The sequence below is a fragment of the Bolinopsis microptera genome, chromosome 11 (genome assembly GCF_026151205.1).
Source record: "Bolinopsis microptera isolate Bmic1 chromosome 11, MBARI_Bmic_1.0, whole genome shotgun sequence".
In the NCBI taxonomy this organism is placed as follows: domain Eukaryota; kingdom Metazoa; phylum Ctenophora; class Tentaculata; order Lobata; family Bolinopsidae; genus Bolinopsis; species Bolinopsis microptera.
In genome coordinates, this window is record NC_087082.1 from 8,593,997 (window position 1) to 8,654,710 (window position 60,714).

General features: G+C 38.3%; 2 protein-coding genes and 1 long non-coding RNA gene across 7 annotated transcripts; 1 reads left to right on the forward strand and 2 right to left on the reverse strand.

The window, feature by feature from the left end:
* Window positions 1-6,404: 6,404 nt before the first annotated feature.
* On the reverse strand, window positions 6,405-6,904 carry LOC134823048 (uncharacterized). The gene is made up of 2 exons (XR_010161247.1): window positions 6,814-6,904; window positions 6,405-6,582 (listed from the first exon to the last, which is right to left on the reverse strand). It is a non-coding gene; the product is annotated as an uncharacterized LOC134823048 (long non-coding RNA).
* Window positions 6,905-10,264: 3,360 nt separating this feature from the next.
* Window positions 10,265-27,703, forward strand: LOC134823039 (uncharacterized). 4 transcript variants are annotated; one of them, XM_063834378.1, is made up of 15 exons: window positions 10,265-10,313; window positions 19,763-19,864; window positions 20,190-20,281; window positions 20,800-21,015; window positions 21,363-21,443; window positions 21,605-21,713; window positions 23,289-23,452; window positions 23,582-23,682; window positions 24,016-24,130; window positions 24,242-24,453; window positions 25,040-25,162; window positions 25,370-25,423; window positions 25,849-25,929; window positions 26,093-26,122; window positions 26,665-27,313. In XM_063834378.1, exons 2-15 carry the CDS (start codon window positions 19,765-19,767, stop codon window positions 27,227-27,229), a joined length of 2,043 nt encoding a protein of 680 aa, XP_063690448.1. In that variant the 5' UTR covers window positions 10,265-10,313; window positions 19,763-19,764; the 3' UTR covers window positions 27,230-27,313. The 4 variants fall into 4 exon arrangements, with proteins under 4 accessions (XP_063690448.1, XP_063690449.1, XP_063690450.1 ...); XM_063834379.1 differs by lacking the exons at window positions 25,849-25,929; window positions 26,093-26,122 and having other exon boundaries at window positions 26,665-27,702; XM_063834380.1 differs by lacking the exons at window positions 25,370-25,423; window positions 25,849-25,929; window positions 26,093-26,122 and having other exon boundaries at window positions 26,665-27,703.
* A 1,364-nt stretch (window positions 27,704-29,067) lies between these two features.
* On the reverse strand, window positions 29,068-48,871 carry LOC134823578 (phosphatidylinositide phosphatase SAC2-like). 2 transcript variants are annotated; one of them, XM_063835113.1, is made up of 22 exons: window positions 48,782-48,871; window positions 43,956-44,043; window positions 38,138-38,301; window positions 37,815-37,911; window positions 37,593-37,665; window positions 37,207-37,405; window positions 36,892-37,063; window positions 36,544-36,693; window positions 35,738-35,865; window positions 35,497-35,605; window positions 34,913-35,061; window positions 34,667-34,760; window positions 34,415-34,523; window positions 34,132-34,213; window positions 33,866-33,967; window positions 33,601-33,718; window positions 33,106-33,203; window positions 32,676-32,783; window positions 32,444-32,516; window positions 32,135-32,277; window positions 30,918-30,996; window positions 29,805-29,953 (listed from the first exon to the last, which is right to left on the reverse strand). In XM_063835113.1, the coding sequence occupies exons 2-22, from the start codon at window positions 44,035-44,037 to the stop codon at window positions 29,904-29,906; spliced, it is 2,379 nt and encodes a 792-aa protein (XP_063691183.1). In that variant the 5' UTR covers window positions 44,038-44,043; window positions 48,782-48,871; the 3' UTR covers window positions 29,805-29,903. The 2 variants fall into 2 exon arrangements, with proteins under 2 accessions (XP_063691181.1, XP_063691183.1); XM_063835111.1 differs by lacking the exon at window positions 30,918-30,996 and having other exon boundaries at window positions 29,068-29,953.
* Between the last annotated feature and the right edge of the window lie 11,843 nt (window positions 48,872-60,714).

Sequence of the window (60,714 nt, forward strand, 5' to 3'; positions counted from 1 at the left end):
TGTCTCTTCCAACCGGATAATATCCAGATATCAGTATATTATATCCATGAACAAATTTTGATGAACCCATATCCATTCATTCCTCAACTTTTGCTTTGGTCAAATGGGATGAAACGCAACATGGCTCAGGGGTCTCTATCAATGATACCTATTCAAAATTCAATTCAAACTTTCTGAAGAAAAAAATCATAGTAAATTAGATTTGTTCCAATCGAACGAACAAGCTTAGAATATGATCTTACCGATCGGCTCCGGTATCGTTGCAATTGTTATAAAAATCGATGGAAAAATTTGTCAATATCATACGTTATTCACCTCGTAATTTCTGGCCTATTACCAAAAAATTGTCCCTCATACTAAAACCATTTAATTCCCTAACATGACATTCCGCGGTTATAAAGTCATCTCGTAGCATAATATTAATATTCCTATTAAATATCCCACCTTCAGGAGTAAGAAAACCTGCATAGCATAGTGTAGGTTTATTTAGTGTTTTGGTCGTCTCGGTTGGAACAGCCAGTAAACATGTTGGCACGCTGTGTCATTATCCGGTATAATTGGCTATTAAAGGCCTCGTCATGCTGCTAATACAATGCACGGCATGGTGTGTTCCTTTCAGTGATAACAACTTCTTATACTCTGACAAAAAGCTGATGGGGTACTACGCGTCGCTTTGTTGTATTATATCCACTTGCTAATGGAGATTGGTCTTTATTTCGTGAAATTTTAAATGTTTAAAGTGATATTTGAAGTGGTTGTCTTGATATGGTATTTATATTTTCAATGCAGTACTTATGATTTACGCGGTTATGTTTTGTCGTCATTTTAGAGTGGCCCTTGAGTTGATTATGATAGATAAGAAAAAGATATGAAAACCGGGTAATGGGTGTCACTTTCAACAACATAAAGGGCCAATTTCAACTGAATTAGTAAAACCAACCAAGTATTGTTTTATAATAACTTATAACTTTTTAAATGAATGTCAGGGAGAGGAAATATTAAACGATAATTGGTTTTAAAATGCGTTCGAATAAATTTCTTTATTAAACTTGAATAATAAATTAAATCTTTAAATCTATGGTCAAAACTGATCAAGAAGTAGTGTCGTCCTAATCAATCAGGATTCAACAGCACCAAATAAGGGCGTTAAGAATAGGAATACAAGGGGGCCCAATACAAGGACTAAGAAGTTTAAAGCATATTAAGTACTGCCAGCGTTAATCGTTTATTTACTGAATACTGATACAACTACAGGGTCTGATGCAATATTGTAAGTTTTAGCACATTGGAGACCATTAGAGTTTCATAATATCATAGTCAATGGTAAAATATCTTTAAAAAAGTTACATGTTTCTAGCAGTTAAAAGGTTTATTTTTGCCGTTTCTGGCAGTTAAAAGGTTTATTTTTGCCTTTGACTCGTTTACTTTGTAACATAGGTTTACTGCACATACTATTTTGACATCATGTTGTCCTGCAACACTGCTGGGCCTCGTTTCGAAGTTTGTACATTTTGATAAACGTTACATGATAGATAACTGCGGCCATATTATTTTGGAGAAGGTACTCATACGAGTAGTACTCAGATAGCTGCTGCTGTTCCCTGAACCTTATAGTACCACACCAATCATCCCCACCTTTTCCAAACAGTCTGCACTTAAAGTTCATCACGTTATAACCTAAGTTGGGCGCCCCTGAGGGTGCTGGGTCGTATAATAGTGTGGTCGTGCACATTTAGTTTGAACATCTCCCACCACATAGAGCACGTTACACTTACAGTGTGTAACAGTGTGTTACAGTGTGTTACAGTGTGTTACAGTGTGTTACAGTGTGTTACAGTATGTTACAGTTTGTTACAGTGTGTTACAGTGTGTTACAGTATGTTACAGTTTGTTACAGTGTGTTACAGTTTGTTACAGTGTGTTACAGTTTGTTACAGTGTGTTACAGTATGTTACAGTGTGTTACAGTGTGTTACTGCACAGTGTGCTACAAAGTATACACGTAACAGATCAGCTGAGAATAACACTCAACGTGCTAGAAACAGATTTATTTATTAAACTGAGCACTCTCTTTCTCTTTTATTTCTGTAGCTGTTTCAACCTGCTTGCTTGTACGCTTTACACACAACTTGTAAACACTAAACATGTTATCTTGCCAGTTTTATGGAGTATTAATACTTTATGAGGGTGCGAGTTTTCTCTTTAGATAAGGGTGAGAAGACTCCCAGTGGCGTAGTCAGCAGTGCAGTGGTGCAGGTATCTCCTTTAAATACTTGAACACTCACGCGATTCTAATCACCAAAACACATTTCCGCGTATTCCCGCGATGCTTTTGAATCATCTTCTCATGCTCTCATCTTTACTGGTGTATTTTCTTGTCATTTTCGCTCCCAAACTCTCATTTTAATGGCCATTTTATGGTTATTTAACAATCACTTTGACCAAGTCATCGTGGTTTAAGTAGAACTAGAGAACTAGGATTAGTTGGCTTCATAAGATATGCGGGCTAATGCAGCAAGCAGGATTTCTTACATCCAGTTTTGTTTTTAGTTTGTGCTGTTGTTAGTGTTGGGATATTATGACTGATTGCAAATACAATTCTTTGTTTGAGAGTAAACGTTTTAATTTAATGTTGTATTTTGCGCCTAAATACTTATGAATAGTAAAATAGATTGAGTAATATCAGAAGATGACATTATACAAACTTGGTAATTAGATGTTTCTCGGATCTTGATTACTGTGCTAACGTTGTCGAGATATTTTTGAACGAGTCTGCCTTGTATAACCCTTGGTAGTTCACAGCGATTGTGCGAATTTCCGTCGTTAACTTTCAAAATTTTCTGGCTTCAATGTCCATTAACATTGTAATATTTCGCAAGTCATTGCTGTTTTTTATTCACATTCTTCCTCAACCTGTACCATAATAATTATAACACTGTACCCATCAAAAGTTACAGCGAGAGGTACCAACAAAGACTAAAAACAATAAACTTTACAACTATACAATATATACATTATCCATGAGGTTCCACATTTCGGCACGATCTTACTCCTCCACAATTAAACTGATAAACAGTTAAACACCTCACCTCCCGGTTAAATATTTGTCTCTGATGTGGGTTGGTCTGAACTACACTAGGTTATTATCATTATTAATGAGTGGACTGGGGAGGTAACAGCACAGTTTTGCATGTGGTACACAGTACACTGGTGCTCGCATTGATTATTCTATAACATCAACTTTGTGCGCACGTTTTGTCGTCTTGGTTGTCCTGTACTGCTGACTATTTTACATGAACTTTACGTGAATTCTTTTAACATCTTTGGTTTTCTAGCTGTTGATTTCAAAATGATGATGGTAACATTATAGCTGTTAATTTAGAGAATGTTTTGTTAACATAGGACGGGCGTCCTGAAACATAAACCCACAATTATAGCTAAGTTTGTGACGCTCTATCGATTTCATACTTTGTTTATCGGAATCTGTGTGTTGCCATGTCTGGTAGATATTTGTTTGCAAGGGAGTCGCTACTAAACATGCCTATTAGCACTTTACTCTGTGGTCTGTGCTAGAGTTGGCCAACTTTTATTAATACTATCAGAATTTTGCTGCGGTAGAATCGAACAATAGAGCTTCTTCGATTCTTAATCTGTATAATATGATATTTATTTTCTTTACCACTGCAGTATTTATGCATAATATTGTTCTGGTAGAATTGTGTTAGATATATAAATACCACGTTAATAAATCTTGATCATAAAGGTTATTAACTATTGTTAAGTTCATCTAATTTGTATTAGTCCCAGTAAATTGATATTATCGTTCAAAACGGCACCATATGAATATACATATAATATCACTCAAACACGTCAACACTAAGGAATGCATCATCAAAACAACACCATTTAGAGGATGTCTATGATATGATGAGAATCACTTGATTAGAATTGGAAATATTTATTTTTTTCCAACATTCGCCGTAACATTTTATACTCAGAACCTGTTTGCGCTTGCTGTTGTTAAAAATTACGTTCTTGAAGACGATAATTCAGAAAATTTTCTTCGTAAGAAGAGCTCTGATATTTAATTGAACGAAGCCTCACGTTTCAATGCACAAAATATTCATTTCCTCAAATCATTTGTTACATAGCAGTGTTAAAATCATAAAAACATGTCCTCTCTGTTAATGGCTGCTTGCAAATACGAGATCTTACCAAGTGATTCAGCCTGCTCGTGGTGGTCACATCTCCTTTGTCCGTCATCAGTGTGTGATATTGTTATAACTTTGTAATCCAGGCAGTCTTCTCCACGTGTGGTAATTACATAACTACTTGGTAGTGATTTAGTATGATTTGCATTTTCATTGTTCATATCAATTTTATGCTCATACTGCCAAAAGATCAGGAATGTTCTTAGGATACCCCTTCTGTACGGGTCTACATTGTAGTGTGATCCAAACACTAAACATAGTTGTAATAACAGAATGTCCACTCTCATAAGTCCACCAGCTCCAACTAGACTTCTTTGTCTCATTTTGCTCTGAAGTTTGATGCATTTTCTTTACAGGTAACCGCGGTGAAAAATTTAATTCAGTTTGTAATGAAAAAAAAAAACAACTGCATTATTTGTTGAAACGTTCATCTGGTATCTGGTAAATATGTTAAATTTTAAAGCACTCCATACTTAGATAAATGCGTCTGATAGATAATCACCTGACTATTAAACTTCTAAATATCTTGCATCTATGATGGTACCTAATACTAATAGGGTAATAAATAACCTATAACTTCTATTTTATCTGTATTAATTAAGTTCTGCTTGAGAAAACAATTTTTTCTTCGCAAGTAGTTTAATTTGAGGTATATTATATAGAGTTTGACACCATTGTGTGGATAGCACCTCCTTGAAAATCATACAACACTGCTATATGAATCAACTAATGAAACTTCTTATACGTGACTTTATTATTTTCTTCTTTGGGATGACCTAATGAAAGATCTTGTGTGGTCAAAAATTGTGGACATTGAAGTGCACACTCAACTACACTCTGCTACACTCAACTACACTCTGCTACACTCAACTACACTCAACTACACTCTGCTACACTCAACTACACTCTGCTACACTCAACTACACTCTGCTACACTCAACTACACTCTGCTACACTCAACTACACTCAACTACACTCAACTACACTCTGCTACACTCAACTACACTCTGCTACACTCAACTACACTCTGCTACACTCAACTACACTCTGTTTCACTCAACTGCACTCTGCTACACTCAACTGCACTCTGCTACACTCTGTTACACTCAACTACACTCTGCTACACTCAACTACACTCTGCTACACTCAACTACACTCTGCTACACTCAACTACACTCTGCTACACTCAACTACACTCTGCTACACTCAACTACACTCTGCTACACTCAACTACACTCTGCTACACTCAACTACACTCTGCTACACTCAACTACACTCTGCTACACTCAACTACACTCTGTTTCACTCAACTGCACTCTGCTACACTCAACTACACTCTGCTACACTCAACTGCACTCTGCTACACTCTGCTACACTCAACTACACTCTGCTACACTCAACTACACTCTGTTTCACTCAACTGCTCTCTGCTACACTCAACTACACTCTGTTACACTCAACTACACTCAACTACACTCAACTGCACTAACCTACACTAAACTACACTCTGCTACTGGAGTACTACCTGATCACTCCGTTGGTGAATCCCGGCCATTGCTAACTGTTAAGTGTAGTGTATATACATTGTTAAGTGTAGTGTATATACATTGTTAAGTGTAGTGTATATACATTTCATTAAGCTATTCACTAAATCTAGAAATTATCAGGTCTTTACTAGCATGTATGCGTTATATTGCATGTGTTGATTACACGAATAGTTGTTTTGTAAACTGCATGTACAATGTACATACATACTTAGAAATACAGTATACAAGCTACCCGCCACAAGCCAAAACTTTGATGGGATTAGTATCTCACCCATTTAGTTGATATACATATACATAGTATATATATATAATATATACCTGTATCTGGTAAATTCCCCCACCTGCACCCTCTTCCCCCAACCCTGCACTTGTAAACTAGTGTTAGCAGTGACCAGACAGTCTCAGCAATTAGTGCCATTTAATAAATACCACTAGAAACATATACTTTATCACCATAGCTACGTAGTATTAATAACGAATACTTAGTTAGTTACTTGGTTTGGCAGTTTAATCAAACTCTCATTGAATATTTAGAGCTACCAATTTATGACATAGTGTCTGAAAGTTTGATATTTCTTGTTATTTACGAGATTATACTCAAGTCAGGGTTCCTCATTAAAATAAAAGACGAATGAAACACTGAAAAATACGCTGTCTTCATCAAAATTCATGAAATACTTTTTGAAAATACTGCTTTTAGAATCTAGAATTACAAAAATCTTTAAACAGTTTTTGTTATCAAAGTATTGGACGTGTTCATAGAATTGTAGAGATTTGACTTTTTCTATCCGTGCAAAATTCTTCTCCTGTTAGCAGGTCACATGACTGAAAGAGAGAAATTTTTATAAAATTATCTTTAGTAATATTTGCATTTCAATTCAAACAGATAGTAAAACGATCGCGATTCAAGCCAGACTTCGAGGATCGATCACCGAACTTTGGTTAAATATTTATCTTATTTTGGAGTAGAATAAAATGATGTTACCAATATATATGAATACACATTCAATATCAGATATTAAAAACAAAATGAATAAACAACAAGTGTAAACTCACCGTGTTGTCGCACGAAACATCATTGTCATCACACCGACAGAAGCCACAACGTAGAGGATCACACCAAATGTCCCCCGGGAGGTAAAACATACCTTCATAGTCACATTCCCCAACTTCTCGTTTCTTTACAGGCAAAGTGGTTGCCAGCAGGATAAGGCTTAGTAGAGAGACTATTTTAAACATATTTCCTTCGTGGGTTTCTGCTAGAATGGAGAGATTGTAGATGATAATTATCCACATTATAGTACACACATCTAATAGATATGTGTAGTGCTTCAATTACATGAACCGAAAAAGAAGAAACTACCAAAAATGTCTCAACTGTTTGAAACTAATATTAATTAGCCGGTACCTTTCGCATACATGTATAGCAATCAAACTAGAAATTACTGAATACTTTAACAACTATAATATTTAATTGGGCACCAGCTGTAATGAAGATGTGGTTTAGTGAAAAAGATGTCGGCCAACATGGATCGTCTGAGATAATTTATATAATGATAAACGACAAAACACATTGAAGTTGGTTTTAAACATGAACAATAGAGCGTCTAAACCATGTAGTACTTACCACCCACTTTCAAAATTATTAACATGTTAACAGTATGATTAGTTCGTCCAGTCTGCACCTCACACATTAAAGCAGCGAGACTGTAATTTGTTATTCGTTAATCATGACCCTCATCAAAGACAGCTTAAGAGGGCCGGGGGAGGGGGGGTCTTCATCAAAATTATCTCGAAATCGACTTTATAGTTGTTTCTAATAGAGGGGAGTAATATCTATCAGCTGCTTTTGGTCCCATGGAAAAATATTGTTCCTAGCCGAAATTATCGCCGGTCTAAGGTCAGCGCTTATGTGTAATTGTATTGCGCGAGCGATTTTCAATCGCAAATTCTGAAAATCGAGTCTAAAAATCTATCTTCTCCCACATTTTTTGAGCAATCACCCTGAAACTTTCAGGATATGTTCTAGGGACCATTTAGAAGAGACTGATCATACAAAATTTTGAGATAGGCCTTTAAAATTTTTTCCCGATCCATGACTCGTGCCGAAGGCACAAAAGAGTCAAGGACAAGGGTTAGCGATCGAGGTTTTTTTTTATATATGGTAGCTTTGCGACCGTGCCTGCGAGCGTGCGTGCGTGCGTGCGTACGTGCCTGCGAGCACTGTTATCGCCCACGTGACTACCTGCGCAAAGTTATTTTGCGTGATAATCTGAATTATATAATTGTTGGCGCGCGGCGCTGAACCAACCAAGTACATTATTAATTTCATCATGTACGTATCCCACTAGGCACTAATTGATAGCATATTATTATTATTTTGAGTTAGTATTACTATTTTGCACAGATCCGTGTCAGGTTGCATAAACAATAAACATATGGTTACATAGAAATATACACGATTTTCAAATTCAATATAGAATTATATTAACTGGGCGGCGCTCGGCAGTCGGCATGTCACTTCGCCATATTTGCATGTTTATATAAACAGTTAAGACTGGGCCGTCCCCAGGTTGTATGGAATATGATAAATACGCCATCACGGAACGGGAAATTGAGCGGCCATCCACAAAAGAAAAGCGGCCGCATTTCTTGTTTTTATTCAATTTTGAAAATCTTGGACCTCGTTTTTTTACGATTTTTTGAGGTCCAAGATTTTCAAAATTGAATAAAAAATGTTTAAAGGCCTATCTCAAAATTTTGTATGATCTATCTCTTCTAAATGGTCCCTAGAACATATCCTGAAAGTTTCAGGGTGATTGCTCAAAAAATGTGGGAGAAGATAGATTTTTAGACTCGATTTTCAGAATTTGCGATTGAAAATCGCTCGCGCAATACAATTACACATAAGCGCTGACCTTAGACCGGCGATAATTTCGGCTAGGAACAATATTTTTCCATGGGACTAAAAGCAGCTGATAGATATTACTCCCCTCTATCAGAAACAACTATAAAGTCGATTTCGAGAGAATTTTGATGAAGACCCCCCCCCCCCCCGGCCCCCTTAATAGGGGTCTGTTATGGTTCACTTGAGCTAAATTGGGTCTTACATGATCCGGATCCACATTTAGTCACAAATTTTGCAAATTTTTAGTCTACAACAATTTTAGTCACTTTTTCGACCTTTCGAGACTATTTCCCGTTCCATTTATTCGATTTTTCCATTATTTCTAGCTAATTTTTTTTGGTTTCGCACATAAAGTCATACTTTGTACTTACAAATAATTTATAAAATAAAATGCTTAAAAAAGGAAATAAGAGAGTGTGAAAGCATAAAAGCAGTGGATTACACGTGTAATAGTCAAAGTAGTTCAGCAGTAGGAACGGTGATGTCATTATATTAATTATAAAAAATGTAAGCTCAATAATACCTGTCATATAAGCTATACTGAAATTTTGGTCTGCTTTTAAATTAGTCTCCGAAAAATTTAGTCTCAATAAATTTGGTTTACAAAAATGTTAGGCAAAATTTTGACTAAATTTATGGTAGACTAAATTTGTCGTTCTTAAGGTAGGTGACATTTTTCGTCATGGTTAGGGTTTAAGCAGATGCCTGAGTTAAGGATTGAGTTAGGGTTGGGGTCAGGGCTAGGGTTTTCAATTGTCTGTCAGAGCCTTTTAGAGAACATGTTAAACTTATTTCTTTTTTGTCAAACTTTTTTTTGTTGTTGTTAAACCTATTTCTTTTTTGTCCGGCTATGTACCCTCTCTTATCTTTAGACTTTTAGATTTTCTCGAGCCCTCTTGGTTATCATTGAATCCTTCCTGTTTTTTCTCCATATTTGACCATCACTTGATAAGATAAACACTCTTGATTAATCCGTAACCTTCAACGGTGTTCGTAACTAAAGATATTTGACTTACACAACGAAAGTGGCAAAATGTGGACGTTGCTGGACATTGCTGCGGTAAAGGTCACATAATGGAACTCAAAAACGTCAAAAATCTTCTGAAAGGTCGTTATTTCGGTAAATCGATGTTTTGGGCAAATTTGTGTGTCCATACTAATGAGTAAAATACGATGCAATGAGGTACAACTTGTGCCTGGGTAAATAAACATTAAACAGGCTAACTAGGACTAGTGTAAAAATAGACTGACCTCTCTCTATGATGCTCCATGGTTGACTTATTCTAAAGCATAAAGATGGTTGAGATTGTATACATAATTATTCTAGCCCTCTGGTTGTAATTGTAACAATAATTGTACTTGATACATCTATTAAAGTATTAAGGGGCGATCTTACTACAGTGAAACCCCGATATACCGCGGAGTTTGGGGAAGGAAATGGCCGCGGTAAATCGGGGTTTGCGGTAAATCGGGGTTTGCGGTAAATCGGGGCGCGGTAAATCGGGATTTTACTGTATTTGATTATAACACTAGCTAGGTGCGGTGAGAGAGCGAGCGTGCTAAACGTGCTGGAACACATTCGACTTATACAACGAAAGTGGCAAAAAGTGGCAAAATATGGCCTTATGATACCAGACTCGTGGAAAAGGTAGGAAAAGTTGGACTGCCATAATGCATAAAGGCCACCTAATGGAACACCTTACAAGTACAAGTCGGGTAAGGTCGGCACTAGAGCAGTCTCACCAGACAAACCTCGCATATTACGCGTCTTATGCTTGAAATCTGCCTCACAATTGACAATTTGCCCGTTTAGCTTGAGGTTTTAGTTTGAGGTATTCGTTTTATTGTTTACATTCAGATTTAGATTTGTTAATTAACGAAATCAATTTTGATAATGAAAGCGGGGTAAAAGAGCATATATCTCAAGCAGTCACGCTATCGCCTGTAATTATGGGCAACATTTCGTTGACATGAACAGATGAATTCAGCATAATGAATACATTTACGGCCAGGTAGCGCAGTTGGTTAGAACGCCAGCTTTGCAATCGTGAGGTTGCGAGTTCGAATCCCACTGTCTGTCTGGTCGTGGGGTGAGCGTCGTTGACGTTCAGCTAAGGATCCTAAATGGTCTATGCAGCCCTTCGGTCTACTCAGCCGAATACTCGAGAAATCGAGTGTGAGGGTTAAATGAGGAGCTGCACATTGCAGCAAAGTCTCGGGCGAAGAAAGTATGGTACACACTACCTTAACCGTCACTGGCCAAAAGCAAATCCTTTGGCTTCCTGTAATTGGCTGGTTGCACTTGTGTGAAAATGTGGCTGTTGGAATACTCCGAAGTAAAATAAGTGTCTTGATTAAAAAAAATGTACACGAAATGAATAATTCCATGAATACTGATCACTTGCAAGTGAAGTCTAGCTAATTATACGTATTCCCTCTGGTCCCACGTCTGTTCAGTAACAGATATTGAGGATGTTTAATAACTGTGGCCTGCAAGACTCCGCACAATTCTATATCTCTGTTCCGTCAATATATGTTTATTGTGTGAAATGATACTTAAAGCTAAGTCATAACTTGCGTTTGTAGTTTGGGATTTAGTGCTATAAATCCTATTTGTGTTCCTTTCTTAGTCTTAATAATTAAGATCCGTTTGTTATACTCAGTATTACAATAAGTCATAGAAAAAACTCATTTAAATGGAGATGTTAACATGATCTGGTTCTTCAGTATCTATAGCCTCTCAAATAAAATGTCAAGCGTCTCAAATACCTAACCAGTGCACACCCTAGTCCCATAATATTAAGAGTTTGTGTCACTTCTAGATGAAAAACTGCACGTTGCACTTGAATGTGTTTTAACTTTCGTGAAATTGGATAAAATCTTATGACTCCTACAATTCTACTGTATAGCAGTAGTGTATATGGTATAGATCAGGTATGGCTTTGTGGATATAACAACTGGTGCTCATAAGGGCGGACGAGACAAGGCTCGTCTCGTATTGTCCATTATTAGTTGTGTTAAAGAAACTGTTCCCGATCTACCCGTGGCGTGGTATTACAATGGGTATCGCAGAATATCACTAGACATTGGTGATTAAGTTGTACTATCCTCAGAACCTTGACTTTTGGTTGACTATTTCTTTTATTTGCTCAACTAACGCCTGCCTGCTATGCCTCACAAGAACAATTCCTCACAAATCTAGTTAAACCTGGATAAGTAACAACGTTTTCTGCAAATATTAATACAGTGCGGCACCCTAAAACAAGGGTTTACCCCTTGATTAGCTAAACGAATAGTTTTTATCTACAACCGTGACCGGCATCTTTACATATCCGCTCCAACAACACACATATTTGTAAAGTACAAGTTTCGACATTCATCATGCTCAACAGGTGATTAATTATCTTTTCTCGTGAGTTGCACTTAGTCTGCTTGCACCGCATTCGTTCTTTGTCATATCTTTGAGATGAATTGCTTGAAATACTTGGTCTATCTTTTAATTATGGTCTCTCTTTTAATTATGGTCTCATTTAAATGCGCTACTGATCGGAAGAGGCTGCGGATATTTAGGCTTTTAGGGGAATTTACATGTTAAATCTGTCGAAATAATATCTTTCACGTGAGTATCCTACACCACGTAAAAATATCACGTACAAATTTCGTCTTTATAATCTAGACAGGAAATCATTAGTTGCATATACACCATGCATGTACCATTGTATACATTAATCTAGATTTAATTGTAAGACGTCTGTTTTCTGGAATATCCAGCACTAAAGTGTCGTAACTTGGAATGTGTATTATGTTGAAAATATTCGCTGATTTAAGTTTCGGTAACCCGTGGAATAAAAAATGGAAACATTAAAAAAATCTTTGGTTGTTATTGTTATTTTTGTTGTTATTATAATGTTTCATTTTGTTGTTATGTATGAAGTTTTATAATGAGCAGCGTATTTACTCGTTACTGTTTCTAAAACAAAGACATGTTGATACTCAGTTTTCTCCTACGAAACTCTGACAATGGTGCTATAGTATAGGTCTAATTACCGTTACAGACGAGCATATCGGTGCAGAACGAAGGCTTATTGTCATACGTTTAGCTCAATACTGGCATTGTAATAGGTTTTCTGTCTGGATATAATAGTAACTGTTGGCTATTATAAGTATAATTTAAATAAAACAATGATCCCCATTAATCTAAAATCAGTTGCCACGAATTTTGTCTCGTGATACAAAATACGATAAACTATCCGTATTATATCTCGCATATATCCAGAAATTATTGCTGTAAAACAGGCCGCATTAGTTCACTATTGTATAGTCAGTGTGTTGTAATGCACAACCACACAAAGGTTCATTCTCTCACACATCTCTTCATTGTCTTCAGATTGCTGTGCATACTTGGTTTCAAATCATTTGGACAAAGTGCAGCTCGATCTGTATTATCTTCGTAATTTCGATTATCACGGCAGATATTGGCTGAAGTTACAGTTTTGTTTAAGTTTGTGGTGTTGTACTGCCTATCCAACATATTACATTGTTTAAGTTTTTACTTACAGTTTATTCTTAGAGATCATTAAGATTTAAGATTTGTTTTTAATATTCCTTTTTTAGAAGTTCAGTATACCACATAACAATATAGCGGTATACGTTTTTAATTCATTCTATCTAATCTCTTGTAATGTAGTTGTACTAGTCGAAAATTCGATCGGATCCACCGTCGAACTTATTCTCACGCTTTTAGTTTGTCCAGTAATCCAAAACTGATGGATAAATGGGGTGGGACTCCTTGTCATAGAAAACTCCTCTTTCATTCGGATCATTTTCTGGACGAACCAACTATAAAAGTTGGATGATTCGACATTTCCACGTGTTTTCCATACTCTTCACATTAAAGCTGTTTAAATACCAAGTATCGTTAATCAATAGTATTATTCCTAACTGTAATATCTTAACCGTCCTATCTAATACTCTGTTAAGAGTAACTTTCACACCTAGATTATACAAATGATCTTATTATATAGGGAGTATGGTGGCACTAGTTGTAGGTAGTAGATGAGAACCGAGATGTTACTACCTATCTATCTTTGTCATTGTGGTTCAAGGTAGATCAGCTCAACCACAAAGTGTAGACGTATCACCACAACATGAGACTGCAGCTTACAGCCTGTTTAAACGGTTTAATACCAGCCCAAATAAAGTAATATTCAAATATCCCGTAGATCAGTTCTCTGGTGCTCTGTTAGGACTGCAGTAAAACTCCGTGCTTCTATAACTAGGAGTTATAACTAGGAGTGAGCAAGTTGTTTAATTATTGCCTCCTTTTACTGAAAAGTAAAACACCTGGCGCCCATGCCACATTATTATATACTAGTGTAACCCGGCCTTCGGCCGGGATTTCACTGCCGCAGTTAAAAAGGGTAGGAGCATTTACCTGCTGAGTCAAAACCCGCATTAGGTGAGCAATTCTATTCTGAGTGCCCTCACGTATCCAATGGTATCTTAAACAATAGTAATAGTATCTTAAACAATAATCAATAGAAATTAACCCTTAACACCACACCCGCCTATCATATTTGTGAACACGCATAACATTGTCGTATGAAAGTATGAACTCTCTCTCTGCAGTCCAAACAGTGCCCCCTCCCCTAATGAGATTATAGTATAGACAGCGAATCTTACCCGGGTAACTCAATTACACTAATTATGCTACATATGCGAGCCCCGTAACTCTTACTGTTCTGCTCAAGCTATTTTATGTAACATTTGTGGTACAAAACCATCAATTAAACCACTTACCAATGACCGATTTAAAAAACCTTTATCATTTAACTTCGTCAGAGTTTTGTCGGCACTTTACCGAAAAAATCAGTCCCGCAACTCTTACCGTTTTCTTGATTAAGCCGCTCGGAAATTACAAACAGACAGACAGACACACATTCTGGGATTATTAGTTAGATGTAGTAGGCTGCATTTATGTTTAATTATTTGGGTCTGAATTTTCCAGAAATATTTGGCTGCATATTTGTTGTTGTTGTCAACATATTTAATTTTATAATAACACCTGTTCAAAACACTGTATTTTAATGATTGTGACTTTCGGCTCCGAATTAGTAAGCATCACCGTAACTCCGTAAACAACTCTTTTTTCTACTTTCCTTTGCTTTTTGTACGTGATGTCCACTCGTTTACACACTAGTAAGTGAAGCAAGTGTGCTCAATTTGCTTCTCTGTGATTGTTAGCGCTCGTTTCAGGACACACTAGTAAGTGAAGTGTACTCAGTTTGCTTCTCTGTGATTGTTAGCGCTCGTTTCAGGACACACTAGTAAGTGAAGCAAGTGTGCTCAGTTTGCTTCTCTGTGATTGTTAGCGCTCGTTTCAGGACACACTAGTAAGTGAAGTGTGCTCAGTTTGCTTCTCTGTGATTGTTAGCGCTCGTTTCAGGACACACTAGTAAGTGAAGCAAGTGTGCTCAGTTTGCTTCTCTGTGATTGTTAGCGCTCGTTTCAGGACACACTAGTAAGTGAAGCAAGTGTGCTCAGTTTGCTTCTCTGTGATTGTTAGCGCTCGTTTCAGGACACACTAGTAAGTGAAGCAAGTGTGCTCAGTTTGCTTCTCTGTGATTGTTAGCGCTCGTTTCAGGACACACTGGTAGGTGAAGTGTGCTCAGTTTGCTTCTCTGTGATTGTTAGCGCTCGTTTCAGGACACACTAGTAAGTGAAGTGTGCTCAGTTTGCTTCTCTGTGATTGTTAGCGCTCGTTTCAGGACACACTAGTAAGTGAAGTGTGCTCAGTTTGCTTCTCTGTGATTGTTAGCGCTCGTTTCAGGACACACTAGTAAGTGAAGCAAGTGTGCTCAGTTTGCTTCTCTGTGATTGTTAGCGCTCGTTTCAGGACACACTAGTAAGTGAAGTGTGCTCAGTTTGCTTCTCTGTGATTGTTAGCGCTCGTTTCAGGACACACTAGTAAGTGAAGCAAGTGTGCTCAGTTTGCTTCTCTGTGATTGTTAGCGCTCGTTTCAGGACACACTAGTAAGTGAAGCAAGTGTGCTCAGTTTGCTTCTCTGTGATTGTTAGCGCTCGTTTCAGGACACACTGGTAGGTGAAGTGTGCTCAGTTTGCTTCTCTGTGATTGTTAGCGCTCGTTTCAGGACACACTAGTAAGTGAAGTGTGCTCAGTTTGCTTCTCTGTGATTGTTAGCGCTCGTTTCAGGACACACTAGTAAGTGAAGTGTGCTCAGTTTGCTTCTCTGTGATTGTTAGCGCTCGTTTCAGGACACACTAGTAAGTGAAGTGTGCTCAGTTTTCTTATCTGTGATTGTTAGCGCTCGTTTCAGGACTGTTTCCTTCAGTGTACTTGTAGAGTTGTAGCTGGTATAAATCGTTGGGAGGATTTCTCAGGCTTTCCCTGGAACGAAGCTTCAGTGAAATTAACAGGTCAAAAGCTTAGGGCGACTTAAAAGATCAAAGAAAGATCAATTTGTGCTATGTGGCAAGTACTGACGAAAGTTGGTACGGTAGCTCACAACACTTAGACATTACTAGGAAATCCCAAATTCAGCTAGGTTGGAAAGTTTAAAATAATACTTACGGCCAGTTATGGAGAAAATAATGTCAGACGGTGAGATAATTAATCATGAGATGCTTTAACTGTTGTGGCGTGCGAATTATTCTTCACCGATTATTTTGCTTTTGTTTACGTTCTCTTGTTGAAACCCCCCATGTAATATTGGAGACTTGCATAATACAAAGAAAGTATAATTGCGAATATTTTAATCTTGACTTCTTCCTGCCCAATTAGTGTGAGAATAAAACGAACTCCTTCTCGGGTGAGTTCTCCTAACATCAGTTTAGTTTCGTAAACTCCCAAACTCTTTGAAGCTTATCACTAAATTAAAGTAACGCTTCATTAAATAACTTATTCAAGCGTGACACAAATAATGGACATCTCACATCTCACAAGATCAAGAACCTCGTATTTATGAATAGGACAGTTTATCAACACGTCCCACCATTCGACTGATTCGAGACAGAACGGTTCACAGAACGGTTTACAGTTACAGAACGGTTTACAGTAATGGAGGTCGATCCTTCCTGAACCGAGCCAGCCGTTCACAAAGTTTAAAAGCTTATTTGGCATGATGTTGAAATTTGTCCATGTCAAAACAATGTTTAAAACAAGATGACAAGTGTTTGTAAGAGAAATTGACAATTTTTATTTTGCTAACATTAAGATATCCTTTCCGTTGTCTCGGCCTCTCGAAAAGGTAGTATTGAAGCTTTGGTCTGCAGCGAAACCTCATAGTTAGGTTGAATTGCATCAGAAGTAAACCTACAGTAGTTAGCAGAGTGAACTGCCTCATGACATTAGAAATGACGGCTGTGCAGTATCTAAATGACGGCTGTGAACTATACAGTCTCTAATTGACGGCTGTGAACTATACAGTCTCTAAATGACGGCTGTGCAGTCTCTCACAAGTCTGATATTCTGAAGACCTGTTCCTCAACACCCACTTATCAGAATTACCTCTCCGTGACGTTTACTTTGTACTTTGTTGCAGTTTTTGTTTCTGGAAACACTACATTTGCCGGCACAATATTCACACCTGAAGTGTGAAGCTACTGGGAATTGAGAGATGGATTAAGAGAAGGAGTTATATTATCTTTATTCCAGCGTGTAGTCGCCATTGTCCCCTAGCTGAACAGGCCTCACGGCTCACGCAACTAACAAGTGTTATGTTTCTCTGTTCCACATTTGTTTAACAAATTACCGGTATAGTTGTATGAGATAATTGCGTTTTGGAGCTGATATCAGTGGCCGCTCCGCGCAGTATTGGCTATTAGTTTTGTTAGTCCCTGTTGTAGTTACTGTTGTAGTTACTGTTGTAGTCAATGTTGTAATCCCTATTGAAGTCACTGCTGTAGTCTCAGCTCTGTTGTAGTCACTCTGTTGTAGTCACTCTGTTGTAGTCACTGGGGTCCCATGTTTATTGTTTCCGTACCTACTCGAGATTCTAGTCACTTGTTTTCGGGTACTTGTCGCTGTGTTTAACTTTAAAACAGGTATTCTCACAGTGAAGCGACGCAAATAATAAGTGATATCTCCATTTTCCACATCCTTAGCCTTAGATTATTGTTATATCCTCAAGCGTTTGAAGTGTTGAAAGTGTTGAAAATTTGTTTAAATCTGATATGAAGGACTTCAAGATTCTCCCAAGGTAATTCCAAGATTTCCAAAAGTCCTGAAATTACGTGATAAGTCCTGATTACAACCGGTCCAGGCCAGATAAACGATAAAACTAGGGTAGTTGACTAATTTGAACAGCTGAGTAATTTCAACAGTTCAGCCACATGTTAAACACATCCCAGCAATATCATCACTACTACAGGCACGACAAAGCCGTATCTATTGTAACTTGAAACAGTCAGAACTTTGGCGTATCTACACTAACGTGTTTTGGAAATTTCCCAAGCTATGGTCGAGAGTGTTGTGCAGGCCTTCGTTTTTATTTTAATTGTTTAATATTTCTTAGAATTTGCGTGATTTCAGTAGAAAAAAGCGCCTTTAACTCACTTGTTCAACTTTTCTATACTAAAATTATGTTACTCGTACTATCAAAGTACAGTTCGTGTTTAAGCTAGAATTATCCGGGTTTATATCTAGTATTAGGTGTTTACATAATATACTTGTCTTCATTGGTCGATTGAAAGGTTTGTTGAAAAGTCGGTTGAAAGACTATTAAATAAAATCACATTCGGGCGATTCTAATTGTGGATTCTCTCTCCTGCTATTATACAATTACTTACCAACTAAGAAGTGAATGTTCGCGTATTACTGAGCTGGAGGATATTCTATAGCTATACCAATTTTTATGTAATATTGACCGATGAAGACACATTTCGTTAGTGAACCTTTAAACTCCGGTTTAGGAACGCAGATTTTGATTTTTACTGTTGAAAATATATCAGATAACATCAGATAATAACAAATAATACCTTGGCTTCGTTTCGTGCCCCGCGTTCCCTCCGCTAAAGCGTCGGGAATTATCACGGGTAGCACTCAACAGCCAAGGTATTATTGTATCATGACAAACCAGCTCTATTTTTTTCAATAGATGCAACAGCCAATAAGCCAAGGGGAATTATCTTAGCTTTGCATTTAAAACAGTAGTACTCAATACGACAGATTGTACACAAGTAAATTCATAGCAAGTTTTCGTCGCCAGCCGCTATTCTCCGATCACATCTGTTGTTTTTGAATTAGTAACGGATTTTACCTAGTAGTAGTAGTAGTAGTAGTAGTAGTACTAGTCATAACCAACATAGGACACTGTCGATTAGGTAAATTGGGTAAAGTTAATTAAAATTAATTTAATCTTTGTTCACTGATTTGCGAGCTATGGTTTTACAACACTCCTGTTTTCTCTGGCGCGTAGGGTTGAGAAATTAAAAAAATGTCTAAGTTATATATATTTCTTTTAATCAAGGAGAATGCTCCAGTACACAATAAGGCTGAATTATTAAATGTCTTTCTTTACAACTTTACGTACCTTTCTTTCATAACCTTCGTGAACTAATTTTAACAGTGCGATATATGGGTGTTGTCCTACTCACACAAAACGAATTATTGTGCAATTTCAGTTACCGTTGGTCGTTGGAGAACAATGATCGTTTATTGTTAACCTTCCTTTGCTCTCTAGTTCCCCCGCACCATGGAATGACCGTTTCTAATTTTTCTGCTATTTTCGCGTGTAATTGCTGTATATCAATAAATTTATGTCTTATTTGTGTTACCACGTTTCGTAAGGCTCTTTCAAACAATAACTTTCCAAACTATGCATTTATGTTTTATTGTACATATCGATATCTTAGTATAGTTTGTTAAATTTTTTTATTTAAGTTCATAATCTACCTTCGTCCATCCAGATTATTTGAGTACTTCTATAGACGTTATCCTACTAGCTAGCTATCAATACACTACCTAGACAGTATGTAAGTCAGTTCCTAATTCCTATCAACTATCCAGCAAATTAGCTACTAACCGATTCCCATTCGGCCACTAACCGGTTTCCATTAAAATAACAGAAGATTTTCCAGCGATGAAGAACGAGCACGTGTGGCACGCGCAAAAACAAGAATGTCAGACCAAAGAAGAAGCTGCTACATGGGCCTTCAAATGCCAAGTTTACAATTATACAGGTTCGTCATTAACAGTAGCCCAGACGTTAATACATGCATATTTGTTAGTGATTTTTCACTAATAACATATCTAAGTAACAGCTGTAATTTCCACATAGTGGTTTACAAATGGAGTTGGTGATGTGAATCTAAAATGGGCAAAAATGTGGCAACTGGGACCTTTTTGTAACCGCTAAATGTGGAAAACGTAAACCGGATAACCTAAGATGATCGGTATCCGGTTACCAGTATCCCTTGGTGTTCAATAGTACTTTTGTTCAGTAGTACGGTGTTCAGTAGTACTTTGTGTTCAGTAGTACTTATGCTGTTATGCTGATAATTTCAGATTTGTTGAACATGGCGTTTATATGTAACCGGGACGACTGGCACGCAGCAAGTTTTGTAATCCTCTATCTACTTGTGTCACTAACTGCTATGGTAAGCCATCTTACATAATTTACACTTACAGAGTACAGAGTACAGAGTACAGAGTACAGAGTACAGAGTACAGAGTACAGAGTACAGAGTACAGAGTACAGAGTACATCTTACTATTACACTTACAGAGTACAGAGTACAGAGTACAGAGTACAGAGTACAGAGTACAGAGTACATCTTACTATTACACTTACAGAGTTACAGCTATTGTAAGACATGTTACTATTACACTTACAGAGTTACAGCTATTGTAAGACATACTATTACTATTACTACACACTTATTGTTACTATTCAGGGTACTACACACTAACACACTTATTGTAAAGTAATTCAGAGTTCTGAGTGTCAAATGTTAAACTGTGAACTGTCATCACACTCCTGTTATTTAGCTACAATTACTGTAATATGTGTGATGTTAACTACCGTACACACGTAAACCTTGCAGCTGAAACATCTCATGAATATGTCACGTGACTGCGTAAATAACTTCTAAAGTGGGAACCCTCTTTAATCCCAGGTGAGCAACGCGTCAGTAGTGCTAGCCTCAATAGTGGAGCGATGGAAGGAGATCGACCAGTTCACGTTTGTGTTCGCAGTCAGCCTGAGTTTCAACCACTTCTTGGTTGCTTTCCTGGTGTATCCTATGGGAGTCTACACAATGCTGCGCACTGATGGTTGGGGGCTTGGAAACTATTGGTGCACTTTCACTGCTTACTGCACTTCTTATTTCGAGGTGAGAGATACCTTAGTGTTCACTTTTACGTTCACTTTCACATTCACTTTCACTTTGGTCCTTATTTCGAATTGGACCTAAATACGTTAATACTGAATATTGAATCTTATAATTTTCTTCTTCTGAATTTATGTGGTCATTTGATCACGACTTATCGCTTTGGAATTTAGTGCAAAAATTGTTATAAATTCTTGCACCAGTATCTGAAGTAAATGTTTCTTAATGGATTTTAAATGATAAAATCAAGAGATGTTGGGATACAGTTGAAATTATTTGAGTTGGTCGCATTTTCTGTACTCTTTAAGTTAGCTGTAAAAATTATGAACATAATTTTGGAACTATTTCAGGTATTGTACATGATGCACGTACTAATGATAGTGTTTGATATGTTGATATACCGCTTCACAAATCTTAAATCAGTCGTAAAGGTAAGAGCTCATTAAACATAGTTAAATAACATTTTCGGTCTATCTTTCACCTACACTTTTGGTTAAAAATCGAACTGTTGACAGCACAGTAACAAATACAATTGCAGTTTACTCTAGAAATCTTCCCTATTATTTCTTAACTAAAGATGCCATCTTCTCAGGTGTATCTTGTGAAGAAGGTAGCCATGTCGTTATGGGTAACAGCTCTTATCCCCCACATGATTTTAATGTGGGACCAGGACTGGTTCTTAACTGATGGAGGATCTTTAGGTGAGAATTTTTAAATTTTTAAAATTTCTATTTAACAATTTTTTAATCTAAGGTGAGGATTCTCGCCCATTGACACCAACAACTCAGATAATACAATTTCCGGTACATTTACCACAACTAATACATTTAGGGGTCGTTCACATATTACGTAATCCAAGGTTGTTAAATACGTCAAATTTTCGTGAAATAATACGACGTATTCGGTTCTAATAAAGAATACGTCGTAATACGCCGTAATACGGTAATTTCTACGGATTGTTAAATACCTCCACGAATACGCCATAATACGCCGTAATACGCTGATTTGTCAAAATTAAAAATTACAGCTGCGCGCCACCCTCATCATTGATCATGCATTAAAGGAGTGCAGTTATACATGATAACTTATATTTGTAATCAAATTTCATGGATAATCCGATAAGCTAACATTTTTTGCGAAATTATCAATTACATATTAATACATATTTAATGATTTTGATGTTCAGAATTTAAAGACCGTCCGCGATCAATTTCAACTTCAAGCCACACCTTTTCGTAAAACGTCAATTTTCGAGGATTAATACGTATTCGTATTCCAATACGTATTCCCTCCTAATACGTATTTAACAACCTTGACGTAATCAGCCGAGGGGGGAGGGGGTTCCCAAATGATTACGGTTGATTACGGTGGGGGACTTGGATTTTGGTTGTTGACACTAATCATTAATAATCGCTGATTAATTGAATTCTGTGTAACGTAGATTTCATTTTCCAGCTTCGACTTAAAATTAAAGTTGTGTTCAACCGATTGTGTTTGACCATTTTGTTTTCTGACAACTTAAAAGCTCAAAAATCATCATGGTCGATATTGCGAAATCTTTTTAAGAGGCCATTCCATTTCTACTGTGTGGGGTTGACTATTAAGTTTCTATAAAGGAGGTGGTTGGCAGAACCACATGTATTTTATTGCTATCGTTAGAATAGTATTCTACCTATTCACAAACTTTATAATGTCAATGTATTTAAATATCACTATGATTTTAGCTAATGATAATCTACAAGCACTTACCTGGGGACCCGAGGCTATTATAATGTTCATAATAAAGATGAGTACGGCCCAGTAAACAAGCACCTGCTCAAATTGCCTTTTTAGATTCGATCATTAAATCGATTTAATGATTTCTCTCCTAACAGCAGAATAGGCATTAGTGCCATAATATGTATATTTGATTTTGTTGCCATCACAAATATACATATACTAATACAGTAACAAGTAGTATATTTCATGAACTCTCGCTTAATTAAAGGTCTATGTAGCAAATTATTCGCAGCTGACAAACCTGGTAATGAATACACCTGGCTCAGATTTGTTTAATCTTTGACAATAGAAAGCGCGAGCGTAATGTTTCTTTGCCAATTATACATAGTGTACATGACTACATGTGGTAAGCCAGTTTCTGTGCAATTCGAAATTGCATCGATTAATATTTTATTTTTTTATTTTTATATTTTAACATACGTAATTAAAATTAACATACGTAATTAATTTATGTAATTACATAATTTCTTTACATAATTAAACATTTCTGCCTTCAGGAATAAGCGACAAGTATCTACAGTGTAACGTCACGGGACACGACGATCCTAAACCTGTTATCAACTGTTTTACAGCATACACTTTTACAACCTACAAGGAGCTCTATATCTACCTGCTCTGTTTCTTTATTTTACCTGTTGCTTACGCCGCCATTTCGTATACGGTAAGTAAGAGTAAGTTTCCTTTTTCCACCAAAGATTGATTGATTGATTTTAATCATACCCACATCACTGTGGAGTTTGGGTCCTTGATCAAGAGTGATGGCTGAAATGGTTGATTCAGTAAATTTCAGCTGTTATTGTACCTAAGAAAGCGAAGTATGTTGAAGGGAAACAGGAAAGAGGAGCTGAGCGAGGAAGACCAGCTAGAAAACGCTAGAACTTTTATACAGAGGTTTATAGTGCAGCAGCTTGATAAGCAATAGTGTCCTGAACATGGTCGCTGTACTCTTGAGTTATTGTTAATAAGTTACTCCAAAAAACATTTCCAGTTATACAGTTATAATTCCAAATCATGGCTTTTACAAAACATGAGCCAACTGCCAAAGTTCCAGCTTTTCAGTCAAGTGCTCTAGTATGAAGCCGCTAATTCTACTCATGTAGCATTTGAACTGCTCATGAATTAAATCTTCTGATAAGCGTGCTAGAGACTATCACTAATAATATAAATCAAGCCCCAACGCTTATCAAGTTTATAGTGATACATAGCTAAAACAAGCTCCATCAGATACAAGGCAAGTTTGTGTATGGTGTTAGTATTCTCTGTTACTCAGTTACCAAAGTGGATCTGCTCTTTCTTTCTCCTAGGTCAAGACTTGGCTCATCGAAAAAAAGTCAACAATGTTAGTTATCATTTTAACTTTAAGCTATCATCTCATTTTATTTTTTAATGTAATATAAGATCCTCTCATTCGTATATTAAACCTCGACCAATCCTAATCCGAACCCCTCAGGGAGAAGCAGTTGAAGCCGATAATCTACAAGGACCCAGTGAGGTGATAAGAATGGACTTCCTTTCTTTCTGGACGTGTCTGGGTAGTATCCTGATTCCTTTCTGTTACATGATGACTTGTCCTACCTACTTCCACGCGGTTACCGCTACCAGACCTCTGTTATGGCTCCGGAAGCACGGAGAGATCATCCACGGTAGAACATACTCCAAGAGGTTGGTTCTTGGTCACTATTTGTTATGTTCCAATTTCGCAGGTGTCCTCTGGAATGTTTGTTAAACCCTTGGTCAATCATTAATTTGTTAAATTATAACATTGGATTAAAGAGTAAAGGTTGTTAATTACTTGTATATTTAAGCTTTTCCTCGCCGTTTGTTAACACCATGTAGGTGGTAACCCGTACAGAAATTGTCGTTTAGCATCTAAAGCTAATATACATGTTAGTTCACACTTAGAGATTGAACCATTTGCAGTCACAAGTATTGCGGTCACGCTAAATTCTGACAAACTCTAATTAAAACCAAGAATGCAACGGTTTCAAATATATGGTAGATGTTACACAACGACAGTCCTAATTCTATATCTTGGACGGAATGTCCCAACTTTTACATTGTCCGCAACGTCTACACTTGACACCACCACCTTCTTCACGTTTATCATCGCTAGCACATGAAATAAAAGCGATGAGATGTGACCCCAAAGATAACACTGTCCGTGGAGAATGTTATAAATGTTGCTAAATAAACCCCGTAAATAGAAAATAACCAGAAAGATGTCGTTTGAGTTGTCCTATAATTGCAGGCTGTTAGAAAGGTGCACCAGACTCCTCTCTCACGTACAGAGGAACCTGAACACCTCCAGTTCACGGTCCAATCTAGATGGGAGCGTTATAAACTCGTCCCGGGACCGGTCTCCCAGTCATAGGTACCTGTGTGTGACTTCTTGGGTGACTTCCTCTTGTGTGTGTGGCATGTGACTTGATCATATTGAACAACAGCAAGTTGAAAAGCATCTTTTTATAATTATACGGAGAAATATATTGATAAAACTAAACAATTTGTTTATGTGTAAGTGTGATGTAATGATTTCTAAATATGTTGTGAATCACGCATCCTTCATCAACCTGCTCAGGTTTTCAATATTCGGACGTCCTAAAAAAGATGACAGTGATTCCCCTAAAATGAGGTATCTGCAGCTGGTGTGACATACATTTTATTCTCTTATTTTTCTTTTTCTTAAAGTTTGAGTGATGCGAAAATTGGTTCAATGTTCATTGGCGATATTGTCTTCATGTTTAGTGTGGTGTTTATTTAAGTAAACCCTTTACAACATTCGGGCGGACAGTTTCTTTAATATTCAGATGTATCATCTGGTAATAGGGATCAGTAGTATAACTACGCTTTAGCAGAGACTAAATTAAATTGTATCTATTAGTTAACGTGAGTCGTGAACTGGACATTGTCCCTCTACATTTCACCCCTACTTTTTGAGATTATAGTATTAGGGAGTTAGGGTTGGTACTTGGGGCCTTGGGTGTGAAATGTCCTGAGATGAAATGTGGAGGGATCAAATATGGTACATGCCAGTAAGCCACTTCGCTCCTCCTTTAGGCGGTTCTCTATATGGAGACCTAGACTTGTGAATATGCAAGACGTGGAGCAGGCATCCGGTACTTCTGGCTTCAAAGAGAGGTACTTTTTAGCAGCGTGCTCCCTCTTCGATTTGAAGGAAAAAAGAAAACTTTGTATCTTTAGTTCCGAGAAATAGAGGAAGAGAAATTTCCTTGAACTTTATTTTGGTTACAACCATTTAAATGTTGGTTTTATCCTCATATTCGTTTTATCCTCATATCAGGAAAAGTACATTTTTAGACAGTCAAAAATGGTAAGATTTTCCAAACAAAATTTTAAAGTAATGTCATACATTTACGTAATGTCATACATTTACGTAGACTAAATTTCTCTAATTTTGCTGATCATCTTGTTATGTTGAGAAAACGCTGAATCAGAAGTTACTTCTCTGACCATCCATTATTTTGCTGATTCGTAGAAATACACCAAAATGGTCAGTGATGCTGAGAAGGATAATGGTACGACTTACTGAAAGATCAACGAACATATTCAGCATCAAATTATACATTTAATTGTATCCCGACACCTGCCCTTTTTTGTTTGGATCAACCCTTGTTGTTCACTGAAATTAGCACATCTTCAATCCCACTTGTGACAGCCCTCACCAACATTCTGAATTCTGCCTTCATAATTTTGTCTTTAATACGGTTTCATAATTAATTCACTTTTATCTGAATTGAACCGTTTGATCAAAACAGATGTATTAAGTTTAACAATTTAAATTCAGCAGACTTTTCCCCCGCCTCTGTGAAGCACTAATCTAGTTCTGCACGCAACTAAAACCCAACTCCCCAGGTTAAAAGAACCAGAACGGAGCCCAACATCACCCCCCAACGCTCTAGACGTTCCGGGTCAGCCCCGGGCCCGACTCGACACCAACAGCAAAATCTACATGAACAGTATCGCGGAGGAGTGTAACGGAAATGAACCAGAGTCCCCACACCGTCTGCGGCTCGATACGAAAAGTAATGTGATATCTAACAGCGAGGCAGTTGGGATGAGACCTAGCAGTCCGGCAGATATCCTGGTAATGTTAGCTGCTGAGAGCGAGGAAGAGGCTCCCAAACTGGACTATAGTCCGGATATACAGCCCTGTGGTGCCGGTGGGACGATCAGCTCAGTTAGACCCATTTCAGTGACCCCACAAGAACACTCAACTCCCCGATGTGACCGACCATCGTACGCCACTCTGGACGAATCATTTCCAGCTCGACCGCTTAGATCCCAACGAAACTTAAAGGATTTAACTGTAAGTGCGGAGGAGAAGGTGGCGGCTAAGAGAAAACTGCCAGTACCTCGGTCAAGTGGGCCCACCTCTCCCGCACTTTCACAAAGTCTTTCTACCAGTTCAAGATTGTGACGCTTTTTAAAGTTTCTTTCTCTGTTTATTTTTTCACTTTTTATCTGATACTTGCGTGTACTATAATTTAATACTGTAATTTTAAGCCATGTATGCAGATTTGAGAATGTTAAACTTTTACTTTTAGTGCATGTGCCTGTTTTAAAGAATAACCGTATAATTTTGGTTTTATCCGTGTTTCTAACGATCTAAAACCGTGCATCATATAGGAAATAAATTGAATGTACATACTTTAATATTATGATCGGTGTGCAAGAGCTTGTTACGAAGAATATATAATGCTGATTAACACTGTTAAAAGTATATGCTTTCACCCTGAGACTGAGTGGCTATCTGTTATTCGCTGCAGTTATACCGTTTTGTTTGACACGGATCTAAGTCGATCCTCATGTAACATGTTTATTTGAGTATATTTGTGATTTGTTAAGTTATGATTTCGATACGAAATTGAATCTCAATTTTTAAATTCAACCATAAGAGTGTTTATTTTTCCATGGCCACATGATAACCTTTCGCTGGCACTAAGCCCAACCCGGGAAATTTTAAGGGGATATACTTATAGTTGTGTCAGGGGTCGTTCATATTGATATATTATACAATCACTGTTTAGGAGTCGTTCACTTGTAGCGCGATGCGTTACTGCGTTAGTGTTACTGGCTAGATCGGCGAGATGCGCTACTGTGCCGCGCCGAGCTGCCATGAATTGACATCGTCAATTAAGTCGTTCACATATTGTTATTACGTAATCAGCCGAGGGGAGGCCAGGGCACAGGGGTTTCCAAATGATTACGCTAGTGTAATTTTGACACAATAGCTATGTGTAAAACTGATTACGGAGCTAGTAGTAGTGGGGTTAAAAATTGTCCAAAAAGAGATAACGTAATATGTGAACAACCCCTTAGTTGGACCTCTGCACTTGAAATTCACGATGTCAATCCTTCGCATCTCGCCGATATGTCATGCATATGTCAATGTGGTTGCGAGAAGATGCGCGGCGCGGCCCAGTTAAGTAGTGCATCGCGCTACAACTCTGCAGTCTGCACCCAGCACCAACCCTAACCACTACAACTAACCCTAACCCATGATCCCTAACAAAAGCATATGCTGAAATCTTAGGGCATGCAGTGCGAGTGTGCTAAATCACTCTACAGTCGATCTTCGAGATTGTTCTAAAATGTAAAAGGGCCCCCGACAGTTGAAACCAACTTCAATGGATGTATTTTGGGACGCTGATTCCGAATCACCCCCTATGACATAGAGTTAAAATACTCTCCTGACGAGATATTGGCGAAAACTGTCTCGATCACGTGATATGACCGTATAAGGAAGTTAGTCCAATTTCTCGTTAGGGTTACGGTTTTAGCATATGTTTTTGTTAAAGATTGGGTTAGGGTTAGGGTTGGGATCAGATTTATAGAGGGTTAGGGTTTCGAATAGTCCTTCAGGACCAGCTAGAGAACGAGTTGAAAAAGTCACGTGACAGTCGAGTGTGAGTGATTAATCATCATCCCATGCGGTGCCCCTGATCATGATTGATGATAGTCGGGTGCCTTGCACGGCGCACCATATTACTATTAGTATTAGACTTAGAGCTCGTTTAATGTTCTAATACTGCTAGTTTGGAACCTGAAGTTTATCAAAATAGTGATATAATTACAATGTTTTTTATGGTGTCAAGGCGACTTTTTAGATTTTACATGTGCTAAAAAGAATTTTAGTGTTTGTTATCCTTAATTTTAAGTTTTTGGAAACAACATTTTGAAATTGAATCACTATTGTTTGGTCGTTTCCGCATTTCTGACCTTGGATTTTGTATAGACTAAATAAAAATAAATCACTTCTTTTCAAACGATAGAGCAGATATAAAATCACATATCAAACAATGAATCAATTCAACACGCGGGTTTAAATATATGCATGATTTATATCAAATTATATACACAAAAGTAACGTATAATATAGTAGCGCGATGCACTACTGGGTCGCGCGCGCATCAAATAATGCTTCTCGCAAGATCGGCGAGATGCGAAGGATTGACATCGTCAATCAACGTATAATACCAATAATGTGGTGTGAGTTTATTGCAAAGTTAAACAAATCAAGTATAAATAGTATATTGTAGAGACCTTGATTAGAAGTATGAGCTCCACAAGAAGTATGAAATAACGCATGAAAAGCCTGAAATAACGCGTGAGATATATAGAATGATGCGTGAGAAGTATATAACATTAACGACGTGTGACTATCGGCAGTCACTGGACTAGACTGCCCTTACATTCATTATAATACAGGTCGATAACACCAATAATTGTAAGTAGAAAACAGACATGTTACAAATTATAATTATACACTAAAATATTACAGCACGGGTCAATCTTTCGGGCTACCACTAGACATAGAGTCAAAAGTAGCAGTCAGCCTATCAAAGAAAATAAAATTGCTCCTTGACTTATTAAAACTATCAATGGATTCCAAGGTAGCGGATCTACCCTTCAGATTATCACCTTCCACCGCTATTTTATCTAATTCTGTGTCAGAACAAGCAACTCGGAGTGTCCTTACAATGCCAGGTCGTTCCTGTTCAGTGTCCGAATTGCTTCCGGAGCAGGTGTCCGGTCCGGATTGGTCCGGGAGGTGTTCGTTTAAACCGTCTACTTCCACTCGTGTGATACTGTTACGGTGAGCGATCTCGGAGAGGCGAACTGGGGGTAAGGTCGGCCCTACCTGGAATAGGGAACTTGTTAGTCGTATTACTAGTGCAGTATTACTTTACTTTTAGTACGGATCACTGGGAGATGTGAGAGTATTCACTAAAAGAGTAAAAGCCTAGTTATAGTTTTAGAAAGAAGAGATGTAGCGAAAGAGAGATGTGTTCACAAGAAAGTCAGATCTTGTTAGTTAACATAATAACGGTATAAAGCAGCTAGATCTTTGAGTTCTACAAAAGTTAAAAAAGACAAAGCCTGGAACAGGCAGGGTAGTCTAATTCAGCTCCACCGCAGACAGCTGCACAGCCCACAGGAACCCCAATTTAATATCAACTTGAAGTTGATGGAACAGCAAAACCTGGATTTAGCTATTTAGCACGCCCTGATTGGCAGAAATCCCGATTTAGCGCGGCTGTTTCCTTCAACCCAGCTTTCACGGTAAATCAGAGTTTTACTATAACTATAATGATCGATCGTTTAACAACTCCTACGATACCGAGGATAGGTTTGATCCCTTGAGATAATTATTGTTACTAGCAGCATTATCATTTTGATGTGTTCGGCTACAAGTTTTTTAACATCTATGTCCAGATCCGGTAGAGTGGTGAAGAGGTGAACTACATTTTTTCTGACACGCGACAGTGATTACTAAATCAACTCTCATGATTGACCAATTTCACAGGCACGTGTCAAAACCTCTCCACCAGTATCCGGATCGATGAACTAAGAAAAGAGCCCAAGCCTAGTTTAGCATTCAGAAGCTGATATTATCTTCTAAGAGAAAAGAAAGATAAATCAAAAACAAATTGAGCTGATAAAACCAGAGATTAAAATTTGAAAACGTGGTTAAGTGAAATTAAGCAAAAAAGTTCGGAACATTAATAAAAGAAAGTTCAATCCCTCGCTGCGTCAGACAAATTCGGGGAATGAAAAAAGAGTATTTGCGAATAAGCTGCTTTAAATAAGCTGTACGTCATTACGTGAGCTAGATGAGACCAAGAACTTCGGGGTTACGATAAATATGAAGCGGGGTTTTCCGTCCGATTTCATTTGCAGGACCTGAAACATTAATTATATCGACATAAAGGGCGTAAGGTGAAGGTCCAGATAAAGAAACAAGAAGAGACGAGAGGAAAAAGAGGAAGAAACAGTGCGTTTTTACTTTTTAACTCACATCTCTCAATTATTATTGAACTGTTGATGAGCAAGAATTGTTCCGATAATGAGAAGATTGAGTGATATGACGAAATATGCTCCTGGAATATCACTCTCGCTTTCAGTCACACCCTGCGATATACATAAGCCACAATAATACAACAATCATATCACAATTTCACCACAATAGACACCACAATAAACACCATTGGTAACAACTAACAATTAAAATTGCTAGTAAAATACGGAGACAACAAACAATAAACACGGAACCACATCGAGATGAGATGACAGTACAGCAGTTGTAACATTCCAGATTTTTAAATCAGCTAATATTGTTGTGATAATTATTTATGTTTTGTACAAAAGCGTCTTTACTTCATAGAATGAGATATTATCATAAAACGCCAGCACATTGACACATATCTTAGTGATCAGCCTACCTATAAATTTAAGGGATATACCAAAAAGTTCGAGACCTTGTGTCGTGAGATTCAGTCTGTCCGTCCGACTGTATGTCAGTATGTATGTCCGTCTGTGTGTTTGTCACAGTATTCTCTCCCGTTCTTTCCTCCAAACCTAACAGCGCGAAGTTAAGATCGCCCATGTTGGCGGCCATCTGTTCATGCAAGTTAAACAAGTCTTCATGGTCTAAAGGCTCGGCTTCTGTCTCTGTATACCAAGAAGAGGACCGTTTCTTTTTGGAGGAGCGGGTTTTCTTTGATTTTTTTATTCGGAGAACTGTTGTGAAGCTCCTCGTTCGTAGTCGGTTTGGATTTGTCTGTTTTGTGTAAGTTTTAAATACGGTAGTCGTCAGCAAACTCAATGTAATGTCTTTATTTGTTCATCAGGTTATGATCAGAATTTGTAAGAAAAGCAGGAAAATTAGTTGATGACTGATTTCAAAGAGCCGTAAAATCAACCTTTACGCTAGTTCATTATCACATAAGTTACCAAGCGTAACTCTAGTTACAAAGTCACCACTAAACGTTAAGCTGCCTACAAAACATTTCCTTGTGTTTGTGAAGTAACAAAAACAAACCTCTTCCCCACGTCTGAACATGTTGAGCATCCTCTTCCCGAACTTGGGGCTGTTTCTAGGACTGTCAGAGTTACTTCCACTGCCGCTGTCACCAGGTGGTGGTGGTGCCGACTTGGTGTGGTCTAAAACACCACGAGCTTCACCTGGTGATACACAATCATTACAGGAGTAATAGTAGTAATAGTAGTAGTAGAGTAGTAGTGGGACAACTGCATGTGCTAACAATCTGATATATGAATTAATAATTCGCCGTCTATATTAATATACGACGGCGAATTTTGTTTACATTTCTATTTAAAAATAGCTAACCGATCATTCTTTTGGCTCCAGCAGCGATTCTAGTTCCAAAGGAGTTAGCAGAGGACCTTATCTTGTCAAATCCCTGGGAGTGAGAAGTATATGAGAAGTTTAATTTTCCCGATGAGCCTGCACTTATCTATAAACAATACTGAAAAGAATAGTTGTTCGGTATTTTCAGATAGAACTAAAAGCAGTTCGGTATTTTCAGATAGAACTAAAAGAAGATTCCAGAAGTTCTCACCATGTCCACGATATCCGCCTTAGTAAGAGGTCCGTGTAGAACCTGAGTAGTTAGTCCTAGGTCATCCCTGCAGCTTACTATCGAGTGAGCCATCTTCATCAGCACGTCCTACAATACATGTGGTGTGAGGTCATGTCACGTGGTGTGAGGTCATGTCACGTGGTGTGAGGTCATGTCACGTGGTGTGAGGTCATGTCACGTGGTGTGAGGTCATGCCACGTGGTGTGAGGTCATGTCACGTGGTGTGACGTCATGCCACGTGGTGTGAGGTCATGTCACGTGGTGTGAGGTCATGCCACGTGGTGTGACGTCATGCCACGTGGTGTGACGTCATGTCACGTGGTGTATATTTTAACTTCTAATTACTATCCATCTAGTCTTCAAAATCATCTATCCTATTTTTCCGCAAAACTAATACTGTTTACTGTACCTTGAGCTGAGTAACGTCTAAAGTAAGGGGACGAAGTGTAATGTGAGTTCGACCGTTTATTATTCTCATATAGTGTCCCAAACAATCCGGCGGCTGACCTGTACAGATCTTATCAAACTAGTGTGTTAAATGTAGAGATCTCATCAAACTAGTGTGTTAAATGTAGAGATCTTATCAAACTAGTGTGTTAAAGGTAGAGATCTTATCAAGCTAGTATGTTAAATGTATGGGATATGACATAGTTTTAAAAACTGGTAAAACTGGTACCGCAGCGAGAACGATAAATAACTCACTTCCTTACAGTGAAACTTAAAACTTTCATCTAGAGACCAGTTCACGTCTAACAAAATCAAATTATGTCCAAATAGGGTCAAATGCTAAGATTTAACTGTTCCGGTCATAATTTGGTCCAAGACTAGGAGGTCCGGGAGTGAAGTTGGCTTGTAACCCTCAACTTAACCCCCAACACTACTAACAATAACACAGCGCGCTCACCTATGTGAACACGGTCACAGGTAGATAACAACAACATTTCCATCTGGTCCTGTTTGTGGACGATATTCAGCGACTTTGGTGTGAGCCACACTGCCTTAGCCTCCCCACTCGGCCATTCCTGAAGAGGAAACATGTTAGCAACAGCTAGACACCTGGAACTGACTTACAAATTACAGCATACTCAGAAGAAATGTAAGTAAAATACCGATCTAATTAAAAATGGTATATAAATAAAATTGGAACTGAAGGTTGCCGGGTACTATACCTGTGTGACCCAAGACTTGTAGATATTGTGAGTCTTGTTGTCCTCTTGGGTAGGTAGAAGATGTTGTACTTGTTCTAATAGTGCGGGGATACAGTCTAGTTCCTGGGATATAGGTCACGCTTTTTAAAAGTGTAAAGCTAGGGTCTTGGTTTGAAATTAAGAGAGGCCAGGGTAGTATAGTGAGCAAGAAAGCATCCAAAGCGGGTGGGAGTCTTATAATAGATACAAATCAATAACTTTTTTCATAATAAATTATTTGAGCTAACCTCCCTGACTTCGTCCCGGATCTCCGCCAGATCCGGTTCCAATCCCTGCATTATGTCGATAGCAGCCTGTCTGTTCGTATCCCTGAACATATCTTCATAAAATTTCCTCAATTTTCTATCGCATCAGAAACGGATACCGACTACCGTAAGATCTCATTCTATAAAACGACTGATATCAATTTGCTGATCACAGAAAAAGTTTAGAGATTGGTCTACTGGGATTTCCTTGCTAATAAAGACAGAGGTAAGCACGTGATTACAGGTAAATAGTAGACTAACAAACCTAAAGACGTTGATGTACATGCGAGTAACCGAGGAGACTCCATCTCTCATCATCCCTGCCACTCCCCGCTCCCCTGTTCTAGTGTAGTCTCCTTTTAATGCTGCTGTACCTGAGAGGGAGTAGTCATGTGATGTTAGCTGGTTACGGTTTTAAATAAGTTGTGTTCTCAATTAAAGTACTGTCTGTGTACGGTCTGTGTACTGTCTGTGTACGGTCTGTGTACGGTATATGCAGAAAGGTGACATACATTACCTGCGTATTGTGTACTGATAGCGTCTCCGTTGTTAGCCCATAGCAGCTTGCCCGGCACTGAGAGATCATCCTCCGTGATACCAACACCTTCAGCCTAGTATAGGGAAACGATGTAAGAAGAGGACGTAGAGGTAAAATTAACACACTTATAGTTAGAACCAACTACATACATGTATATTGATATATAAACGCTGTAAAGAATACGAAATAATAGCCAGTATTAGCAGGTTAATTATCAGGTATTACCAGGTTATTGAGGGTGTGTTTAGCAATAGCTCCCTGCACCACGTTAGTCCTATCCAGACTGTCCATACAGTTGACCCTGACAGCCCCTACCTGGCACTCCCTCATCTCACCCCGTACCACGTGGGTGTAGCCGAACTTGTTTGTTATGCCTGGTGAGTAGGGGGTTGTAAACATGTGGTAGGGGGTTGTGAACACGTGGTAGGGGGTTGTAAACACGTGGTAGGGGGTTGTGAACACGTGGTAGGGGGTTGTGAACACGTGGTAGGGGGTTGTTAACACGTGGTATGGGGTTGTAAACACGTGGTATGGGGTTGTAAACACGTGGTAGGGGGTTGTTAACACGTGGTAGGGGGTTGTTAACACGTGGTAGGGGGTTGTAAACACGTGGTAGAGGATTGTAAACACGTGGTAGGGGGTTGTAAACACGTGGTAGGGGGTTGTAAACACGTGGTAGGGGGTTGTAAACACGTGGTATCATTAATGATTAGTATTAGTTAATGAGTTAATAATATGCGGGACATATGAAGGAAATGTAATGGAAAATGTGGTGATATTTAGAAAATGGAATAACTGAAATTTCGTACCTTGAAGCTCTTTTAGCAACACCTGAACGTTGTCAAACTTCATTCCCGCGCAGTACTCGTTAAAATCAAATGCCACATAGGTGAGACGTTCGTTGTTGTACATGTACGCCTAGAACAGATCTATAGTTAAAAACTTTGCGAAAAGATAATAGTTGTTACACTATAAAACTGAGGTGAAAGTCATTTGTAAACCTGTAAAACTGAAGTAAAAGTAAGTTTTAAAATAAACACTGAAACTAACCACTTTAGCGAACTCGTCCCCAAGGGGAGCCTCTTTGCCCTCGCTGTCCAGCAGGTTAACAACTACAACTTCTCCATGAGTAGCTACCAGCCTGTCCATATGAAGTTGAAATGCTTCCAGTGCTTCCTCTGAAACAAATAACGTGTCAAGATTGCGATTAGTTGATAATGAGAGCTGAAATAGAGAGGACGGTACTCACGAGGGGACCGTAAAATGACCGGTTTATGACTCACCATGGGACCGTGAAATGACCGGTTTAGGACTCACCAGGGGATCGTTAAATGACCGGTTTAGAACTCACCAGGGGACCGAAAAATGACCGGCGCGGTTTAGGACTCACCAGGGGACCGTTAAGATGACCGGTTTGGGACTCACTAGGGGGCCGTAAAATGACCGGTTTATGACTCACCAGGGGACCGTAAAATGACTGGTTTATGACTCACCAGGGGACCGTAAAATGACCGGTTTAGGACTCACCAGGGGACTGGTTTAGAACTCACCAGGGGACCGAAAGATGACCGGTTTAGGACTCACCAGGGGGCCGTAAAATGACCGGTTTATGACTCACCAGGGGACCGTAAAATGACCGGTTTATGACTCACCAGGGGACCGTAAAATGACCGGTTTAGAACTCACCAGGGGACGGTAAAATTACCGGTTTAGGACTCACCAGGGGACCGTAAGATGACCGGTTTAGGACTCACCAGGGGACCGTAAGATGACCGGTTTAGGACTCACTAGGGGACCGTAAGATGACCGGTTTAGAACTCACCAGGGGACCGTAAGATGACCGGTTTAGGACTCACCAGGGGACCGTAAGATGACCGGTTTAGGACGGTAGTTAGTGAGGGGTTGGTACCAGTAGACGGGAACACTCCCCCTGATAATCGTGTAGGACAGTTGTTCTTCTCCAGCTTGTAGGATCTGCTCAGTCACTACGTAGTTTGCAGGACAACCTGAACCAGTTACGTCTCATAGTCATAAACAATAAAATAGAGTCTGCATCAACTATCGGCAAGGGATACATAATTTGTCTTATTACGACAACCGATTCGTAATGAATCCCTCAAACATTGAAAAAAACTCCTACTATACCGATACGGCTGCAATTAGGACTAACTTAACACTCCAAGTACTCAGTGAGTAGTACTCACCGTCCTCATCAATTCCCCTGCGTTTGAAGCGTGTGCCAGCCCGGTACTTGCTCCGTCTGGATACCACAGTGAGGGTATCAAGAGGTCCGTCAAGTGAAGGGGTAGAGGGAGGTCTGACTCCTCTCATACTCTCCTCTGTGGTAGGGGCTATCTCCGCTTGCTCTATGTACCCCTGGGGAGCATGGTTTATTGACTGGCCATTTCATGAGGGCATTTAGCTGCTACTGAATCATGTTCAACCTACTTTGATCTGAGGAGCACGACGTGTACTGAAATTTATAACTGATCCCAGCAGAGCAACATTCCAGTACGAACCTGCATAACGGGGATAATCCAGGGGTTGCACAGTTCGGGGAACTGGTTGTACACAGAGATAAGACATTCCAACATATTCTCATTCCAGAAATACTCCGTCTTGGCTTGCTGCCAGATCGGTTTAGTCTTATCAAGTGGTTCTTTACAGAGTTCAGTTAACGTGTGGGATATGTCTCCTTCTTCAGAGTAGTAGAAAGATCTGCACGTGGGTGATGTTAGAGGGACTCATATTTTAGAGGGAGAGATAAAAATGAAATAACCCACAACTAGATTAAGTAACACGGAATCTTGAAAGTGCGAATGATAACCAAGCTACCGGGACAGGGTGTCAACTTTCACTTACTGGAAAGAGGGGGAGGCAATTACGGGGGGAGGGCGTTACTTACTTTTCAAACCACTTTACAAACTCCTCCTCCAGCTTCCTCTCTATTTTAGCGTCTGTCTCTGTCACATTCTCACCTGCAGAGGAAATGATAGATACATTATTATAATGTATGGGTAACGGGAGTGCAGGAAGTCTATCATATAATTAATTTCGTACTATGCTTCCAGAATCCAGATCAAATACCGTAATTAGACACTACAAAATAACTTTAATCTGAAGTTACCTTTAGGAGGTTTAGTGTGTTTACTGCAAGCCGGCAGATCAAGGTAGGGTGTCTCCAGGGACAGGGGTAACATCACTATATCATTTATACGCTGAACCTGGAGAAGGAATGTGTCGGTAAATCTGTGTTATTATTGAGTTATTGCTTTTGGAAAATTATAATATCGTTTGTAAGGGAAGTGGAAGAGAAATTAAATGTTACAGTTTGTCTGGAGGAGGAGTCGCAGTAAATCAATATTTGACCACCTCAAATGACAATATAATAAATAAGAATCGCTGCATTGAAAATTGAAATAAACAGAAAGTATGATTAATGATTTTTACCGTGGCACCGTGAAGTTTACAGACAACCTCCTTATTGGCAATCAGAACCAAGTTATCAGGGCTCTCCGGCAGGAACTTGATCTTACCAACAATACCATGACAGGTGCCTAGACAGACAGGGTCTAGAGACTCGTCTAGGATTGTAGAGTTGGAGGGGACTACTCCTGAGGAGACTGTGTTTAAAATCGCTAGGGGGAGGTGGGGGGGGGGGGAGGAGGGGGGGCCCCTGTAATACTTTTGACTCGCTGTTAATCGTAAGTCACTTAATTAATATATATGTAACAGTCATCAGATTTTTTATATATTTGTCGGGCACCATAAGAATGTAGAGCATATAATTTCATTTCTTAATTTTAATTCTAATATTTCATGTTTTATTCCCGGACGGCTTCAAATAAACTCATACTAATTTCACAAAGCATTGCCTACAAGTTTCAACACTTCAAGTTCACACCTATTAGTAATACCTCCCCTACGAATTCATTCTCAGAAACCTTAAGACTAAGTAACTACCTTCACCTTTCACCGTCCTAACACTATCTTAACATCAGCCAATCACAATTGAGAAACACGACTCACATGACACTACTTTCACCTCCATACTCCATAGCCGTCCGTGGCTACGATTGTAAAATAAGTCTGTCTGACCCGTTTTGAGAGATACGAATGAACTTGTGTTAAGTTCCAATATTCTAAAAAGCCTTTGTTGACTTTACCTTTCAAGAAGTCAAACTAATATAACGAGTATCACTTTGTATTAGACGCCTAAAAAAGTACTTGAACTAGTCCTCAAGATCCCGGTATAACACCAACCTCTACATTGGTGGAGAACCCGGGCACTATTTGTTTTTGCTTGTTTTTGCTTGGAACAACTAATCGAACTCAGCTTAACGGCAGTGCAGTGAGGTCATTTTCTAATCGATCCTCGATTTGTTTTAGTTAATCTCGCTAAGCTTGTAACGTTTTAAATACAGTTACTAATTCTCTTAGTACGTGACCAGTGCGAATCTTTAGATTTTTAGAATTTACATTAACTAAATTCTAACTAATTGTGATTGTCATTCATCACTAAGCAACATCCGAGTTACTACTAACCATCCACTGAACCTACCGCATTTTGTATCCAAGACGGACAGAACTTCTAATCTTCCGCCCCTGCAACAAAGTCACATCCTTCGAATCGTGTTTCTAATTTCCGGTAACCTAAATCTCTAACCGAACATGGCAACTGTGGAAGCTCTCGGTATCACCGAAGATCAGAAAGCCCAAGTAAGAAACCTCATTGAGACTGCAACAAGAAATGCAGGAGCCGCAGCGGTAGAACAAGCTAGGGTGGATTTCAGAGCAGGCGTCGCTGGAACTCGAAGACCAGAGATATTTGACCCTGCTAAAACCTCCATCACTGCGTACCTCGAATGTTTCGAACCCTTTAGGCGAGTCGTTGGACTAAAGGACGCAAACGCCGTACAATCATTTCAGACTTATCTGGACCCTAAGTCTCTAGCTATAGTTCAAGCTATGGACTCCGCTACCGAGGATGATTGGAACACCTTCAAAGACGAAGTAATCAGGGCTCTAAGTTCTCCTCGCGAAGCAGTACATGCAAGGTTCGAATTGAAGAAAGCAATCCAACGAGCTGACGAGACCGTGGCCCAGTTTGGTGAGAGGCTACGAGACCTGGGAAGACTCGGTTACCGTTCTGACAACCAAGCAGCCATGGAATCAGCTCTGATTGACGCACTCTCGGGTGGAGTTCTCCGAGATGAAATCTCTATTGTCCTAATAGGGAACGCAGACGACACGTTTGCCAGAAATCTCGAGGTAGCAGTGAAATTGGACTGCGCTTATCGAGCCAGATCCACTCTTAAAGAAGGCGATGATATTACAGTGTCGGTACTAAAGAACGAGAGAACCACTGCAGCAAATACCGCTAGTAACAACTCATTCCTTCCCCAGCACCCCATTCGAAGACCTGAATTATACGCAAACGATGAACACTCTGACCACCCCTATCAACACCCTACTGCACATCAACCCGGTTCCTACTACGGCCCGAATCTCATACGAAGTAACCAGCCTCAGAGCTCTTACAACGACAATCTAAGAGATAACAGACATTCAGGAAGACCCCCAGTTATCTGTTATGGATGTCAGAGACCGGGACATTATATCATAGACTGCCCACTGAAAGATCCTCGCTCCAGTTCACCCAACTGGAACCATCGAAACTTCTCGTGTCACTATTGCGGAATGGCTGGGCACATGATTCGAAATTGCAGAAACCGGGTTAGTGACCTAAGTAGGTTTCAATCACAGAGAGGATACCACAGTGAAACAGAATTTAGAGGGTATCAGGGACAAGGCAACCACACCAGACCAGAACTATCTGAAACGAACGTTAGAAATTACGCCTCAAACCAGGATGCTCGAGTACATTTCGATGAAGCTCAGTTACCTGGACAGCTCCCACCAGACTCACCCACCAACCACTGTACTAATCCACACCTCCCGTACAATGGAATAAATGCATATTCTGATTATGGACCGGTATCCTACAACCAAAGTCCAGTGCAAGAATGGAACTGTAATACTCAAGATGCTGCTAGCAACGGCAGATTCTACTCCAAAACTACATCAACAGTCCCAAAAAACTAATTTACCCCTCCCCTAGAGGGAGGGAGGATCTACCGCCACATACGCTGAAACATGACACATCTGTGAATTCGTGCAATGGATATGTATATCTAGATGCTTCCATATTTGACATCCGTACAACCTTTCTCCTAGATACTGGAGCCTCTATGAACCTAGTAAGTGAAGACTTCGTCAAAAAACATAATCTCTTATACCTGGTTAAAAACGCCACTTTCAAACTAGTAGGGATAACGGGTATGCCATTACAAGTTCTAGGAGTCATTCGAGGTGCTCATGTCATTATTAAGGGAACTGTTTTCGAAATAGATCTTGTGGTTACATCTAAAATGAAAGAAGAGTGTATTCTAGGACAAATCTTCTTCGAAAAGTACGGGATGATCCTAGACTTTAATAATAAGACGGTGAGCAACTATTCCTTCATTGCTAATCTTTGCGAAAGACCACCCAACTCCCAAGAACCACCCTCTCCTATCAAAGAACCACCCTCTCCTGTCAAAGAAGCACCTTCTCCTGTCAAAGAACCACCCTTCTCCTGTCAAAGAACCACCCTCTCCTATCAAAGAACCACCCTCTCCTGTCAAAGAACCACCTTCTCCTGTCAAAGAACCACCCTCTCCTGTCAAAGAACCACCTTCTGTTGTCAAAGAATTATTCTCTCCTGTCAAAGAACCACCTTCTCCTGTCAAAGAACCACACTCTCCTGTCAAAGAACCACCTTCTGTTGTCAAAGAATTATTCTCTCCTGTCAAAGAATCACCTATTCCTGTCGGAAAATCACCTCCTCCAGGAGTCCAAAGAGACTCGAGCCTTGAAACTAAGCCGCAATACAGCGTCAAAGATTTAATATTAATGTTTGACCTTAAATCTCAAAAAGAGCAGGATACTGCAGACACGCACACAAAGAAACAGAATAACTTCAAGAAAGAACCTCTCCCTCAACATGCTGTAGAAAATAACCCGGCTTTAAGAGAGAAAAGCCTATCAAAGTCACCTTTGGTGAACCAGACTGCCTTCGAAAGTCTCCCTGCACAAACTTACTTTATATGCGTTGCGAACAAAGTGAAGACTAACAACGAAGATAAAATGGATACCGAATCAGAGGAATCTACTAAACAGGACTCCACTCCAATCAGGAACTCTGATACCCCTATTGATCCTCATGCATCCCTAAAAACCGATAGCACAGTATATTATAAATCCGGTGCTCATATTGCTCCAGCCACGTACCACGATATGAAAGACTTGTACAATGTCGTAAGCAACAACATTAGTGTAAATCAAATACGCCACAAGACTTTTCACGATAAAACGAGAAGGTTCCGCAGAACAGACAAAAAAGGTGACAAGGTATTGGTCCTGAAACCTTTATCTCCTTCCATCAAACATTACCGTAAATTCAGCAAGTACTACAGGGATCCGTGGTGCATCAAGAAAGTCTTATCTCAATGGACTTATTCATACACCAAATGACTGTGATAAATTTCGGTATCGGCCATCGGGAAATCAGTGACCTGGCTAAATAAGTCTGATCTCGAGTAATGCGGAGTCACCATGTGTAGAGGTTTGCTGTCACAAGGAGCTGGCGCCCTGAGTGGTCAGTAAACCCGCGCCAGACGCACATGGCTCTGTAACTTTACCACCGATTTCCCGTACCCACAGTACCTCTATTATAGTCTCCTATCACCTGTAAACCGTAAAATGTCTTCACTATACCTAATAATGAATGTCTAGACACCTCATTTAGTAAAAACTAACTAATCGGACAACAATCCTTTTTCGTAATCAGGCGCTAATTTCGAGAATGTTGCTTTGAAACTGCTCTTTTGTGAACATTCCTAAAAAAGCCATAATCATATCAAGCACTTGTGCGGACCTTGAATATTCCTAATCTTCCTTCGAGAATTCCAACTCTCAAAATACTCATTGCAACTACTAATCATCAGCCTACTTCCTAAAACGCAATGAGTATTAACTAACAATCACCCAGCGGCCAGCACCCTTCACCTACAAGATGAATGTGTTAGACTCGGATTCTGAAACGGATACCGATTTGGACTAAATTAATTTTTCTATTTAAACTTTTTAATCTGAAAGGGCGCCTAATGCACCCTGGATGATCAGTGAGTCGAATCACATGATTATTTAATGTAACGAATTTATTTTTGTGTAACAAGAACGAATTTAAAACGAAAGACGAATAGAAGTATACGTGTAGAAGTTAACTTACGAAATGAAACGAATCGATATCGAAGGTTAAGTTAACAGTGTAAAACATTAACATTTTCGTATGTTTTACTCGTTTACAATTTTTTAAATGTTTATTAATTGATGTTTTGCAAAAACATCAACTGTAATACCTGTTATTTTATAATCCTAATACATTTTACTAAATTATTGGAGGGTCTTAAATTTTACTAAATTTCTGAACGGAAGATTGTAGAGCATATAATTTCATTTCTTAATTTTAATTCTAATATTTCATGTTTTATTCCCGGACGGCTTCAAATAAACTCATACTAATTTCACAAAGCATTGCCTACAAGTTTCAACACTTCAAGTTCACACCTATTAGTAATACCTCCCCTACGAATTCATTCTCAGAAACCTTAAGACTAAGTAACTACCTTCACCTTTCACCGTCCTAACACTATCTTAACATCAGCCAATCACAATTGAGAAACACGACTCACATGACACTACTTTCACCTCCATACTCCATAGCCGTCCGTGGCTACGATTGTAAAATAAGTCTGTCTGACCCGTTTTGAGAGATACGAATGAACTTGTGTTAAGTTCCAATATTCTAAAAAGCCTTTGTTGACTTTACCTTTCAAGAAGTCAAACTAATATAACGAGTATCACTTTGTATTAGACGCCTAAAAAAGTACTTGAACTAGTCCTCAAGATCCCGGTATAACACCAACCTCTACAAGAATTTCAAAAGCAAAAATGGCGATATTTTTATTGTTTTTTGACGACGATCCCCCTAATAATAATAATATAATTCGTATAGCTGTGATTTTATCGACAATAAGAAGATAAGACCCCCCACATTTTATTTTATATGTAGTTTATCAAAGAAAAAAATATTATACCCTCATCCTATGTCTAGCGTTATGCGGTAATAATCCCAAATAACAGCTATAAAATTATAATTACTAACTTCCGTCCAATTTGGAGCACCAGAGTGATTTGACACCATCGTGCAGAACATAATGTCCAGATATTGAGAACACTTCAAACATCTCACTCTGATAGGAAATGGGAATTAGGGATACTGGAAGAGTACAAAAGAGTACAAATGAGTACAAAAGAGTACTAGTGATTAAGCTATTCAAATAGAAAGAAACGAGTAATTCTGTCAACCAAACAACCGATCCAACATATCTTTTATCACCATAATAATATGATAAATTAGGTATTAGGTAAGTAATTCGGCACTAACTGTAAGATAATTAAGAACTAAGATATGACATTATTAAATATTACGATCTCATCTAATTCTGAATATCAAATACCAGAATTGAATGAATCTATTCATTCGAGAAGATAGAAATGAAAATATATTGTTAATGATAAAAATTATCATGATTTACTGGAACAGAATTGATCATTTCCGCGGTCAATCAAAATAATGTGAAGGTTCAAGGCAACTATCAAGTATCAATGTGTAATTCGAACGACGAAGGCAGTCACTGTAAGTTCAGATCTGATCTCGCCTCGTACACGTACTTCATACCATATTTCCTAACCAAATTACCAAAAACAGGTAAAGCACAACCAACTAACATGAAGGAAGGCTATACAAGAGGCGAACACATGTTTATTAAAAGACATTAAGGCGAGTAATGTGGTAAGGCAGTATTATAGTATTAGGGGTGCAACACTTAATAACCCTCACAGTACAGAACATAATATAATAGGGACTCGGGAGTAAGGAGCAATCTTTAGTAATGTGTTGGGGGAATTAGTGGCAAATTCCTGTAATGCACGGCTTTAAATATAATATACAGATCAAATAGAAGATATTGCACGGTTTTAGATATAGGATACAGATCAAATACAACACTGCTGTCTGCTACAGATACTAAGTACACAAGCATGATTGTAGTACAACCTATAATTTTACTATTTCAGTCCAGTATTAAATAAGTGCACGTGCAGTTTGAGAATACAATACAATGTGCAATATGTGCACAAATACACTACAATACAAATGGTCACTTCATGGTGACGGCACTTTCTTTACTGCTAAAGTGCTAAACTAACACAAATAAACAACAGCTAATTGTAACCATTAACTGTTTTATAACAATAACAGTGGGTTAACTATTATACACACATTACTGACTGTAGGATGGTAATAATATGAAGTATAAGTTAGTTAATCAGTCAATATCAAGACAGTAGCTTAGTAATATTAGTAATATTAGTAATATTAGTAATATTAGTAATATTAGTAATATTAGTAATATTAGTAATATTAGTAATATTAGTAATATTAGTAATATTAGTAATATTAGTAATATTAGTAATATATTAGTAATATTAGTAATATTAGTAATATTAGTAATATTAGTAATATTAGTAATATTAGTAATATTAGTAATATTACTAATATTAGTAATATTAGTATTCCCATCATGTTACGTACTGCAGCATGAAGAATCTTGGGGACTTAATCAAAAACGATACCACATTCGTGCAACTGTCCAGTATTCAACTAGTGAGATTTCATCTAATATAACAATAAGTACAGGGTGGCCCATAAGTGACTACCCACACGCAACCTCTTAATAACTCACGTAATTCGTCTCCAAATTGCACCAAAATTTCAGAGATTATAGATATGGGTCAAACTTAGATTTCCTGAAAGTTTCGTAAGCCACGCCCAATTACAGTGGGCGTGGCGTGACACTCCCTCTTTTTCACTATTGTCTTCATAAAATGAGAACGCTTTAAGCTAAGAACTCAAAATTTTTTGCACACATTTGGCTTGATAATTGAAAACTTTTCCAAAAGTTTCAAGTTCATTGGTTTAAATATGGCTGAGTTATGACCATTTTAAAATCCATCGGATATGTGATCCGAGCACTCAGTCAGTGATATTTGCACTCAATTAGTGATCTCGTCACCCAATCTGATCAAGAGTAAGGCGTTAGCGTGTATTAATGAGGTTCATTAGGCTTTGATTGGATACCGATGATGACTTTGCTAGAAAGGGAAACACAAATTTTTAGGATAAAAACCAGATCGTGACCTTTTCAGGAAAAGCCGTTCTCTCCACCACTTCATCCGGTCTAGTAGAGCCCCAGTGAATTGCATTCTGGGAGTTGACATATCCGTTTATATGGCCTTGTCGCTGTACCAGATTTCGTCCTCAAAGTAGGGATCCACATTCTGCTTGGACAGTTAAGCTAAGAACTCAAAAGGAACCTGTGACTAGCAGGGCTAACAAGCCCTGAAATGGTGACACCACCATAAATTCGTGTGATAGCGTTTTAGGTGCAGTCAGCTGTATAGGCCGGCCCATAAGCAGGCTGCAACCAATCAAGCGGTGCATGTGAGCCGAACAGGCCATTAACCAAGTGACGAGATCACTGACTGAGTGCTCGGATCACGTATCCGATGAGTTTTGAAATGGTCATAACTTAGCCATATTATAACCAATGAACTTGAAACTTTGGGAAAGGTTTTCAATTATCAAGCCAAATGTGTGCAAAAAATTTTGAGTTCTTAGCTTAAAGCGTTCTCATTTTATGAAGACAATAGTGAAAAAGAGGGAGTGTCACGCCACGCCCACTGTAATTGGGCGTGGCTTACGAAACTTTCAGGAAATCTAAGTTTGACCCATATCTATAATCTCTGAAATTTTGGTGCAATTTGGAGACGAATTACGTGAGTTATTAAGAGGTTGCGTGTGGGTAGTCACTTATGGGCCACCCTGTATATTATAAATAGAACTACAAGCAAATAACTTTAAGTAGTAAATTCCTCTGAAGGTTACAAATCGACACTCAAAATTATTGCTTACAGGACCGAATAATATTATAATCTTGAACATATTTATACCGATGTCTTATAAATGATGATTACTTTTTAATTTCCCGTCAAAACATTGTCTATGGGGCTTAAGCCAAATAGTCGGATCCCAACCGTTCTAAAAGGTTATCTCGTTAGCTTTTCGTGTTAAAAGCGATTTCTCGACGGTTATCACCTCTCTAGATGATTCTTAAAACATTTGGACTTCATGGCAAGTTTGAAATACATGCAATGAGGGCGTTTTCGGCCACACCCTTTTTCAGGGTTTCGCGGCCACTCGAATTTTTGTATTTCAGCTCCTGAAAGTCGTAAAGACTATTCCGATACACCAAACTGTACCTAATAGCCACATTTATATACAACTTATGAAGCAACATATACCTTAAAATGCTTCGTTTCGGAAATATCGCAGAAAAATGGTTTTTTAGTTGACGCTCCTCATAATTTCGATGATTTTTGGTAATTGGGTCTATGAGGGTCTAAGAAGTTTAGGAGACCGTCCAAAATGTTCGCAATGGTCACATTTATATTAGACTTATGAAGTAATATTAACCCTAAAATGCATGTTTTCGAAGATACAGTCAAATTAGTATAAAAACCAATGTATTATAACCTGCAGATTGTCTTACTCCACATAGTATAACGTCACATAATATATACTTCAAAATATTTCGTGACTGAATTGTTCGTGCTTATCTTTTAATACATAGCTGATAAGATTGTCGATGCATGTGCATGTGCACACTTAACCACTTACTGTAAAATAATATTGTTTCGACTCCAAAGTAGTGTGCTGTTTTTGTAAATGGGAGCCAATTGAAACAAAAATACGAATTAGAACTGGCAGAATAAGTTTGAGGGAAGAGAAGGGCTTGATGACCCGACTGCTGGTCATATCAAGACGCAGAAGCGGAATCGACATCTCAGAGCTCTTCTCTAAACATGAATTCTCTGTGGTTCCTCACTCACTCTTCGACAACGAGGGGAAGATGTTCAAATGTGACGATAAGGCTGCATTTTTAAGAGGGTTAGAAGAAACTGTATCTGATCATGTTGTCATTTACCCGACTTCAGTCAGAAACTGCGTTGTCCTGGATGGCATGGGTTTTGTAAATCAGTTAAGGATGAAAGACATGCTCAAATTGGAAGACCTTATACAGCAGTTCCAACAACGGATCAAAAACGAGATCAGCGCTTACAGTCATGTTATTCTCGTTTTTGACAGTTATGAAGCTTCTCTTTCAATCCTGAAGCAAGGTACTTGGGACATTAGACACAAGACTCAAGTACAGTTTAGATTAAGTCCTTCTACCGTTGTGAAAGACATCACTCTAAAAGAGTTACTTTCCCACCCAAAGAATAAACAGACTCTCACAAAATTATTCTCAGAAAGCTGTCAATCCTTGATGGATACCATGTGTAAGACATACGTCATAGCCTATGGGACAACATTGCTATCGAATGTACCAAACTGATACCGATCTGTTCATAAACACCCAGAAGCAGATACTCTGATGATATGTCTGATCGACAAGCTTGGTCAGCTCATCCCGAATCTTGACATTTTGCTGATTTCTCCTGACACAGACGTTTTGATGCTGGCCATACATTATGTAGCCACACATCATACGACAAATATCATGTTTGAACTGCTGACATCCAAAGGTCGACGGTGTATCCCCGTCAACATCATCTGTCATTTCTACGGATATTGGGTCTATGAGGGTCTTTTTAACACGAAAAGCTAACGAGATTCCGTTTCGTCTCAGACTAAAATAACTGGGCGTTCTTAACGATCTATAAGATACATGAGCACCGATAAAACCAATAATTAGACAAAGTCATATTATATGCTGTTTTCCAAACCATTTCTGTGAAGCCTTTAAATGTGATTGATGCGATTAATGTAATTAATTAAAGTTAAATAAATTTAACTAAGTTAAATACCAGTTGTAAAGCATGTCGTTAACGTCCAGGATATTGAGATCTCTCAGCGCTGGTATTTCTCCTTCTCTTATCACTTCTGATGTATCCGTGTGTTGATCTGCAAACAGTGTTAGTTAAAAAGGTGTTAGTTAAAAAGGTGTTAGGTGAGAAGGTGTTAAGTGCCCATATCCAAAAAAATTTTAATTTCCTACATTCTCAATTTTTTCGTTTTCTGTGGCCCGCTCGCTTCGCTCGCATAAAAAGTCTTTGTATTCGCGCGGTTCAAAGATTTTTCATGGCGGATTCCAGATTCTCAATTTTACTTTTTTAGGGCCCGGAATGCTTTTTAATAGATAATCCTAGGTTACTTTTGGGGGCGAAGCCCCCGAAAATTTTGGAAATTTAAACTAGATTTGGCCTCCTGGAACGAATCTGACAATGGAGAACGATTTTAGCATACTATTTTCTGATTTCAATTTTTATTGGGATAAATTGTCTGGATTCTAGAATCCCTAAACACTTGGCTTAACTAAAGCACGAAATAGGAGACAGCATGAAGTATCAAGAGTTTATAATTTTGGCAAAAATGTTTTCTCATCTACTACCATTACTTTCTGCTTTCAAGCTATAAACTAATACAGGGTTAAGGAAATTTGGAGAACGAAGCAAGTATGAGACCAAATATTCAAGAAACAAGGAATTTAAATTTTCCAAAAATATAATAATGACTATTAGTATTTACTATTTAAATAAGATAGGAAACGCAACAAAGAATGCTTATGCATTATGCATGTTTAGACGTATTACATCAACTCATAATACTATATAATGTTCTTTGAACTCCAGACTCCTGACATAAAGTTATTACAATTGCATTGATGACCGTTCACAACATTACATGATTGATAATGCTATTATCAAAACTGGAATGGTAGTCTATATTGAGATTTGCAGAAGTTTTCTATAGCCGCCCCCATCCCCCCATGGGTGGTTTTTAGAAAAGAGTGGTTTCTTGCCATTCTCGTAGCAACCTGTTGAACAAGCTTTTCACCCTCAGCATGGTGATGGGGCCATCAGCCTAATTTGGAGCTCTTTTTGCACACTTCTGTCATCCCTATCTGTATTGTCAATGTTTGACGTTACTTTAGTTGTATCACGTGCTTTCTGAAAACTGTTACATGCGATGTTTTAACGATAAATACGGGATTGTAAATTTTGCTCATACTTAAAGCTCTTGATCAGTTTTATAAATTCTGAGTCAAGATCAATCCAAGATATGTATATTTAGCAAAGTGATACCTAACTAGGATCAGGAGCATATAAAGATAATTCATGCAAAAATGATTTCCACCCGATTAATGTCTTAATGTGATAGCTACCCAACTTAGGTTGATTCGGTATGAATTCATAGGGCTGATGCCCTGGGTGACACCTCTTAAAATGAACTTTTAGATTATTGGCTCGAGTACAAACTTCTTTGCATATACCGCATTGGACCTCGGATTTAGACTTGAACTTTGGACGATTCATAATTAATAGGAAGTTCGACTACCCAATGTAAGCAACAAAAGCAAGCGGGCAGAGCGACTAATTAAAAAACTAGAAAAAGTCCAATTCTCACGCCCATTCTAGCATCATCGTACAGATTAGTTAAAACGCCCTGTTTTTCTGATATTTTCTCACGCCACACGAATTTGGGCTGGGTGTGCATGTGTGCAGTGTGATACACACATTGAAGACGTGATGTGTATATGCTACTGCTTGCCAATACAGATATCGGGTGACACTGTAGACATATCCGGTTTCATAGACTAGATAAGTAGATAGTAAAATGTTAATAAAGTAATAATGACAACTATTTATGTCGTGTACGCGAAAATGCCCCAATAATTAGCATCTGGTTAGTGGTTACTTGATGCACAGATTTTGTAGCTAATGCCTAATAGCAACAAACTTTGGTCTGTGAAACGAAATTTGATAGACTGGATCAGTGGATCCCTGACTGAGGACATTTAAATAACGGTCCAGCAACTTTTAGTCTGCTCTTTCACTTAAATTCCTACTGAAATATTATCGAAAATTCTCAGAGTTGGCTCTCGAATTTCCTACTTTTTGTCAAAAATTTCCTACTTTTAAAAATTTCCTACATTCTTAGAATGCGAGAATGCGGGTTTTTGGATATGGGGTTAAGTGAGAAGGTGTTATGTGAGAAGGTGTTAGCTGAGGGGGTGTTAGTTGGGAAGGTGTTAGTTGAGAAGGTGTTAGGTAAGAAGTTGAGTATAAAAAAGTCAAAACTGCACTACCCGGTCTGTACAAATGAAACAAACAACGATTTACATTTTTTTAGATAATTTTGATTGCACAATTGACCAATCAATTTACACAATAATATGCTCTAATTAATTTATTGATTCCACAAAAAGTTATTAATCATGCAGCGATAAACTCTTGTTTGTTAACTTGTACAGTAAATTGTTAGGTTAAAGACCTGCTAAAGAGGTCAACTCAATCATGGCGTGGTCAGATTTAATGTCATACAAAAATCGTGGAAGAGTCCTTTTAAGCATTTAATCATCACAAGCTAATATTATTCTTGTATGAGTTCACGCTGCAACAAAAACGATGAGTCGGATGTAACCTCCTTTTGAGAGGAACAGATCTCCCCATGCATACCGTCGAGGATCATCAGGCTCCCTGTTGTAGCCGGGTTTTCCGAGCCAAGAAAGGAAGAGCATAAAAAATGGGTTTTGGGACTCTTGTTTATCTCCAATATGAAACTCTTGGAAAATGATGTGGACATTGTCTGCTGTAACGGAGCCACCTTCATCCCCGACCAGCTGCATGTCAAATTCACTCATTAGACCAGGAACCACCTTTATAATAAAATGGCTCATGTCTCCGTTGGTAAGAAAAACCAGTGGTCAGAAGCTTTGAATATGAACTCTTCGGATGGTACAAGACGAAGGCACTCAATTCTTCGAGAGTGACTGCTGGAGACAAGGTCTTCACAACGTAGCAACTTGTATAAAACATTTTGACCGTAGTTCTTTATATGCACTAGCTCGCATAGGAAGTAAGGGTGTACACTGGTCACTGAAGCATCCTTGGCGAGTTTTAAACCGCACAAGTTTATCCAAGGCTTCTTCATTAAAAAGATTATTAAATGAGCCTTCACCCTGATTTCTCATAAACGGTAGGTTAGGATAGAATTCTTTAAACAGCTCAAAAACCATGTAAAGATTCTTGACACTCTCGGAACTTAGAATACCGTCAAGCCACACATAGAGTTGTTGTCTTGGACTGGACAACTCTCTCAAGCATCTAGCAAGTTCTCGAAACTCCATTTTGTTTTGGAATAGGTGAGAGATGGTGGGACCATCTCTCTGACGTTCATCTACGTAACAGCTTTTGTTAGCCATTCTATCTAGAGACACAAAAAATAAAATAGGTCAATATCTAAGGAAAAGTTAAATCGCACTGTATTTTGGTAACCTTGAAGAATGATATTAAAGCATATTATAAAATATAGTATTAAATATATTACACGAAAGAATGACTACATCAAGAAGGGATAAAATAAAATGTCTCATCGCACTTATCAGTATCTCTGCTAGTAATCAACAAAGTCACCGAAAGAGCACACACGCCTAATGTAAACGGTTCAATACAGAGAAGCTATGAATAAATAAATTCTAACATATTTAATAAATTCTACACGCTCCGACATTCTACACACATTCTATTTACATATTATATACGCCATATAATATATACATATGACATAATTCAATTTAAATTGTTTGGTAAAAATCATAAACTAAGCGATAATTGTATTATTTTATTCATGATCCAAATTTCATGCAAAGCACGTTCTCAAATAATTTGTAAATGCACTGATCTGTCGAGTCTGTTAAATTCATTCTCAAGGAATTCTGGATCATGGATTTATCTTTATTAGTTGGAAGTCGCAAATTGTAATCATCACGTTTTATTATGTATGTATTTTGATTTTTTTGGTGTACACTGTAGAGCGAGACTGTAGAGCGAGGTTGCATATCTTGGTTGCGTTAAATTGATACGAACATGCAAAGGTATTATACGCGCCACGCGGTATTACAACAATACCAGGCCCAAAATCGATCTCTTTAAGTCTGATTATTTGAAGTCAAAGACATTACTTTCTATCTCACCTCATAAAATTAATGTGACTGCTGACACGTGACCACGGACACGTGCCTTAAAACCCCATTAATAACCACATGCTACTTCATAATAAAAACAGACAGTTAAAAGTCTTTCAGCTAGAAAGTTTAATCAGTTGAAAGTCTTTACCCCACGCGTTCCTTAACAGCTCCACTCCTCTCCCCTCTCAAAGACATGACAGCACCGGGAGGAGCACAGCGAATTTGTCATGACCCACCCACTGGAGGGAATAGTTTCTATCATTCACAGAAGCAGCAGTGTTGGTCTTATTACTGGAGACCCATCTCAGAGGATAAGAAGAGGTCTGACTACCCCGTCTCAAGTATCCATGGAGCCCACTACCTCTGATTCCCTGAAGATGTACCTTCCTGATGACCTGGTAACAAGGGAGAAGAAAATAGGTAAATGTACAAGTTAAAGTGCTAGTTAAAGTGCTATAAGCGGCACGGTTAATAGCAAGAGGGAGGATCTTCTGTTTGTAGTTGTAGTTGTAGTTGTACAGTTTCCTAGTTTCCCGCATCTTTAGTTTGATTTGCCAACCTTGTTTTAAAGTTGCTAAGTTGTCCTAATAACTCAAACTGACGATGCAAGTACTCAATAAACTCCACTATTGTAATCCGCTACCCCCGCGCTTTCAGTTGATATAGTTAAAGGAAAGAACACGTGGAAGATGACAGAAGCTGAGATGTCAGAACAGCACAAAGCTATCTTCAAACTAGCCTTCTTTACGGATAATTTCCAAATCAGGGTACTTGGTAAGTCAGTAACACTAGTATAAGAAATAGTAATAAATAGTGGACCATGTATATTGTATAATGCAATGTTACACCGTAAGAATTATTGGTTCTCTACAAAGTATCTTTCTGCTAATCTGGACCTTATATTAACCCTACTCATAATATCCTACTCATAATATCCTACTCATAATATCCTACTCATAATATCTTACTCATAATATCCTACTCATAATATCCTCCTCATAATATCCTACTCATAATATCCTAATCATAATATCCTACTCATAATACCCTACTTATAATATCCTACTCATAATATCCTGTAACTCATAATATCCTATTTATAATTTCCTACTGTTAGGTTTAAAACAGGAGACCCACAAGTGGATGGGTAACGTGATATTCCAGTGTTTTCTACATCCTCTAGAAAACCTAGCTACCGACTACTTTGACGAGGCCTCCTTCCTCGGCAACAAGACAGCAACTGTTATCAGGAGTCTAACTGAGACTGACCAGCCCAACAAACCAAGGGTAACATAAACTAATGAATATTTAATATCTCATTTATCTAGTAATAATAAAACAAAAAATATAGATAGTTCCATATAATATATCCAGAAGCAGCAAATATCAACACAAGATACAAGTGCAGGTCACTCCCAGTGTTGGGATGGCCTGAGGTGCTTATCTCCTCTTCAGTAACTCAAGCCACTCCGTGCCACGGCACTATACTAGTATACTAGCTGTAGGGGGGTTAGTCCTAATATCACCCAGAATTACCAGGTGAAGGAGTTTATAGAGTCGGAAGAAGACGAGCTACGCTTCACTTATAAGAAGGCAATTAAACTGTACGGTATGACACTACAAGTACAGTTAGCTGCTGATCTTAGTAAGGTTCGTCTCTGCTGAATTTTAGCTTTATTTGAATAGAGTTGTGATTTTGGAAACAGTCAATCCTAGAAGCATTGAAGTTAGAGAACATAAATGGAGTTCAATATTTTCGGCCGCTGAGAATCAATCAAGGTAACCCTTTCAACCCGACCCTCCAGTTCTAGTTTTCTTCAACTCAGCAATTACTGTATCTAATTATTTCTATGCTAAGAATTTCGCTTTTCTCACCTAGTGTCCTCTCTAATATATACTTTTAAAATAATTTGTCACAAGTTTTAGGAATAGATGAGAGATTTCTCTTTTCAAGATGCAGCTTCTAATATTGCAAAACGTAGAGTTGTCCCGTCCCTAATAACTAGCCACCCTCTGACATGTAACCGAATTCTGACAATCAATGTGAGATGTTGAGGGTGAAAACTTTGTTCCAGAGATCCTCTACGATAAATTATAAAACAAACTCATTTACTTTAAATATTGCACGGAATCTGATCCATTCATCACTCAGGACGTGTACAAAGCACAAGCAGTTGCGGAGAAACAAATCGATAAGATGTGCAGTTATCTCGCCTTCAAAAAGAGGTCCTCTTTTTCTTGTTTTCGTCTAAAAACTGGAACATTTTATAGTATACTGTCAGGACTGCAGTTCGATTCATATCGGATTGTCCAATACAAGTGGTACCTTTGCACTTTGCAGGAATAACCCGTATTTACACCCTGGAGTTTGAGTTGAGTTCACTATTGTGAACTCAATAAATATAATTACATTTTTGTATCCTTGTATCCTTGTTTCCTTGGGGACAGGTATAATAAACAAACAAACTAACATATCGGATTGGCGCAGTGTAACTGAACTTGTTCCAGGTTCTGCTCCGGGTTTGGGATAAACTCCTTCCTGATTATGCTCGAGTGGGAGGGTACAATCACCCACGTTCAGGAGTGTCTTATAAAACTCTGTCAGGTTTGGTTACTTATCAGTTCTCACTTTTCAAAAGTTAAACGATAAGGAGGATGATCTATGATCTTCAAAAGATTGGCTTCATCGATTGACCACAGCTTCGCTAACTAAACTACTGTGACAGGTTCTATTTGGGACAGCAGTGTTTGATCACATGACCTTCATAGTTCCAGTGAGAGATCTCAGTATCAACTGGGAGAGTGCTGTAGACCACATTAAGGACAAGATTAGCCACCTAACTGGATATGAGAAGCAGATACTCAAGTGCGTGTGTAAAATTTACCTAGCTTTACCATATGGAAATATGCCAGGTTGTGTTAAAAAAGAAAGACAAGTTCGAATTATGATATTTAAAAAAAGTTGTAGATTTACCCCTCCCCCCGCCCCTCTGATTTTAAACCCGCTCCCTCTCTTCCAGAGTTCTAAAGATCTTGATGATAGCAGAAGGAGAGATAAAGGATCACAACATGGTGAGCACAGTTCTGGATCTGTTCCGCTCAATAGGACACCAAACGTACCGGGACCCTGCCCCCTTCGAGCCTGTGGGACAGGAGTACTACGAGGCTAAGCGAAACATTGATCATGTGAAGGAGAGTTACCAGCTCAGAGCCGAGAGTTGGTACCATGTCGTCAATAGTGTCTACAACATGGTTCCTAACTAGAGGGCAGTTTCATTACCAGTCTTGTACAAGTTCAACACCCTTCGGCGTTCCTATACTTATAGTGAATATAGTGACGATGTAACACACATGCATCACTTATAACTGAGGAGAAGGAGGGTGTACACAGCATACAAATAATGAAATTGAAAATTCATTTGGTAGCTACATACACGGCTTTATTATGAACGGAAAGTGACTCGTTGGTATTTTAAAACCAATTACCAAACATTCTTAAATTTTTGTAACCTTACATTGTTCACAACCTCCAATTTCGGCTTTCTACTAGAATATGTCCGATTAAATCTTCCCCAATTAAGTACGTGATAGTACCATGTTCATAATAATTCATCGTGTTTTCCTGAAAGTAATTAAAAGAGGTCCGTTGGCCGTTGCAGTCAGCTGTTCATCTTGGGTCAGCGTTCAACCACATAATCAAATTAATGACCACGAGCATGTTTAAACAAACTGCGAAATTTGATAGCAGCTATCAAATAACAAATTCTACAACACCTAAATAAAAAACAAAGCACAATTCCCTACCTTTATAGACTCTAGAGTCGTCGAAGTCAGGACAGCGTATGACGGTTTGCAGCGAGACAACAGTATAGAGAAAGAGCAGGAGGACACAAGGCCACACCGGTATGAGAAGCGCCCAGTACCTGGGCAGGAAGAGAGGCTAACAAATCCACCACTAACGGTCTTATAATTTAGAGCTGTTTACTTGAAACATGAGATCAGATTCACGTCGTGAAGTTTTAAAACGACTTATCTGATTATATTTCCCGTGTTGGTAAATACCACGTTCACACGGTAACAATGTTGGAATGAAATGAAGTTATGTAACTTACTTTTGTGGGTAGTAAGTGAAGCCAAGAGTTTGCAGAAGATCGGTTGGTAAGAGCGCCCAAACGATATAAACACCTAAAAATAGATACCGTTTACAATAAGCAGTCGATTGTAACCATCCCTAACCACAGCAGAGAATTTAAACAAAGCTTTGAAACCATTATGATTGTATATATGTACATTTGAAGTGTACGGTGTACCCAATGGCCGTGAATGGTAATCGTCTGTTAGATCTTTCCGCCTTATATATATTAGGCTTGTTTGTAGTTAGCGCGTGAACGTAAAAGGAGCCACAATCCCACTAATTTCGATCTAGCTTTTCGTCCGAACGTCGCGTAACGTACTTGCGCGCACCATCATACCCAAAACTTTTGCTTCGCGCCGTACAAAAAACACATGATTTCCTCGGCCACACAGTAGATGTTTTCTTCTCAGAATTGTGAGCGAATGTCGCCCCATACCAGTTCAGATAGAAAAAGTTAGGTCCGTGCGCAAATGTTACAATTTTGGCGCTGATAAAAATGTTCGGCAACCAAATGTTGAACAGATAAACTGTCATAGTCCAGGCAAGCAATTTACCGACATGGATCATGTTTGAGTAATTAGATTTCTGCAATACATTGTTACAGTTCGGATGAAAAATAGTGCTCGAGACCTAATTCGAACCCGGACCTTCTTCTAGTATAGGGCGACATTTGCTTACAATTCTGGGAAATAAACCGGGCGACATTTATACAATTTTGCTAGAACACCTCCTCCGGCCACAAATAGGTGGACAGGACAAATTATTCGTGCAAATTAGATGATTCAGTATTAGCAGAAACCGCAACAGAGACGATGTCATAGGGCAATATCATAGGGCAATTGCCAACATAATAGACTTTGCTCCCATCTTCGATGAACAGTTAGAGATAGTTGATAAACTTTCATTAGCGTGTCAACAATAAATGAATGACAGATATAAAGTAAGACAACTCTATGTTATCCTTTAAATTTTGAGAGAGTAGTTATTCGTCAGTAGCGGTCAATGATATTGGATGTTTGGTCATGTGTTAAGATTGAATTATTGTACTTAACATTTTCATTTCTAAAGGTATCAAAAAGTTCAAGCAGGAGTGGAGGCTATCGACTATAAATTAAGGTGCACACTGTACATCCATAAATTTAACTTTGAGTAATTTTGTGAATCTTAAAGAGTTAGCATTAACAATATATCAGTGAAGATCAAGTTAGCAGTTGCCTCGAAGACTTGTTAATTTCACAAGCTGGTACATTTCACTTATATAATGTTGTTTCCTTGATTTACAAGCTTTGAGATTTATTATATATAAGAGCTCAACAAAGTATCGCAAATTACAAGCAGGATACATTAATTTCAGACGGCAATTAAATTAATATGTAAATACTATGCTACATTATGTTCCGTTGAAATGTAATAAACAAGCCAAAATACGAGCACTGATGTTTCACATGGTTGAGATAAATAATATTTTACTATACAATAACTCAGTATAACCTCTATATACCGTGAACCTCTCTATACCGTGCTCATTCCTTTTCCCGATCTGTAGCCCAGTTTAGGTTATAATACTGTATTATACCCATTATGTATAGAGAGAGTATCATTAGCACAGATCATGCCCAGCTTGGGTACACAATTACGTGACCCCAGCTGAACTACATGAGTCACATGACCAGGTTACAGAGGTCACGTGATCAATGAGCCCACACCAATGGGCAGTTTTTCTATATGACAATGGAATTTAACTCAACTTGTTTCGATTGCAATGAAGTGACGTGTTAAAAGTTTCAAAATAGTTTCAATACACGCAAATTCTTAGTAATACAATATGTTTTATTATCTATATTTCAAGTTCCAGAAAATTGACAGCGGGTATAATGTATATCCTATCGGTCTATGGGGGGCTTTTTAAGCAAAAACGCCCAATTTGTGTATTATCCTGTCCAATTTAACGTTCGGTCGACGTATTTTTTGCTTCCAAAGGGGGCGGCAAATAGCTGTAGACTGTAGAGTGCGACAAAAAGGAGGCCCGACCTTTTTGTGTATTTTTTTAGGACCAAGTCCAATAAAATTTTGGGCCGGCAAACAACTTTTACCACGATGTTTGGTAGAGTAGTAGGGTGGTGAAGTAAAAAATGTTGGGAGAGCCAGCCAGTATCACTGTCAAGTGAACAACCCACCGAGGACAAAATGTAATCCAAAAATCTTTGTGATGTGTTAGCATACCATCCTAATTTTAAAAGCTGTGATTTAATGCACATATGATTTGTAAATCTCAAGTAGTAAATCACGTACTGTCTTGCCCTGGGATTCGGCCAATTCTAAAAATTTTGTGTAAACTATGCTTTGCAGTCAATTTAAGTAAGAAATCAGAGATTCTTATCTTGGCTTAAATGGTAGTAAATTAATTTATTATTACAAATAATAATGCAATTATTATAATACATTTTGCCATTACTACAATATTTATGGATTTAATAGGATTACTTCGAAAGTGTCAAAATTTTATGGAACAAAATAAGAAGCATTATCAAAAGTGATGCATTCCGCAGATGAAAATTTTTCATATCTAAAGACACGATTAGGGTACTGAAAGTTCTATTCCCAAAGAAAGCTTTGATATTTATATCTTATATTCTGGATTCTGATGATTTTTTGTTTATAAACAAAAAATCATCAGAATCCAGAATATAAGATGAGATTTTTGAAAGATTTTTGAAGAGGAGCTTTTCTGTCGTCCCCTTGACCGAAATTTCGCGGTTTTGACTGAAATTTTGACCGGTGTCCAATCAGTGAGGTCGGTGAGAGTGACACGTCATGTCACCATCATGGCCAAGGTACTGAAGGCAGTATATCTGAAGAAAAACTTTGATGCAATGAAAATTTGAATATGTCCTACTGGTAGGACATATTCGAATTTCAGCTCTCTGCGACCCAAATTTCACTGTTTTGACTGATTTTTTGTTGAATGACCATCTTACAGTGCAGGGTCACTGAGGATGGAACAAGACACGATTGAGGTACTCAAAGTTCTATTCGCAAAGAAAGCTTTAATAAACGGAATATCATCAGAATATAATAAAGAGATTTTGGAAAATTTTTTAAGGAGATTTTCTGCCGTCCCCTAGACTGAAATTTCGTGGTTTTGACCAGTGACCAATCATTGAGGTCGATGAGAGTGACACTAGTCGCCATCAAGGTACTGGAAGCAGTATATCCAGAGAAAACTTTGATGCAATGAAAATTTTCAAATTTCAGCTTTCCGCGACCCAAATTTCACTGTTTTTACTGAATTTTTCTAGCAAAGTCACTGAGTATAGGCATATTACAAAACACGATTGCAGTACTGAAAGTTCTATTCTCAAAGAAAGCTTTGATAAACGAAAAATCATCAGAATATATCAATTTCTCATGTGTTTCATAACAGGTTCAAATCATTCTGCTGAAATTGGACATGGAGTGTGGAATACAGATTGTTTCTTACAAGTTTATTTCTACAGAAGTCCACTATGACTAGCAATAATAATATTATGGTCTGTAATAATACATTCTAGGTTATAATTTCAAAAGGGGGAGGCGACCGCCTTCCCCCCTGCGCACGCCCATGTTGAAATTCAGACTTTAAGCGGCTGTATTAA

Excerpts from the sequence above, each read along its gene's own strand:
- LOC134823578 (XM_063835111.1), bottom strand. The coding sequence starts at position 44,037 with ATGTTTGAAGTGTTCTCAATATCTGGACATTATGTTCTGCACGATGGT. Across the intron at positions 37,406-37,592 it reads TTTGTAAAGTGGTTTGAAAA|ATCTTTCTACTACTCTGAAG; the intron begins GTAAGTAACGCC and ends ACCCACGTGCAG. Across the intron at positions 35,866-36,543 it reads GGTCATCTTACGGTCCCCTG|AGGAAGCACTGGAAGCATTT; the intron begins GTGAGTCCTAAA and ends TATTTGTTTCAG.
- LOC134823039 (XM_063834378.1), top strand. The coding sequence starts at position 19,765 with ATGAAGAACGAGCACGTGTGGCACGCGCAAAAACAAGAATGTCAGACC. Across the intron at positions 21,714-23,288 it reads AACTGATGGAGGATCTTTAG|GAATAAGCGACAAGTATCTA; the intron begins GTGAGAATTTTT and ends TTCTGCCTTCAG. Across the intron at positions 23,683-24,015 it reads GCTAGAACTTTTATACAGAG|ATACAAGGCAAGTTTGTGTA; the intron begins GTTTATAGTGCA and ends AAGCTCCATCAG.